This window comes from Vulpes vulpes, chromosome 4 (assembly GCF_048418805.1).
Source record: "Vulpes vulpes isolate BD-2025 chromosome 4, VulVul3, whole genome shotgun sequence".
Classification (NCBI taxonomy): Eukaryota; Metazoa; Chordata; class Mammalia; order Carnivora; family Canidae; genus Vulpes; species Vulpes vulpes.
The window spans coordinates 22,926,355-22,998,443 of record NC_132783.1 but is presented as its reverse complement, the minus strand read 5'-3'; the positions used below and the strand labels follow the sequence as shown (position 1 = coordinate 22,998,443).

General features: G+C 40.3%; 1 long non-coding RNA gene across 1 annotated transcript; it reads right to left on the bottom strand.

The window, feature by feature from the left end:
• Positions 1–41,411: 41,411 nt before the first annotated feature.
• LOC140598532 (uncharacterized) lies at positions 41,412–70,960 on the bottom strand. The gene is made up of 2 exons (XR_012000969.1): positions 70,582–70,960; positions 41,412–42,651 (listed from the first exon to the last, which is right to left on the bottom strand). It is a non-coding gene; the product is annotated as an uncharacterized lncRNA (long non-coding RNA).
• Positions 70,961–72,089: the final 1,129 nt, after the last annotated feature.

The following is a 72,089-nucleotide window of genomic DNA, read 5'->3' as shown; positions in this document are numbered from 1 at the left end:
AGGTATAAAAACATAAAAAGAAAGGCATGAGTTGACTTACCTAATAATAATAATGAGGACAAAAAAAGCTGCTAAGTATATGGTGTTATGGATCAAGTGCACTTTCCATGCTTTATCTCATTTCAACCTCAGAACATCTATTACAGATAAATACTATTAATAGCTCATTTGCAAAAAAGGAAGCTGAAACACAGAGTGTTCAGCTAATTTGCCCTACTTCACAGATCTAGTATAAGGTGGAGCTCAAAATGAAACTCAAAATTCTGGTTCCAGGCTTTTAGCTATTTACCCCTTTGTCATATGTCCTCACCACATTATTATACTGAAAGGACAGAGTTGATTCACTTGGGTCATGATGAACCCTAAATATTTGGATTCTGTAGTTGCTGTGATAAAAGCCAAAATGATTTTGATTCTGATTAAAAATGGAGTCAGTGTAATTTATTACTTACTGATGTCAAAGGGGAGTAGATCATTGCATATTAGGAAGACCAACCTCTATAGTAAATATAGTTACTTAATGCTTCTTAATTTTATAGTATAGTGTAGTGTAGAAAACTGTACCTATGCATTATCAGTAAATTGAAGTATTATCAGTTCTCTGTCAGTTACCTGTGATAGCTATACAGTATTTGGTTTAAAAAGGATCTATTAGAAGAAGAAGAAGAAGAAGAAGAAGAAGAAGAAGAAGAAGAAGAAGAAGAAGAAGAAAAAGAAGAAGGGGAAGAAGAAGAAGAGAAAGAAGAAGAAGAGGAAGAAGAAGAAGAAGAAGAAGAAGAAGAAGAAGAAGAAGAAGAAGAAGAAGAAGAAGAAGAAGAAGAAACAGTAATAATGTTATGCATTATTTTAAGTGCAGCCAAGGTATATGCATTATAAGCCTAGTTAGATATAAACTGCATTTATTAAGATGTGTATGACATTGATTAATAAAATTAATCTACCAGAATAGTTACACCTGTAACCTACAATATTCTGGAAGATTTATTCTCTTCAATGAATTTGTTGGAGCATATACAGTCATTCAGTATTATCCATGATGCTTTGTGCTACAAGCAATTGAAAACCACAATCAAATTTGAAATAAACTGATTCATCATCTCAAATAAAGAAATCAAAGGAAAGATGGTTCCATCTGGTTAGTTCAGCTCAGTATATGTCTGAGCACCCAGACTCTATTTACCCTATCCTGCCGTTCTGTGTGGCATCTTTGCAGATTTGCATGTATCCTGAGGGATCGTGAGGGATCCTGAGGGATCATGAAGTCCAGGTCTTACCAATATATGAAGATGCCCAGGAGTGTATGAGGGGCTATCTATTTCTATTTCTCTTAAGGATTAGAGAATTATCCCATAAAACGCTAGCCCAAAATTGGTTCCCATGGTCACAATGGAGGCACATGACCTTTCCTGACATAAAAATTGATTAAGGTGCTATAAACTACCATGGCCAATTGGAAATATGATGGATATCTAAAAATATGATGGATAAAAGGAGCAATGGATATGCGATTTGCATTGCCTTTTTAAAAATTGAAGTATAACTAACATATAATGTTATAGTGTTTTCAGGTGTACAGTATATTGATTCAACAATTCTGTTACTTAAGGGTTAAGACCATGATAGTATGGTCACCATCTTCCCCATACAATGTTGTTACAGTATTATTGACTATATTCCTTATGCTGTACTGTTTATCTCTATATTTAGTTATTTTATAACTGGGAGCCTGTACCTTATAATCATTTTTATCTAGTTCACCCATCCTCACCCACCTCCCCTCCAACAACCACCAGTTTGTTTTTTATATATATGTCTGTTTAAAAAAATCTGTTTTAGTTTTCTTCTCTCTTTGTTTCTTTATTTGTTCATTTGTTTCATTTTTAAGGTTCACATATAAGTGAAATTGTATGTTATTTGTCCTTTTCTGATTTATTTCACTTGACATAATACCTTCTAGGTATATCATGTTGTTTTGTTTTTGTGAATCACAAAATCTTTTACAGCTGAAATAATATCTAAATATAAAATTTTTATTATACACACACACACACACACACACACCGCATCTTCTTTATCCATTCATATATCAATAGACACTTGAGTTGCTTCCATATTTTTGCTATTGTAAATAATAGTGCAAAGACATAGAGGTCTATATATATTTTTTCAAATTAATGGGTTTTTTTGTTTGGGTAAATACCTAGAAGTAGGATTGCTGGAACATATGGTATTTCTATTTTTAATTTTTGAGGAGGCTTCATACTGTTTTTCACAGTGGATGCACCAATTTACATTCCCACCAACAACGTATGAGGGTTCCTTTTTCTGCCCATCTTCACCAACATTTGTCATTTCTTGTCTCAATTCAGGCCATGCTGACAATGTCAGGTAATAACTTGTTGTGCTTTTGATTTGCATTTCCTTGATGGTAGTGATGTAGAGTACCTTTTCTTGTGTCTGTTGGTGAATTGCCTTTTAAACATTTAATGAAATAAATTCATACAATGAAAATTTTTTAGAATTACTTAAAGTTTCACAAAAAAAAATCCTTGTGAAAATATGAGTCATTGTTGATTATATTAAGAAAACTTAAAAAAAATTGTATATTTTTTTTGGAGTTCAGTTTGCCAACATATAGTGTAACACTCAGTGCTCATCCTGCCAAGTCCTCCCCTCAGTGCCTGTCACCCAGTCTCCCCATCCCCACATCCCCCCACCCACCTTCCCCTTCCACTACCTCTTGTTCATTTCCCAGAGTTAGGAGTCTCTCATGTGTTGTCACCCTCTCGGATTTTTTCCACTCATTTTCTCTCCTTTCCCCTTTATTCGCTTTCACTATTTCTTATATTCTCCACATGAGTGAGACCATATAATGATTGTCCTCCAACTGACTTACTTCACTCAGCATAATACCCTCCAGTTCCATCCATATCGAAGCAAATGGTGGCTATTTGTCATTTCTAATGGCTGAGGAATATTCCGTTATATATATGGACCACATCTTCTTTATCCATTCATCTTTTGATGGACACCAAGGCATATTCCACAGTTTGGCTATTGTGGACATTGCTGCTATAAACATTGGAGTGCAGGTGTCCCAGCGTTTCATTCATCTGAATCTTTGGGGTAAATCCCCAGCAGTGCAATTGCTGGGTCGTAGGGCAGGTCTATTTTTAACTCTTTGAGGAACCTCCACACAGTTTTCCCGAGTGGCTGCACCAGGTCACATCCCCACCAACAGTGCAGGAGGGTTCCCCTTTCTCCACATCCTCTCCAACATTTGTTGTTTCCTGCCTTGTTAATTTTCCCCATTCTCACTGGTGTGAGGTGGGATCTCATTGTGTTTTGGATTTGTATTTCCCTGATGGCCAGGGGGGCGGATCATTTTCTCACGTGCTTTTTGGCCATGTCTATGTTTTCCTTTGTGAGATTTCTGTTCATGGCTTTTGCCCATTTCATGATTGGATTGTTTGTTTCTTTGGTGTTGAGTTTAAGAAGTTATTTATAGATCTTGGAAACTAGCCCTTTATCTGATACGTCATTTGCAAATATCTTCTCCCATTCTGTAGATTGTCTTTTAGTTTTGTTGACTGTATCCTTTGCTGTGCAAAAGCTCCTTATCTTGATGAAGTCCCAATAGTTTATTTCTGCCATTGTTTGTTTTGCCTTCTTGGATGTATCTTGCAAGAAGTTACTGTGGCAGAGTTCAAAAAGGGTGTTGCCTATGTTCTCCTCTAGGATTTTGATGGAATCTTCTCTCACATTTAGATCTTTCATCCATTTTGAGTTTATCTTTGTGAATGGTGCAAGAGAATGGTCCAGTTTTATTCTTCTGCACATGGGTGTCCAATTTTCCCAGCACCATTTATTGAAGAGACTGTCGTTTCCCAGGGCACAATCTTTTCTGCTTTGTCGAATATTAGTTGGCCATAAAGTTGAGGGTCCACTTCTGGATTCTCTATTCTGTTCCATTGATCTTTGTGTCTGTTTTTTGTGCCAATACTGTCTTGATCACAGCTTTGTAGTACAACCTGAAATCTGGCATTATGATGTCCCCAGCTCTCGTTTTCTTCAATATTCCCCTGGCTATTTGGGGTCTTTTCTGATTCCATGCAAATCCTAAGATTATTTGTTCCAACTCTCTGAAGAAAATCCATGGTATTTTGATAAGGATTGCATTAAATGTGTAATTTGCCACGGGTAGAAAACTTTTAATTTGATTGTATTATTTTGAAAATCCTTATGATCATAGCATCCATTTTCACATTTAAAGAGAAATACAAGCACTTTTGTACATTAGAAATATATCAAGAAATTGGTGATTAACTATTATGTAACATGCCTTCTCTCTTGGCTCAGATGTCTCTATTCTATACAAATGTAACCTTCAGAGTGGGATGTTTTAAATGTATAGTTTTTCTGGAGTTACTTTCTGTGCCTTCAATCAGAATTATTTAGTTTCTTACAGAAATTTAAGCTGTATTTGGAAACATATTAATACATGTATCCTTTTTCATTTCTTTCTTCTTTTTTTTCATTTCTTTCTTCTTTTAGTGTAGTTCACTCAGGCTTATGTATCAGTTGAGTGAATAATATTCACTGATGGACATAAATTATTTCATAAGCACTTTATGAAAAATTGCTTAATACAATAGTGCCTTTAGATTTACACGCTCGGCTTTTTATCTGATTTCTTATGTCTTTCTAAATAAATCATTAGATGAATGAAGCTATTATATGGACTTACAAAAGAAGCATGGGTTTAGAACTTAAGGACTTCTGCTAAAATTGCTAGTATTACAGAAAAGTAAGTTAGTAGTGAGGTCTTCTTAAAAGTGATCCTACTAAGTGATCTTATGTACCACTCTTACCTTTTAACAGAATCTTTTATGCTATAATGTTGACCATTTTTGTTGTTGAAATTTTAATGGAGTAAACCAAGTAAGGCTAAATCATATTAATTATCTTAGATCTATATTAATTTACTAAAGTCCTGTGGTTTTGTTTTCACTTATTTCTTTTTGAATGACTGGCTACTATAAACATTTGGAAGAGAAAATATCTAGGATAAAAAATTTCCTTCCAGTAGTTTTCTTCTTTGATTTTTCATTTGTTCTTTTCTTTTTTGAAAAAAAAAAATTGCTTAAAGTAACTCTTTTTTAAGATAGGTTTGGTTTGTTTATTTGCCTATTTATTTATTTATTTATTTATGAGAGAGATAGAGAGAATTCAATCTGGGGTAGAGACAGAAAGAAAGAGAGAATCCCCAAGCAGCTCCCTCTGATCGCACAGTCCCACCCAGGGCTTGATCCCAGGAGCCTTAGGTCGTGACCTGAGCCAAAACCAAGAGTCAGACGTTTCACTGAATAAACCACACAGATATCCCTTAAGGTAACTATTATGGATGGTGATGCAGCAAAAAGCAAATACTCGTTGCTCTCATTTCTTCCAATATGTTGCTTTTGTGATATGACCCTATTTACATTTTTATTTACTGTGTGCACAACACTTTTTCTCACTAGACTCTTACAGAGTAATCCTGGATTATGACAATGTAAGCAGTCTTCCCTTCTACTAAAATAATGTTATTAATTATTGAGTCTGAGAGAAGAGATGAATCAAATCCTGAGTCTAAGTATTGCTTTTTAATTACCTCCCAAAGGCTCTGCTTGTGTCTCTTCAAAGACAAAACCAATCTTCAATAAAATTTTACTCTTTGTATAAACAATTACTGAAGTAATAGGGACATTAAAGACTATCATTTACATGTAGAAATTCAGTAAATAGGGCTAAACATTAAAGGAAACATTACTAGATATAAGACAGTCTCAGATTAATACTTGAATGTTTTCATTGTTTCCTTACTTCCCTTCTCCACAACCTCCTTCTTTGTCATTTCTGATCCTATTAGATCTGCTGATACTGCAGAATGGTGAAGAAAACAGGAATGGCCTTCAAGGGGCTTTCATTCCAATTGCATTCCAATTGCCTAAAAAAAATCACTTGAGAATGGTGATGTCTCAGTGATAGGGTCCTGGAATAATTGGTCACTTACTGAGAGACATATTTAGAATATGTTTAATGTGAGAGTTAATATTAAAATAAATTTCAGATTTTTAAAAAATATTAAATACTGAAGTGTGATATCATAAATATCTTAGAAAAAAGTGAATATTTGAATTTTGGATTTCATGATGAAGAATCACCTTAGCTTAAAAATAATAGAAGATTCACGCCAGAACAGATGGACAGATTTGAATACATAAATATGTATTAAACCTATTTTGTATCAAAACATGGATATTTTAATATACACTTGTGTAGAGGACTGAACATATTTAAATCAAAATATTTTAGTAGATATTTTGTTTATATATGATATAAACAATTAAATATATATATATGCATATATATATAATATCCCTATCCATTTCTATATTTCACATAACTACAATGGCCATGGCTTACCTATATAATAAAAATTTTTTTTAAAAATTCAGTCCTTTTTGAAAGTGTTGTTGATGGCTAAGAATGAGGTCAGGCTACAGTATTTGATAACTAAGCCAAATTAAAATTTTATTTCATATTTTAAGTAGCATATACACAAAAAACAAATTCAACAAATATTGAATCAATAAAAGTAATATTAATTTTCATTTTTTAAATGAACGTAATGGGTTTTAAGACCTATTTTATCCTCCATATTAAAATTTTAAAAATATATAAAGCTAAGTGTAACATTATCAAATCTACTATCTAATCATATTCCATTAGTTCATGTCCTTTTCTTCACTTGATGCGTTGGATGGGAAACACTCAGAAAAAAATATCACTCTAAGTATTCATAATTCCTATATTTAACCAAGCTTATTTATGCATGCGTATATATATATAGTATGTATGTATGTGTCTGCTTCAAGATGTTTTAGAGGGGACGCAGGTTTCCTCCCTTTCCTGTCACAGAAGCACACACCTAACAAAAAGGAAGGAGGATGAGGGACTCATTTATGGAAAGTTCTGCATCATACATAAAAATAACTCATATTAAGTTTTTGGCATGTGAGTCCAGAATAATAATGCTGGATTGTTATATAATCAAAAATGTTAACTTTATGGATGAGCGAGTTATGATGCCAAGGCCCATATATGCATATATTCTTAAAAAGAGTAGAACTACAAAATTTATATTTTGAAATATAAAACTTATAATAGAAAACTTATAAAATCTAAACTTTCTAAGTTTAATATATTAAAATTTCATTTTATTGGCATTGTTGTCTAACTGAATTTTCCAATGTGCAAGTGTTATAGAATAGCAAAGTTTAATCAATATTATCTAAAATTCATGTGCAGCTTTTACTGATATTTTGGCAAATAAAGCACTGGATAACATCAAGAAAGTATTAAAGTTTTATGCTTTTGTTCTCGAAAATTAGCAAAAGAATAAAAAAAATCTATAAAAGTTGAATCAGTTGAATATTCTCATCAGTCAATACCTACTCACATGGAAATGTGACTGTAGAATAAGAAGAGAATATTAAAAAATTGCTACCTCTAAATTACTTAGGTATAAAAGGAATTACTATTGCTCATTGCATTCATATAAGTGTCCCCAAATATAGGTACCTCAGAAAAGTTTCGAGGCCTGTGATACAACATCATGGAATACTTCTAATTTTTAAATGCAGATCTACCGTTAAATGTGAAAAATATATATAACATATGATTTGTACTGTGTTGACAATTTACTATTGTTTAAAGTGTTTACTTTTGGGGCGCCTGGGTGGTGTAGCCAGTTAAGCATCCTGCTCTTGGTCTTGGCTCAGTTTGTGATCTCATGGTCCTGAGATCCAGCCCCCATCACTTCATGTTCAGGTAGGGGTGTGCTTGAAACTCTCTCGCTCTCCCTCTGGCCCTCCTGCTCATGCTCGCTCTCTCTCTACAACAAATAAATAAGTCTTAGGAAAAATGTTTACTTCTATGAACACACGGAGTTGATGGATGCCTCCCTCTGTGACAGCTTGCCAGCCCGGATCTGCCGAATGGGAAGACGTGGTTGGCCCATCCATACATGCACTTCCACATCGCATAATTCTTTGTTTACTTGATATTTCTACACTGCTGACTTTACAGTGGTATTTCCATTATTAAATGGTAGCTTGGGAACCCATACCGCAAATGAGTGTGCACTGTTTGCAAGGTTGCGATTCTCAGTGTTTAGAGTACATGCACGCACACTTCTAGTCAGAGTTGGTCATAGAAAAAGGGTTCTGAAACTTCAGTTTGCATGACAATCTCATGGGTCTTGAAAATTCCTGGGCCCTACGACCTCAGTTTCTGAACTCCCTGGAGTGTATTTAAGATTTGCTCTTCTAGGGGATCCCTGGGTGGCTCAGCGGTTTGGCACCTGCCTTTGGCCCAGGGTGCAATCCTGGAGTCCTGGGATTGAGTCCCGGGTCAGGCTCCCGGCATGGAGCCTGCTTATCCCTCTGCCTGTGTCTCTGCCTCTCTCTCTCTCTCTCTCTGCCTATAAAAAAAATCTAAAAAAAAAAAAAAGATTTGCTCATCTAACAATATTCTAGCTGATGCTGGTGCTGTTAGTTTTGTGGTCCACATTTTGAGAACCAGTGATTTACAGGGGAAAATATTGGGCAGTAACTGGAGGGTCGCAAAGTCTGTTTGATCCATATTGTTTGTTATCTCAGGAGGATTTTTAAAAATTCACATTTAAAAATCATTTATTCTTATAGGACATTGAAAAAATATGGTTGCTCTTTTTTGCTTATTGATAGATCAATTCGGAAGTGGGATGACAACTAGACCAGCGTTTTGCACACTGGAAAATGATTTTCTTTCCATATAGTCATTCCCTTGGCAAGTATTTATTCATCAGAATATCATTAAAATTGTCGTTGGAGTCTCTGGTGGATTAAAACAACCTGACTTAATTTCACACGCATGCACGCACACATTTTATACAGGAAATAAATACTTTGACGTGCCTAGGTTGGAGAAAAATTGTGAAATATTGCCTGTGTGCCTGGCTTTTGAATTGCTGTGAATTTCTGGTCAGTTTTCAATGACATGACTCACATAGTATCTTGGTAAACGTTAAGTGCCTAAGACAAATGACCTCTCTCCAGTGAAGCTCCTGAAAGATGATGAAGATTACAACTTCTCATGATTGAAACGGATTGAAAATTATTGCCTTCCACTGAGAAAAAATCCCAAGCTATTCTTTCTGATCTGTGCACATTCTATGAAAAAAAAATGGCAAGAACAGGGATGAATTTTTTTCCTTCAGTGTGCACCAAATTTAGAAATTGGACATTTTCAAATTTTAAAAATTTCTAAATCTGTAGTACCTTTTGAAATATTAACGGGTATTAAGTCTTGAAACAAGATAGTTTCAATGTATGTATTGTTAGCTCTTGAAGATTAAGTGATAGACTTGACGGCCTTTGCACTTTTCCTCTAGGCTTTATTATATGATATTGAGAAAAATTAAAATCAGTATCTAAGAATTAAACATTATACATTTATAGAAGTATATTTGAGGCAACAAATGCCTATTAAAATATTACCTTATGTTCTGTTCACAACTAGAAAGTCATAAGAGTGTTGGAGTAAATCTTTCACTTTATGGATTTGTAAACTCTAAATAGAACTAGGCATAAGGTATTAAATGATGCTGAGCAAAGCACTAGGGAAAAGTCAATTAAATGAAGTGGAGAAATAATCCAAGTTACAAGGTAGACCTGCTCCATAGCTATATTCTCTCATTTATTATAATGAGGCCAAGTGGATGATATCAAACAGCTAAAAGAATACATACAACAACATAAAATGTTCTAATAACAGTAAATATAATTTTTGAGTACTTTTGAATACTTTGATAACCTTTGAGACCGATTTTTAACTTTAAAATGGAAATTAAAGTTTGTGAGACATAAAACAAAATTTTAATGTGGCATGTATGTAAAAAAGCTATAAAATGAATAACGACTCGGATTTAACTTTCATGCTTTTAAAATAACATAGGAATAGAAAAATAACAGCAAACAAAAGTTAAATGGAGAGACCAGGTCATTAATATCTACACTTCGTGCCACCTCTTCTCTCCACCAAATATCTTGGTTTTTTCTTTAGGGAAATTTAAATCCAAAGTCTACAAGCCATCAAAGTTATAAGGCCAGGTAAACAAAGGTAGCATGCCCTGGGGTCTTGACTTTTTTATGTTAATAGATCTTATTTTGATGTAGATAATAGATTGTTTTTAAATTTAGCTATCTAAGGATTCGGATGTATTTTGAGTAAGTGTAACTACTTATCTCACAGTTTTAAACAGGTATAAGAATTTTAAATGCGGCTATATTGAGAGGGCATGGACTCCTGTGAGTGACCCCATAAAACATCTGTTAGGAATCCTCTTGTAGGGTCCATGGCAGGTCTTATCTTGAAGCTAAGGAAAAACAAAACAAAACACAACTCAAATTCTTGATTTTGTTAACAACAGGTTAACATTCTGTTAACATCCCAACTAACATAAAATAATTCCTTGAGTAAAAATAGAATAGAATTGACTTCCCTTTTCTCAAATCAGGCAGCCCTAGCAGTGAATTTAAACCATGGTAGTCAGACTGTCCTTAAACACACAACTGTTAATATGCCGTGAAAGCCATTGCATCCTGGATCATTTCCAATGCTCTGTAACAAATTACCTGGAACTTAGGGGTATAAAACAATACAGATGTATTATGTTGCATTTCTAGAAGAAAAAGTCTGAAATGGTTTTGTAAGGTTAAAATCAAGGACTGTGTTTTATCCGGATGCTGTAGGGAACATTCCGTCCCTTGCCTTTTCCTGGTTCCGGAGGCTGCCTTCCATCCTTGGTGTGTGCACCTGCCGCCCTGTCCTCAGCCGTGTAGCCACATCCTCCTTCACTCTGACCTTCCTGCTTCCCTCTTACACTGGTTCTTCTGGTCATATTGGGTTTCCTGGAAAATCCGGGACAATCTTCCCATCTCAGAATCCTTAACCCAATCACTTCTGCAGAAGCCTGTTTGCATGGCGATATGATATGTTCCAAGGGTTACAATGTGGGCATCTTTCAGGGGCCAATATTTCTCTTACCTGAGACAGGAGCACAGTTTTTATGTAATAATAATGTGTAGTTTCTGTGGAGTGTCAAATGGTGTTCCCCCTGAAGGTATACCCACGTCAAATTTCTGGAAACAGGACACGTCCGTCACCTTATTTGGAAGAAAGGATCTTTGCAGATGTTAGGTCAAAGATCTTGAGAAGAAGCTGCTTACACCCTCCCCTGTCCTGGAATTGTGCCTGCAAACTACTATTCACATGTCGGCAGCCCTTTTGGGGATGCAGTCTGAAGAGAGTGAGGTGTTCTTGAGACAATGAAGATGTTGTTGAGAGCAAATAACTAAACCAAGTTAAGTCCTCTGTATAAACTTTTTTTTTAATATGCACAGAGCCTGATGTGGGGCTCGATCTCACAACCCTGAGATCATGACCTGACATGAAATCAAGAGTCTAATGCTTCATGGACTGAGCCACCCAGGAGCCCCTAAACTGTTAAGGTCCAGTGTGTGGGTGGGTGTGGGAATCTCCTTGTCTTGGGGCCACTTAGGATAAGCCTCATATTCCCTTGTTTATTAAAACAGCCACCTGCCAATCTGGAATCCTCTGCTGCTTTCTCTGGGCTCTCCAAGCCCCCTGTGTGTGGGGGCCACATTCAGATTTCACCTGGGGAGCCCTCAAGGTTGCAAACCAACAATACAGCCCGTCACAGGAAAATGACATAGTCCCTAAATGTGAAAATGCCTGAAAAGCATATTTTGAGTTCTAGAAATTTTTCAAAGATTAAAAATAACTTTAATAATCATAGTATTCATATGCTGTACATTTATAATCTTAAAGATTTTCATATTTTTAAGAAAGATCTTATTTATTTATTCATGAGAGACCCAGACAGACAGGCAGAGACACAGGCAGAGGGAGAAGCAGGCTCCATGTAGGGTGCCCAATGTGGGACTCGATCCCAGGACCCTGGTGTCATGCCCTGAGCCAAAGGCAGATGCTGAACCCCTGAGCCACCTAGGTGCCCAGATTTTAGTATGTTAAGACACATCTTTAAAGACTGTGTAGAGGTGTCGCCTGGCTGGCACAGCTGGTTAAACATCCAAGTCTTGCTTTAGGCTCAAGTCGTGATCTCAGGGTCTTGAGATCAAGCCTCACATTGGGCTCTGTACTAAGTGTATAGTCTGCTTGAGATTCTCTGTCTCCTGCTCATTCTCTCTCTAAAATAAATAAATCATAAAAAACTGTATAGAAATATCATACCTAGAGATATACCCAAGAGGGGTTTCTTGTTTGTGATAACTGAAAGATAAATACATAGCTCTGCTATGAACTCTTGTTTCAGGAGTTGAGTAAAATTTTACAGAATTGAAAATGATGAATTAAGCAAAACAAACCTATAAATCCCTTTCCTTCATACTGGTGGACTAAAAATGGTTTGTAAGAAAAAGAAAAGATTATATATAACATTGTTACTCTGGGTACCAAATATAAACTTGTAAATAAATTCACAATATGATGAGTCTTTAAGAGGATAGTTGATAGAGTGAGTCATTCTTTATTGGTGCCATTATTTATGTTTTTCATTTCCTACAAGTTTTCTTGGCGAGAGCTAGATGGAAAAATAAATTTCAAATATTACAACACCTGCGCTTCAGTAAAATTTTCTAAGAAGAAACTTTATGCTAACAACTGTACTAAATATTCTAGGAATACAAATTGCAGATGATCTTTCTTAGTTTTTGAGATTAATAGAACTTTGTGGGCTCTTTTTTGTTATTTTTTATTTTTTCATTTGAATGCACATATCATTTTTTACCTAAGCCTGAATAATGTCTACTTGTTACAACCTGGGATAGTCATATAGTGTAAAGAAGTGCATGAACCCTAGGCAAAATGTTTAAAACAGGATGGCCTGTCATTATCAGAGGAGTTAGTGTCATAGAACTATTATCTAAACTACTTCTGATATTCATGCCATGGTTTAGAATGATCTTGTGTTTGGTTTGATTCCTTTGTTTTTATTTATTTTTTTTAAAAACTTTAATTTTCAATGTATTGGAGAAAAAGCAAGTCTGTTGCCACAAACCATGAAGGTACATGGCTCTATCTCTCAACATGAGATCCTGAGCAAGTCGGTGTGCGTGTGTGTGCATGTAATTGATTCATAGCATTTGCAAAATACTCTGGGTCTTAGGATCATTCAAATGACATACATTTACAATATAGACTCCATTTGAGGTTGGTTGCTTTTTGTCTGTCATTAGTACCAGAATCTCAAAATTGTGCATGGCAACAGTGTATTTGCCTTAGTGACTGTACGTATCAATGACATCTATAACCTGTTTATTAGTAACATTCCTGTCTGTACTTAAAACATTTTTAAAATACAGATTAAATTTTACTATTTGAAACTATATGGGGATCTAAAATTTCCTGATGACATATTTATAATGCAGTATGCTAATTCAATCATATTCTGTAAATCATATTTTTATTGACTGTAAGACATACTGATTTTAAATAGCTTTTTTTAATAATAAAAATATTTTTTTATGGGTGTTCAATTTGCCAACATACAGCATAACACCCAGTGCTCATCACCTCAAGTGCCCCCCTCAGTGCCCATCACCCATTCACCCCCACCCCCGGCCCTCCTCCCCTTCCACCACCCCTAGTTCATTTCCCAGAGTTAGGAGTCTTTATGTTCTATCTCCCTTTCTGATATTTCCTACCCATTTCTTCTCCTTTGCCTTCTACTCCCTTTCACTATTATTTATATTCCCCAAAAGAATGAGGACATATAATTTTTGTCCTTCTCTGATTGACTTATTTCACTCAGCATAATACCCTCCAGTTCCATCCATGTTGAAGCAAATGGTGGGTATTTGTCATTTATAATGGCTAATATTCCTTTGTATACATAGACCACATCTTCTTTATCCATTCGTTTTTCAATGGACACCGAGGCTCCATCCACAGTTTGGCTATTGTGGACATTGCTGCTAGAAACATCGGGGTGCAGGTGTCCCGGCGTTTCACTGCATCTGCATCTTTGGGGTAAATCCCCAGCAGTGCAATTGCTGGGTCGTAGGGCAGATCAATTTTTAACTCTTTGAGGGACCTCCACAGAGTTTTCCAGAGTGGCTGCACCGTTCACATTCCCACCAACAGTGTAAGAGGGTTCCCCTTTCTCTGCATCCTCTCCAACATTTGTGGTTTCCTGCCTTGTTAATTTTCCCCATTCTCACTGGTGTGAGGTGGGATCTCATTGTGGTTTTGATTTGTATTTCCCTGATGGCAAGTGATGCAGAGCATTGTCTCATGTGCATGTTGGCCATGTCCATGTCTTCCTCTGTGAGATTTCTCTTCATGTCTTTTACCCATTTCATGATTGGATTGTTTGTTTCTACGGTGTTGAGTTTAATAAGTTCTTTATAGATCTTGGAAACTAGCCCTTTATCTGATACGTCATTTGCAAATATCTTCTCCCATTCTGTAGGTTGTCTTTTAGTTTTGTTGACTGTATCCTTTGCTGTGCAAAAGCTCCTTATCTTGATGAAGTCCCAATAGTTCATTTTTGCTTTTGTTTCTTTTGCCTTTGTGGATGTATCTTGCAAGAAGTTACTGTGGCCGACTTCAAAAAGGGTGTTGCCTGTGTTCTCCTCTAGGATTTTGATTAAAATTCCCCTGGCTATTCGGCTTTTCTGACTCCACACAAATCTTAAAATAATTTGTTCTAACTCTCTGAAGAAAGTCTGTGGTATTTTGATAGGGATTGCATTAAACGTGTAAATTGCCCTGCATAGCATTGATATTTTCACAATACTAATTCTGCCAATCCATGAGCATGGAATAGTTTTCCATCTCTTTGTGTCTTCCCCAATTTCTTTCAGAAGTGTTCTATAGTTTTTAGGGTATAGATCCTTTACCTCTTTGGTTAGGTTTCTTCCTAGATATCTTATGCTTTTGGGTGCAATTGTAAATGGGTTTGACTCCTTAATTTCTTTCTTCAGTCTCATTGTTAGTGTATAGAAATGCCACTGACTTCTGGGCACTGATTTTGTATCCTGCCACACTGCCAAATTGTTGTATGAGTGCAAGCAATCTTGGGGTGGAGGCTTTGGGGTTTTCTATGTAGAGTATCATGTCATCGGTGAGGAGGGAGAGTTTGACTTCTTTTTTGCCAATTTGAATGCCGTTAATGTCTATTTCTTGTCTGATTGCTGAGGCGAGGACATCCAGTACTATGTTGAATAGCAGTGGTGAGAGTGGACATCCCTGTCTTGTTCCTGATCTTAGGGGAAAGGCTCCCAGTGCTTCCCCATTGAGAATGATATTTGCTGTGGGCTTTTTGTAGATGTCTTTTAAGATGTTGAGGAATGTTCCCTCTATCCCGACACTCTGAAGAGATTTGATCAGGAATGGGTGCTCTATTTTGTGAAATGCTTTCTCTGAGTCTATTGAGAGGATCGTATGGTTCTTGTTTTTTCACTTGCTGATATGATGAATCACATTGATTGTTTTATGAGTGTTGAACCACCCTTGCATCCCGGGAATAAATCCTACTTGATCATGGTGAATAATCCTCTTAATGTACTGTTCTATCCTATTGGTTAGTATCTTGTTGAGAATTTTTGCATCCATGTTCATCAGGGATATTGGTCTATAATTCTCCTTTTTGTTTGGGGTCTTTTTCTGATTTTGGAATTAAGGTGATGCTGGCCTCATAGAACGAATTTGGAAGTACTCCATCTCTTTCTATCTTTCCAAACAGCTTTAGTAGAATAGGTATGGTTTCTTTTTTAAACGTTTGATAGAATTTCCCAGGGAAGCCATCTGGCCCTGGACTCTTGTTTCTTGGGATGTTTTGATGACTGCATCAATTTCCTCCCGGTTATTGGCCTGTACAGATTTGCTATTTCTTCCTGTCCAGTTCTGGTAGTTTATGGCTTTCCATGCAGGGATCCCAATGTGGGACTCGATCTTGGGTCTCCACGATCAGGCCCTGGCCAAAGGCAGATGCTAAACTGCTGAGCCACACAGGGTGCCCTATTCATTTGTTTCTAATAGTGATTAAGAAAAAATCATTTTAAGATACATTGAGTACCACGTGCCAATTCAAAGTTACTATTGATGTTTTTTTGTTTTATTTTTTTTACATTTCCAACTGATCTAGATTCTGAAAAAGGAATCTGACAATATTCAGTTACCTGGCAAATAAAATACATATACATAAAATTTACATAAAATATATATTACAAATAGAGACAGTCATATATATCAAAGGAAAGGCTAATTATCTAACTTTCTAAAAGTGAATTCCACATCATCAATTTGCCCAATGCAGTAACATCTTGTGGAGGCCTGTAAATGCAGCAAAAAGAAGTTTATTAAGTAATGGTGTCATTTCTGCATCTAGAGAACAATATGCTATCGGTGATCTAATTATGATTAATATTAAATTTAAACTAGAATATTAAAATTAAGCTAGAACTTTCGTGTTATAAGACAGGGAACTACAAACAAACCTTAAAAGAATTTCCAAAACCCTGGTCCAGAATGAGAAAAAAAGAACAGGCACCTGAGAGGTTCAAAGAATTTACTGAATCATCATGTGTACCTAAATTCCACTTAAATGACAGGAGAGCAGAAAATAAGTTCCATTAGCAACACATGAAAAATTTTTAGAAATGTCTCGAAGATTAGAAATCAGGGTTGAAATGATAGATAACCACTGCAGAAGAAATCTCAACTCATAACAGACACAAGAAAAATGTTACAAAGAAGAACCTGCTTCTCAAGGAAACCCCAGAGAAACTTCACACTTGGAATGAACTGGCACACAAAACCCCTCTGGGCCTTTGGCCAATCACCAGGGAGGGCAGAACTGGGGCTGCATAGCTTGCTGTCCCCAGGAGAAACACCCAGAACTGCTGTCTTTTACGTAGTTGAGGATTTGTTCTGGGAGTTGACTGCTGAGGATAAAGAGAAGCAAAGCATGGCCTGAATTTTTTAATCTTGGTGGTGCCCCTTGGTAGCAAGGGGAGGAAAGGACCAGGACAGTAAGCTCCACTAAGGAGTGAGATTCAATAAGGGAGAGAACACAGAACAAAGCCTTCTCTCCCTTGGCATTATCACCACACTCCACACTCCTGTGAAGGAGGAGACAGAGGAGGGGGAAGAGGTTACGTGAGTGGGAGAAGGGAGAGGGGAGGAAGAGGAACTTATAGTGTGTGTGTGTGTGTGTGTGTGTGTGTGTGTGTGTGTGTGTACACAAGCAGAATCCTTGTGAAAAGTTGTAAAAATATGAATCAGACTGTTAACAGTTATCATTTGGAGGTGGGGAGAAAAAGTAGCCTATATTCAATACAGTTTTAGGGTTTTTTGTTTTGGTTTTTACAATGAACAGAATCGTTGTAATTTTTAAAACAATATATATTAGAAAATTCCAGGAAGAGACAGACATGATGATCATAGTCATCATTTCTGGGCAAGAAAGGGTTGATGCAAAAGTTCAAAGCACTGAAGCAAATCTAACCATCAGCTACAGTTAATTAAAGGATGTTCCTGTAACAGTTAAAGCATCCTTGGAAGTGTTTTAATTCCAAACCTCCAGAAACTATAAAGTTATTTGTAATTAAGAACATAATTAACTTCTATACAAATGTTACTTTTTTATGCAACAAAAATAAACAAAAAACAACACACTCGGCAAAAGAGAAGACTCTTTCTAAATTAACTCAAAGTGGTAATTTCCAGGGTTTGGAAACCACTTACTAAGAGTTACCCAAAGCAACAAAGGATTCACCTAATGAAAATTTCAGAAGACAATCATAAATCTTAATACTTACCTGATCAATACCCAAGAAATTTAATTGAAATGTCTTTCCAGAATATTAATCATTAGTTTCATGATGGCCTTCATAGCAGCAAGAAAAGATAATAAGTTTTCCAGAGGTGGACACTTGACGGGATGAGCACTGGGTGTTTTTCTGTATGTTGGTAAATTGAACACCAATAAAAATTAATTTAAAAAAAAAAAAAGAAAAGATAATAAGTTTTAATTTTAAAACATGGTAACATTAACTTAAACTGCAATCATAAGACAGACACAGCATGCCTATTTAGGGGCTCCATAACAAAAGAAAATTTTAACGTACCCGTTAAAATCTCAACTTAGAGTAATAAGAGCATTATAGCCACCAAGGACCAACCACATGTTTTGTCTGTTTGCCAAGATATGGTAAGAAGAGAAATGTCATTACAGGTATTTCTCCAATCCATTTATTTAATAGAAATCTCTAGGTACCTTTCTAAATATAATTCCTACAACTGCCCCAAATCCCCCCCTTCATTCACTACCACAATAGTTTTCAGAAATATCCCTAAACTTCTCTAATTTAATCACATAACTCTTCATTATATTGTTCTCCTTCAAAATTTCCCATTGTCAGAACCTGCCAGATTCCTAATCCCTAGAGCTCTTTTGAGCCCTTGGGGCAATATTCCTCACCTGTAGACTCACCTCCAGGCCTAATTCTGTGCCCTTTGGCAAGGATTTAAAGGGTGTTGACCCAGGGATCCCTGGGTGGCTCCGTGGTCTGGCACCTGCCTTTGGCCCAGGGCACGATCCTAGAGTCCCAGGATCGAGTTCCGCTTCAGGCTCCTGGCATGGAGCCTGCTTCTCCCTCTGCCTGTGTCTCTGCCTCTCTCTCTTTCTCTCTCTGTCTTGCTCTCTTTCTCTCTCTGTGTCTAAAATAAATAAATAAATAAATAAATAAATAAATAAATAAATAAATAAATCTTAAAAAAAATAAAGGGTATTGACCCAACATCCTGGGAACTCAGCAACTCCCCATTGCCATTAGCCTGGCTCTGCCCTGGTATTCCAGCTTTGGGGACTACTTTCGTATTCTCATCCTGACCCCCTCCTAAACTCTGCCTGGAGTCTGGGGTCCTGCTTTTGGTTCCTGTTATGGGCTCCAGGTGATTTTGTTGAAAATGCTTGAGCTGGGGGCACCCAAGGTGGCTCAGTCAGTTGAACATCAGACTCTTGGTTTGCACTCAGGTTACAATCGCAGGGTCGTGAGATTAGGTTCTCCTGTCAAGCTCTGTGCTCAGCAGAGTCAGCCTGACCCCCTCCCCCGTTCTGCTCCTCCCCCTGCTTAATCTCTCTCTCTCAAATAAATAAAGTCTTCTTAAAAAATGCCTTAGCTGGGACGCCTGGGTGGTCAGTGGTTGAGCATTTGCCTTTGGCTCAGGGCGTGACCCTGGAGTTCCAGGATCCAGTTCCACATCCGGCTCCCTGCAAGGAGCCTGCTTCTCCCTCTGCCTGTGTCTCTGCCTCTCTCTCTGTGTCTCTCACGAATAAATATATAAAATCTTTAAGAAATAAAAAAATAAAAATGCCTTAGCTGAAAGAAGGCTGTTCTACACGATCTTTCAAAAAGCAAATATTCTTTTTTTAAAAAGTTACTTATTTTAGAGGGAGAGAGAGACAGGGAGCATGAGTGGGAGTCAGAAGGAGTAGAGGGCAGAAGGAGAGAGCATCTTCAAGCAGCCTCCCCACTGAGCTAGCAGCACCACAGGAGGGTGTGCCAATCTCAAGACCCTGAGATCATGACTTGAGCCAATACCAAGAGTCCCATGCTTTATGGAATGAGCCGCCCAGGCACCCGAAAAGCAAATACTCTTCTTTTTTTTTTTTTAATTAATTTTTATTGGTGTTCAATTTACCAACATACAAAAAAACACCCAGTGCTCATCCCGTCAAGTGTCCACCTCAGTGCCCGTCACCCATTCCCCTCCAACACCCGCCCTCCTCCCCCTCCACCACCCCTAGTTCGTTTCCCCGAGTTAGGAGTCTTTATGTTCTGTCTCCCTTCCTGATATATCCCAACATTTCTTCTCCCTTCCTTTATATTCCCTTTCACTATTATTCATATTCCCCAAATGAATGAGAACATACACTGTTTGTCCTTCTCCGATTGACTTATTTCACTCAGCATAATACCCTCCAGTTCCATCCACGTTGAAGCAAATGGTGGGTATTTGTCGTTTCTAATGGCTGAGTAATATTCCATTGTATACATAAACCACATCTTCTTTATCCATTCATCTTTCCATGGACACCGAGGCTCCTTCCACAGTTTGGCTATTGTGGCCATTGCTGATAGAAACATCGGGGTGCAGGTGTCCCGACGTTTCATTGCATCTGAATCTTTGGGGTAAATCCCCAACAGTGCAATTGCTGGGTCGTAGGGCAGGTCTATTTTTAACTCTTTGAGGAACCTCCACACAGTTTTCCAGAGTGGCTGCACCAGTTCACATTCCCACCAACAGTGTAAGAGGGTTCCCTTTTCTCCGCATCCTCTCCAACATTTGTTGTTTCCTGCCTTGTTAATTTTCCCCATTCTCACTGGTGTGAGGTGGGATCTCATTGTGGTTTTGATTTGTATTTCCCTGATGGCAAGTGATGCAGAGCATTGTCTCATGTGCATGTTGGCCATGTCCATGTCTTCCTCTGTGAGATTTCTCTTCATGTCTTTTGCCCATTTCATGATTGGATTGTTTGTTTCTTTGGTGTTGAGTTTAAGAAGTTCTTTATAGATCTTGGAAACTAGCCCTTTATCTGATACGTCATTTGCAAATATCTTCTCCCACTCTGTAGGTTGTCTTTTAGTTTTGTTGACTGTATCCATTGCTGTGCAAAAGCTTCTTATCTTGATGAAGTCCCAATAGTTCATTTTTGCTTTTGTTTCTTTTGCCTTTGTGGATGTATCTTGCAAGAAGTTACTGTGGCCAAGTTCGAAAAGGGTGTTGCCTGTGTTCTCCTCTAGGATTTTGATGGAATCTTGTCTCACATTTAGATCTCTCATCCATTTTGAGTTTATCTTTGTGTATGGTGAAAGAGAGTGGTCTAGTTTCATTCTTCTGCATGTGGATGTCCAATTTTCCCAGCACCATTTATTGAAGAGACTGTCTTTCTTCCAATGGATAGTCTTTCCTCCTTTATCGAATATTAGATGACCGTACATTTCAGGGTCCACTTCTGGGTTCTCTATTCTGTTCCATTGATCTATGTGTCTGTTTTTGTGCCAGTACCACACTGTCTTGATGACCACAGCTTTGTAGTACAACCTGAAATCTGGCATTGTGATGCCCCCAGCTATGGTTTTCTTTCTTAAAATTCCCCTGGCTATTCGGGGTCTTTTCTGATTCCACACAAATCTTAAAATAATTTGTTCTAACTCTCTGAAGAAAGTCCATGGTATTTTGATAGGGATTGCATTAAACGTATAAATTGCCCTGGGTAACATTGACATTTTTACAATATTAATTCTGCCAATCCATGAGCATGGAATATTTTTCCATCTCTTTGTGTCTTCCTCAATTTCTTTCAGAAGTGTTCTATAGTTTTTAGGGTATAGATCTTTTACCTCTTTGGTTAGGTTTATTCCTAGGTATCTTATGCTTTTGGGTGCAATTGTAAATGGGATTGACTCCTTAATTTCTCTTTCTTCAGTCTCATTGTTAGTGTATAGAAATGCCATTGATTTCTGGGCAATGATTTTGTATCCTGCCACGCTACCAAATTTCTGTATGAGTTCTAGCAATCTTGGGGTGGAGGCTTTTGGGTTTTCTATGTAGAGTATCATGTCATCGGCGAAGAGGGAGAGTTTGACTTCTTCTTTGCCAATTTGAATGCCTTTAATGTCTTTTTGTTGTCTGATTGCTGAGGCGAGGACTTCCAGAACTATGTTGAACAGCAGTGGTGAGAGTGGACATCCCTGTCTTGTTCCTGATCTTAGGGGAAAGGCTCCCAGTGCTTCCCCATTGAGAATGATATTTGCTGTGGGCTTTTCGTAGATGGCTTTTAAGATGTCGAGGAAAGTTCCCTCTATCCCAACACTCTGAAGGGTTTTGATCAGGAATGGATGCTGTATTTTGTCAAATGCTTTCTCTGCATCTAATGAGAGTATCATATGGTTCTTGGTTTTTCTCTTGCTGATATGATGAATCACATTGATGGTTTTACGAGTGTTGAACCAGCCTTGTGTCCCAGGGATAAATCCTACTTGGTCATGGTGAATAATTTTCTTAATGTGTTGTTGGATCCTATTGGCTAGTATCTTGTTGAGAATTTTTGCATCCATGTTCATCTGGGATATTGGTCTGTAATTCTCCTTTTTGGTGGGGTCTTTGTCTGGTTTCGGAATTAAGGTGATGCTGGCCTCGTAGAACGAATTTGGAAGTACTCCATCTCTTTCTATCTTTCCAAACAGCTTTAGTAGAATAGGTATGATTTCTTCTTTAAACGTTTGATAGAATTCCCCTGGGAAGCCATCTGGCCCTGGACTCTTGTGTCTTGGGAGGTTTTTGATGACTGCTTCAATTTCCTCCCTGGTTATTGGCCTGTTCAGGTTTTCTATTTCTTCCTGCTCCAGTTTTGGTAGTTTGTGGCTTTCCAGGAATGCGTCCATTTCCTCTAGATTTCCTAATTTATTGGCGTACAGCTGTTCATAATATGTTTTTAAAATCGTTTGTATTTCCTTGGTGTTGGTAGTGATCTCTCCTTTCTCATTCATGATTTTATTAATTTGAGTCTTCTCTCTCTTCTTTTTAATAAGGTTGGCTAATGGTTTATCTATCTTATTAATTCTTTCAAAGAACCAACTCCTGGTTCTGTTGATCTGTTCCACAGTTCTTTTGGTCTGGATATCATTGAGTTCTGCTCGAATTTTAATTAACTGTCTTCTTCTGCTGGGGGTGGGGTCTATTTGTTGCTTTTTCTCTAGTTCCTTTATGTGTAAGGTGAGCTTTTGAATTTGAGATCTTTCCAGTTTTTGAATGGATGCTTGTATTGCGATGTATTTCCCCCTCAGGACTGCTTTTGCTGCATCCCAAATATTTTGAACGGTTGTATCTTCATTCTCATTAGGTTCCATGAATCTTTTTAATTCTTCCTTAATTTCCTGGTTGACCTTTTCATCTTTTAGCAGGATGGTCCTTAACCTCCACGTGTTTGTGGTCCTTCCATACTTCTTGTTGTGATTTAGTTCTAATTTCAAGGCATTATGGTCTGAGAATATACAGGGGACTATCCCGATCTTTTGGTATCGGTTCAGACCCGATTTGTGACCCAGTATGTGGTCTATTCTGGAGAAAGTTCCATGTGCACTTGAGAAGAATGTGTATTCAGTTGAGTTTGGATGTAAAGTTCTGTAGATATCTGTGAAATCCATCTGGTCCAGTGTATCATTTAAAGCTCTCGTTTCTTTGGATATGTTGTGCTTAGAAGACCTATCCAGGGTAGAAAGAGCTAGATTGAAGTCACCAAGTATAAGTGTATTATTATCAAGGTATTTCTTCAGTTTGGTTATTAATTGGTTTAAATATTTGGCAGCTCCCACATTCGGGGCATATATATTGAGGATTGTTAAGTCCTCTTGTTGGATAGATCCTTTGAGTATGAGATAGTATCCCTCTTCATCTCTCACTATAGTCTTTGGGGTAAATTTTAATTTATCTGATATAAGGATGGCAACCCCTGCTTTCTTTTGAGGACCATTTGAATGGTAAATGGTTCTCCAACCTCTTATTTTCAGATTGTAGGTGTCCTTCTGTCTAAAATGAGTCTCTTGTAGACAGCAAATAGATGGGTCCTGCTTTTTAATCCAGTCTGAAACCCTGCGCCTTTTGATGGGGTCATTAAGCCCGTTCACGTTCAGAGTTACTATTGATAGATATGAGTTTAGTGTCATCATATCTATTCAGTCCTTGTTTTTGTGGATTGTTCCACTGAACTTCTTCTTAAAGGGGAATTTTAAGAGTCCCCCTTAAAATTTCTTGCAGAGCTGGTTTGGAGGTTACATATTCTTTCAGTTGCTGCCTGTCTTGGAAGCTCTTTATCTCTCCTTCCATTTTGAATGAAAGCCTTGCTGGATAAAGTATTCTTGGTTGCATGTTCTTTTCATTTAGGACCCTGAATATATCCTGCCAGCCCTTTCTGGCCTGCCAGGTCTCTGTGGAGAGGTCTGCTGTTACCCTAATATTCCTCCCCATAAAAGTCAGGGACTTTTTTTCTCTTGCTGCTTTAAGGATTTTCTCCTTATCTTTGGAATTTGCAAGCTTCACTATTAAATGTCGAGGTGTTGAACGGTTTTTGTTGATTTTAAGGGGGGATCTCTCTATTTCCTGGATCTGAATGCCTGTTTCCCTTCCCAGATTCGGAAAGTTTTCAGCTATGATTTGTTCATATACATATTCTGGCCCTCTGTCCCTTTCGGCGCCCTCAGGAACCCCAATTAAACGTAGGTTTTTCTTCCTCAAGCTGTCATTTATTTCCCTTAATCTATCCTCATGGTCTTTTAATTGCTTGTCTCTTTTTTCCTCAGTTTCCCTCTTTGCCATCAACTTGTCTTCTATGTCACTCACTCGTTCTTCCACCTCGTTAACCCTCGTCGTTAGGACTTCTAGCTTGGATTGCATCTCATTTAATTGATTTTTAATTTCTGCCTGGTTGGATCTAAATTCTGCAGTCATGAAGTCTCTTGAGTCCTTTATGGTTTTTTCTAGAGCCACCAGTAGCTGTAAAATAGTGCTTCTGAATTGGCTTTCTGACATTGAATTGTAATCCATATTTTGTAACTCTGTGGGAGAGTGGGCTGTTTCTGATTCTTTTTTTTGAGGTGAGGTTTTCCTTCTAGTCATTTTGCTCAGTGCAGAGTGGCCAAAAACAAGTTGTATTGGGAAAAGGAGAAAAAGAGAGAGAAGGAAAGAAAAGAGAAAAAGAAAAAAGAGAAAGAAGAAAAAAAAGGGGGGAAAGAGAAGAAAAAGAAAGAAAAAGAAAGGAGATAAAAGAAAAAAAAAGGGGGGGGTGGGGCGGGGTAAGCAATCAGAAATCAAGAAGAAAGAAAAAAAAAAAGCACAAAACAAAACAAACAAACAAACAAAAAACACACAAAAAAACCAAAACCAAAAACAAAAAAAACCAAAAGCAAAAACCACGGGGAGTATCTTCCGATTCTGTGTACTTTAAGTCCATTGACTTCCCTTGGAACTGGTCGGTCTCGCTGGTCTTCTGGGGGAGGGGCCTGCTGTGCTGATTCTCAGGTGTTAGCACTTGGGGGAGCTGCTCTGCCCCTGCCTGGTGCAGGGCTCAGTGGGGGGGTGTTTACCCCGTGAGGCCCCGGGAGGAAGCCACAGTGGCGGGGGCAGCTCTGGGACCCTGGGGTCAGCTCCCGCAGTAGCTCCGGGGCTCTCCGGCTGCAGGGCCTGGGAGCTCCCGGGCGGGGCCGCTGATCTGCTCAGTTCCAGGCAGGAGCGTCCTTGCTGTCCTGGGCCCTCCCGGCCTCTGCCTGTCCCGGGGGGAGGCCGGATCCTGGGCTGTGTCCCGGCGCCCTGTGCTCCGGGGCTGCGCTGTTGGATTCGCGCTCCCGCCCCGCAGCCCCCTCCGCGGAGCCGCCGCCCGAGCCCCTCCGAGCTGTTCCCGGAGCCGCGCCGCCCCCTCCGCGGAGCTTCTTCCTCCGCCCGAGCCGCCGCCGCTGAGCTGTTCCCGGAGCCGCGCAGCCCCCTCCGCGGAGCCGCCGCCCGAGCCCCTCCGAGCTGCTCCGGGTCCCGCCGAGCGCTGCAGCCCTTAGGGAGCTCGGCGCACTCTCCGGGGCGCAGTTCCTCTGTTACTGTCCCCGGGAGCCCGAGGGCATCCCCGCCTTTCTGGGGATCCTGCTCCAATTCCCCAGGAGGCCTTTCCGCGGGGAAGGTCGGTGCAGCTCCTGCTCCTCCGGGACGGGGCTCTCCTGTCCTGGGGACACTCGCCCCGGCCTCAGCCCGGCTCCTCGCGGGGCCCCTCCCCCTCGGAGGCCTTTTGTTCCTTTATTTCTTTTTCCCCGTCTTCCTACCTGATAGAAGCGCGAACTCTTCTCACTGTAGCGTTCCAGCTGGTCTCTCTTTAAATCTCAGGCCGAATTCGTAGATTTTCAGGATGATTGGATGGTTTTCTAGGTAATTTGTTGAGGACAAGTGACTTGGAGACCCTACTCCGCCGCCATCTTGCCCCTCCCCCCAGCAAATACTCTTCAACCAGTGGTTTTCATTGTGTTGGTAATCAGAATACAACATAGAACAAGTGGTTTTATGTTATCCGTCTCTTGCATTATATCATCCATCATTCTGAATTTTTTGTTTTTTAGTCTTTTTTTAAAGGTTTGATTTATTTATTCACAATAGACATTGAGAGGCAGAGACACAGGCAGAGGGAGAAGCAGGTTCCATGCAGGGAGCCTGACGTGGGACTCGATCCTGGGACTTCAGGATTGCACCCTGGGCCAAAGGCAGGTGCGCTAAACTGCTGAGCCACCCAGGGATCCCCTGTTTTTTAGTCTTAATTCATTTTGCTTTATTTGTATATCATTTTCAGCTAATTACTTTTTACTGTAAGCTGCTTGGAGTATCAAAAAGCTGCAGTAGGGCAGCCCCAGTGGCGCAGTGGTTTGGCGCCTCCTGCAGCCTGGGGTGTGATCCTGGAGACCCGGGATCCAGTCCCACACCAGGCTTCCTGCATGGAGCCTGCTTCTCCCTTTGCCTGTGTCTCTGCCTTTCTCTCTCTCTCTCTCTCTCTCTCTCTCTCTGAGTAAATAAATAAATCTTAAAAAAAAACAAAAAGCTGCAGTAGTCTAAATGTCCAACAAGAGAAGTTGCAATAAATTAAATGCCTAAAAAATGGTTTTAAAAAGTATCAAATATAATTTTTTTTGGGGGGGGGCATACACTTGCATTATTTTATTTTGCTTTTCCAGTCTGAAGCTACTATCATGGGCATTTAGTTATACAAATCACACAAAAAATAAAAGACCAAGACACCCAGAGTGAGATGCATGGCAGAGATGAACTGGTAGCGGGGGCTGGCAGGGGCCGGGCTGGGAGCCAGGGGCCTGCGGTTTCCCGATGGGGCTCTAGGTGGAGGGCAACGCCCAGCTTCATCCCACCCCGAGAACCGAGGAGTCCGGTCGGACAGGGAGCACCCATCACACTGGGGGTTCTGGCTGAGGCGGCGAGGGAGCTCAGCACCACCAGATGGGGAGAGAGGCCTAGGCACGCAGGAAGGAGGGGGCCAGCGAGAGCCTCCTGGGGAGGTAGGGGCAGGTTCTGGATTCAGGGGAGCATCCTGCCCCCTCCCCCCAACTAGCAGACAAGGAGAGCACCGACTCCTGGAGATGCTGCTTCAAGATTCCCCCACAGGACCCCTTGAAAATCATTCACGGCTACCACGAGGCTTGCCTGGGTGCTTCCAGCAATAATGCTTCATTTAAAAAAAAAAGCTACTGATTTGGTCATTTTCTGATTCCAGTCAGGCCAGGATGAAGGGAGAGAGAACAGGGCCCCAGGCCAGAGCGGGATGTGCGGAGGGTGAGCCTGCTTGGTGCACAGGAGCAAGCAGCAGGCGCACACTGGTTGCACCGCCTCCTTCCCGCGGCCTTCCCCAGACACAGGGAAAGTGCATGGGGCGGGGGGCGGGGGGCGATGGCCCAGTTCATGGGAAGTCGGGGGTAGAGGCTCTCACACGGGGACGTACTGGACGCTGACAGCCACGGTGGGCGTGCAACCCACCGCCTCCACCAAGAACGCCAGCTGCTATTTTGACATCGAGTGGTGTGATGGGCGGATCACACTGCGTGTGTCCGTGCAAGTGTGTGACAGCCAGGAAGAACGGCAGCTGGCTGCCTTGGTGGAGACAGCAGGGGACTCGGAGCTTTTCTTCATGAAGCTCATCAACCGTCCCATCTTCGTGTTCCGTGGAGAGCATGGCTTGCACCCTGGGCCAAAGGCAGGTGCGCCGTCACGGGCACCCCAGATGCCAACCGCTCCAGCTACGATGTCTTCCAGCTGGAGTTCAATGATGGTGCCTACAACATCAAAGACTCCACAGGCAAGTGACTCGTCGGTCACCACCGGCAGCGACACCCCCGTGGACTTCTTCTTCAAATTCTGTGACTACAACAACGTAGCCATCAAGGTTAGCGGCGCTACCTGAAGGGGGACCATGCAGGGGTCCTGAAGGCCTGCGCTGAGGCCATCGAGCCAGCCAGCTCTGAGAGTACTAGCCCGCTGCCCAGCGACCCATCCCCTAATAACTCTCTTCTCCAGGCGGGCTGTGGCCTGGTGGTGAGCCCCTTGCCCTTCAAACTGGAAACCCAGCAAAACTGGTGCCCCTACCCATTGGCCCAGGCCTGGCCCTCAGAGGGATCTCAGATCCTTCTGTCCTCTCTTCTCTGCTGTGGGCGAGGCTGGCACCCCTTTCTTCTGACTTCAGACGACTCTGAGCCTTATTTTCCCAAAATGGCCAAGAAGAGTGGGGGGCTGGGAGCCTGGCGGGTGTGTAACTGGAATCTCCTGCCCCCTCCGACAGCCTCAAATGTAATTTTAGAGGAAAAAATATGTATGTATGTCATGTATATCATTGTGCTACATATGTATCATTGTGCTATATACATACATATATATCTCAATAAATATAGACACATATATCAGTGTGCTCCCAAAAGAAAAAGATATCAAACAGGTTAGCAGACCTTGTTTATTTGTTTTTATTGAAGTTCGATTTGCCGACATACAGTATAACACCCAGTGCTCATCCCATCACGTGCCCTCCTCAGTGCCCATCACCCAGTTACCCCAGCCTCCTCCCCGCCTCCCCTTCCACAACCCTTTGTTCATTTCCCAGAGTTAGGAGTCTCTCATGGTTTGTCTCCCTCTCTAAATTTTCCCAGTCAGGTCCCATCCTTTCCCTTATAATCCCTTTCATCATTTCTGATATTCCTCCTATGAGTGAAACCATATAATGGTTTTCCTCCTCTGATTGACTTACTTCACTCAGCATAATACCCTCCAGTGTTATCCACATCGAAGCAAATGGTGGGTATTTGTCCTTTCTGATGGCGGAGCAATATTCCCTATATATATATACATCTTCTTTATCCATTCATCTGTCGAAGGACACCATGGCTCCTTCCACAGTTTGGCTACTGTGGATATTCCTGCTATCAACATTGGGGTGCAGGTGTCCCAGCATTTCACTGCATCTGTATTTTTGGGATAAATACCCAGTAGTGCAGTTGCTGGGTCATAGGGTAGCTCTATTTTTAACTTTTTGAGGAACCTCCACACTGTTTTCCAGAGTGGCTGTACCAGCTTGCATTCCCACCAACAGTGTAAGAGGATTCCCCTTTCGGGGATGTCTGGGTGGGTCAGTGGTTGAGCGTCTGCTTTTGGCTCAGGGCATGATCCTGACGTCCTGGGATGAGTCCCATATCAGGCTCCCTGCATGGAGCCTATTTCTCCCTCTGCTTACATCTCTGCCTCTTTCTGTGTCTCCCATGAACAAAGAAATAAAATTTTTAAAAAAGAGAGGATTCCCCTTTTTCCACATCCGCTCCAACATTTGTTTTTTCCTGCCTTGTTAATTTTCACCATTCTCACTGGTGTGAGGTGGTATCTCATTGTGCTTTTGATTTGTATTTCCCTGATGGCAAATGATGGGTAGCATTTTCTCATGTGCTTTTTGGCCATGTGTATGTCTTCTTTGGTGAAATTTCTGTTCATGTCTTCTACCCATTTCATGATTGGATTTTTTGTTTCTTGGGTGTTGAGTTTAATAAGTTATTCATAGATCTTAGATACTAGTCCTTTATCTGATATGTCATTTGCAAATAGCAGAGCCTATTTCTAAGTAGAAGGAGTTGTACATATTTTACCATGTTCTTCTGCTAGTCCATATGTTATAATTTTTCTAGAATTAACGTGTTATTTTCGCAGTAAAAAAATAATAAGTAATAAACAGACCTTGATAAATAAATAAACTTGATGCCAAGCAGTGGTACCACTTAGTGACTAAAGAGCACAGGCGTTGGGCGGGCTAGGGTTCAATGTCTCTTTCTATGATTAATTGGCTGTGTAACTGCAAACAGCTTCATCGCTCAAACCACCAGTTTCTTCATTTGCAAGATGGAGAAAATAACAGTGCTTATCTCATAGACTGATTTTAAGGAATAAGGTGCTTGGCACATGATGAGCATTTGTGAATGGTAGTCGCTATTATTATTATTTTTATTTTTATTATTATTATTTTTATTAATTATTATCATGATGTAAAGCTTGAAAGCCTGTGGTTAAAATATTCATTTTATTTTCAAATTTATTTCAACCCAACTGTCAAATAAAGTTGCTCTGACAATGCTGCTTTTTACTAAATTTCATTTGGCCAAGTTGATCTCAGCCAAAATATAATTCAATTCCACTGACTGCCTCCCAGAGCTCTGAATTGCTTTGGATTTCTGCTGCCACGCACTGTTCGCTTGTTAACATACTAATGCATCACTCTGGGATCACTCTGATCCCAACCACTTGTCTGAACTATATCTCAAGTGACCAGCCATCTGCTTTGTCTGCAACTGAAGAGTTTCCCAGATCATGGGGCTTTCAGAGCTAAAACTAAGAAGAGTTCTGAGCAAAACATAGCTTTTGGTCACCCTAATTATACCCATCATGTTCTCCAAATCCACATTCTTTACTTACAATTTCCTACCAATAATATTTATTGGGTCCATCCCCCAATCTCTAGTCTCACCTCAAGACTCTCAATAGACAGAACCAGCCATAACCCAAATATGGCTTCAACAGCATATCCAATAGACTCCCATAATCTGAACTCAGTTTGTCCTCTCATCTTCAAATATCCTTCAAACGAACCTGCCTCCTATTTTTCAGTCCAATTGGTATACTTCCTCTCAAAAACACTGGACTCATTCCTGCCTTAGTACAACTGCAAAGATGCCACCTGGCCTCTCTTACAACGCTTCATCATCATCATCTGAGGCACAGGTCATTTTTATCCTTCTCCATCTCTAATCTACTAAATGCATGTAGGTTCCAGGAGTTTTTCTATATAAAGTGTCTTAATTTTATGGGTCACTTATAATCCATTTCAGTATTTTTTGTCACTTAATTCATATGATCAGTGAAATTCTAATATGTGTTGATATCATCTTCCCAAATATAATTTCCTCAAGGCAACAAACAAGAATTACCATGTGTTGCCCACAGCATTAGCTGTACTCATTACAGTTGCTCAACATTTGACAAATAATGAATAGTAAAAAAAAAAAAAAGCATATTAAGATGCTTGTGTCTATAGAAGAAAAACACTTATTAATAAAAGTTTACTAAAATAAATAAGTAAATAATAAATAAATAAATAAAAGTTTACTGATATTTTCCTTTATTTGACTTTGGTAATAGGCTATTACAATAAGCCAGGTCACAGATAGTGATGACTTGGGAATATTATGACAGGGGAATAGTGGAGATGGGGAGAAGTAATCAGTATGATCTGAAGAGAAAGCAGATGCTATTTCCTGACAGAATGTGCATGCAGTATGAGAGTAAAAGGTTTAAGGATGAGTCCAGGGTACTACGGTTTTCCCTCAAGCATTCACAGATGTTACTCTATTTAATGATAATTCTTGGGATGCCTGGGTGGCTCAGCAGTGGTTGAGTGTCTGTCTTTAGCTTAGGGCATGATCCTGGAGTCCTGGGATTGACTCCTGCATTGGGCTCCCTGCATGGAGCCGGTTTCTCCCTCTGCCTATGTCTCTGTGTGTCTCTCATGAATAAGTAAGTAAAATCTTTAAAAAAAATTGAAAGGAAAATTTCCTATTGAAAAATAATAATAATTCTTCTTAATGTTCAAAATAAAACACTAACTACAGATTTTTGCTTTGAATCAATATCTTCTCTGTATATTTCAACATATTTTCACGTGTTCCTTCACTCATGTGCCAAAGAATATTAATCAACTCATTTTTAAAAAAACATTTTATTTATTTATTTGAGATAGAAAGAACAAGATAGAACAAGCATGAGCTGGGGGTCAGCAGAGGGAGAAGGAGAAGCAGATTCCCTGTTGAGCAGAGAACTCATGTGTTGTTTGATGCCAGGACCTTGGGATCTTGACCTGAGTCGAAGGCAGAAGCTTAACCAAATGAGCCACCCGGATAACCCAAATTCAGCCATTTTTAAAGTTAACTACTATTCTTCAACAAATCTACACAGAGTCATTTATAATTCCCAACCAAAAAATAAATCATTTTAGTAACAAACTACTTGCAAAGCTCTTCCTTTGGACTGATAATCTATTCAAGTAAGTAAAGTACAGGAGAATGTTGATCTGTTTCTCTGAATGACACACAAAAATCATGGTGGCTTACAGTTTTATTAGATTCATCATTTTGGTAGTAACATCTCATAGAGAATTCAGATTTACAGGCAAATTTGCACATACAAGAGCTTCTCTGAATGTCCTAGTTGTTAGGGTTTTTTAAACAAACTTAGGAAATGAAGATTAAACAAGCCCAGAAAAATGTAGTAAGTAACCTGGCTGGAATGATTCAACACGAAAACTGGAGATAGTGCCTTATGGTAGAGCTGCTACAGAGTATTCTCTTGAGGCAGGTGCTCTGCCAAAATCCTAATGCACCACAATGACCGTTTCTGAATTCATAAAGTATGGAAGGGTCGCCATATAGTGTTATATCCAACTATCATGAAGTTTGAAAGATTACCTGTATGCATATAGTCTTTAAAAAATACTATCATCGATGTCATTACCTCTTTCCATACTAGTAACCTACTCTTACCTCGCTAGAGTGTCTTAGCTGATTGGGAAGTTCCAACACAGTACATAGTGATGGAATCAGCCCCTATGCCAGAATAAAAACTCAGGTCTAGAGAGGAATAAGGAGAAAGACTGGACGATTGGCTTTAGAACTAGACTAGGAACTGACACTACTCTCCTACTTTCTGCCTATGTAGATATCCTTCCTTATCCCATGGGCCTCAATTTCCTCATCCATAAAGCAGAAAATAGAAAACTTATTTATGCCTTGGATCGTACTGCTATTTTCCAATAAGTGGCTAAGAACACATAAAAGAAACAACAATACCTCACATCGATAAAGCACTTGGCAATTGTCTAAAAATATCACGTACTTTATCAGGTTTTCACCTTCTGAGAGATGGATGAAAAAGTCAAGTGCATTTCCAAGTACACTGGGTGGAGAGACTCTGCCTTGGAATCAGATAGACCTGACTTGGGATTCTGGTATACAACTTATTAGCAATGTATCCTCAGGAAAGGTTATCTTAACTTCATTTATTACCTTATCTACAAAATAGGATCAATAGCACCTACCTAAAAGAGTAATTCTGGATTAAAAAATTCAAAAAATATCAGGAAGGGAGACAGAACATAAAGACTCCTAACTCTGGGAAACGAACTAGGGGTGGTGGAAGGGGAGGAGGGCGGGGGGTGGGGGGAAATGGGTGACGGGCACTGAGGGGGACACTTGACGGGATGAGCACTGGGTGTTTTTCTGTATGTTGGTAAATTGAACACCAATAAAAATTAATTTATTAAAAAAATTTCAAAAAAATCTGGGTCCATCTCCCAGAAGAACACCTCCAAGCTGTGCACATTTTACCAATGGGAGAGTTGAGACTAAGTGATGATAAACAATTGTAAAGCTCACACTTAGCAAATCCTAGAGCCAGCCTATAACTAGAACCATGAGAAGAACAGGCGTAGTGAACTCAGGAGTGAAATAGAATGAGTTAATCTATATATAGCTTTCAATTTTCCTGGATAAAACATTTCTTAAAGGAGGCTAAAACAACCCAATGCGTTTGACAGCTAAATGGAATTTGTCCTCATATATTTCTTTTATTTCTTATGCTTACTTTTCAATGACTCACAAAACAATTTCCTTTCTTTGGCCAGACACCTATTATTAACTATGCTACCTCAATGTTATGTGCAGGAAGAAAACTTATATTCTGTTATGTACATCTGATATTAATATACTCATGAAATAGCCACTTATATGTCATATACAAAGTAAGAACACTTAATTAGGAGACAAGATTGTTCTTCTGGCTTTGGCTTTCCCATTTGGGCCCTTTCACCTTGGGCGAGTCTCATCATCTTTGAAACTCTTTCACTTAATCTGTAAAATGGTGTAGGTAGACTTTGTAATCTCATCCCTTTCAGAACTAGATTCAATCACAGGTGAAATAACATCTTTCCCAAGAGCTTTAATGACGTTAAAGAGAAATGCATATACAGGATGATGTGATCATTGCTGCCCCTCTCAGACCTCACCCTTTGAAAAGGATAGTTGGTATGGAATTAAGAAACACACTTAAGTGGGATATGACAGTGAAAAACTGGAATACACAATCTTGGAAGATTGGGGGAGGGGACTTCTCTGAAATTACACAGGATAATGTAAGCCACCATTTGATAAGCTTTTACCAATGGAACTGCTTCTGTATTGTGGCAATAGCTAGGACCAAATAAACTCACAATGCCTTCCAGTCTAATTCTTTCTGATTCCATCACTATCACAAAACATTTACTCCTGGATATCTAGATGTATCTACTTTTCAAACTTCCTATCTCCTTCCAACATCCAGCATCACTCACAAATCTCCAATTTCTCTGACAACTTGCCCACTGTCCCTTTTCAAGTACCATACCCCACTATGATTTCATGTTCTCATGCATTTGAGGTTCAGTTCTGCTATTTCAAAACAGCAAATGTAACTATCTCTTGTTTTGTAAGGAAATATAGTCCCCACTGTGCACAAGTAAATATAACTCTAGAAAAGGCCATGCGTGATTTGGTATTTCAGCTGCACCTGTCTGTGACTTAACTTGGTTTCTCTTTACTTGCTGGGAGACTGTTGTCCACATGTGGATGCTGTTAAAAAAAAAAAAACAAAACATGACTATGAAATTGGCAAAGGCATAATTTAGTGTATTGAAATGGTAGTAGATAGCGTCAGATTATCCAGCCAAATTGACTAATGACTAATCAATACAATAGGAAATAATCTTCAAAATTCCTAAAGTTACAAACTGAAACTATACCAGTATGGACGAAAAAAGTTTGAACTCCCGCTCAATTATCAATAGAAGTAGGAGACAAGTGATAAAGGTGGAGAAAATAAAATATAATGAAGTAGGAAGTAAGAATTCCATATGTAATATCCTTTCACTTAATTCTTCCTTACAAAGATCCTAATTCAATCTTAACCTGTATATTAACATCAGTTCTACAGAGTTCAAAATATAAAGCTGAAAAATATCAGGAAAAAATTATTTCCACAGTAAAATTCACAAAATATATCCTTAATACTCCTCTAACAAAACAAAAAATCTTTAAAATGAACACTGGGTGTTTTCTGTATGTTGGCAAATTGAACACCAATAAAAAATAAATTTATTATTAAAACCTAAAAAAAGACCTGACTGTAACAGAGCATTACATTCCTATTTATTTACTCCCATATCAGGAGGGGGCACTGTACCAAGTTGTGATCTAGCCCAGAGTGGTGTGTGTGTATGAGGTGTGTACTGTATCAGGCTTGACCAAATGACTTGTACTGACACATGAAATGTGACTGGAAGCAAAGTGAATCATGTCCAAGAGAATGCTTTAAGAGTCGTCATGTTTGGGGGACTGTTCTTTCCCTTCTGCCAGAAAAATGCATGTCTCTTGTAAGTGTTGTTCCCTTACACATCAAGTGGAACCAAATGCTGGAAAGAGTCACAGCCTCCTGTACCCCACACTTGCATGGACAAGAGCTAAATCTTTGTTGCTAGAAACCGCTAAGACTTTAAGGTTATTTGTTTGAGCAGTCTTCTTGGCAAAAGTTGACTGATACAATGACTTAAGCAAAATAATACTTTTTAAATTATTCCCTTGGTAAAAATGAAGCATCTTTTAATCAAGGAAATTTATGTGAAGCAGAAAAATGACAGGTGTATTCAAAAGAGTGAACTGTGCAAAATAAGTTAATTTCATATTTACGGCACACTCATCGGGTCCTATTAAAAAGTGAAGTTTCAAACAAATGTAAATGTTTCTTTTCTTTTCTTTTAAAAAAGATTTATTTATTTATTTGTGAGAGAGAAAACAATGGAGGGGAAGAGGGAGAGCAAGAAGGAGAGAAGCAGATTCCCTGCTGAGTGTGGAATCCTACTCAGGGCTGGATCCCACAATCCATGAGATCATGACCCGAGGTGAAATCAGGAGTCAAATACTTCACCAACTGAGCCATCCAGGTGACACTAAAATGGTCTCTGATGGTTTCTAATCACAGCTAATAATCAGCCACACAGCAAGGAAACAATTTAATAGGATTCCTAGGAATGGGATCCTATATTAGACAAAAAAACTAAGTCCATAAATAAAAAACAACAACCACAAATCACTAACATATATGCTATGTTTCTCTGAGGGGCTCAGGCAAAGACAGTAATCTTTAAAGTATCTTACAAAAAAAAAATCTGACATGGAAAAAAAGTCAACAGAAAAGACAAGAAGAATAAAAAGAAAAATCTGTTACACAGAAAACATGTGATCTGATCCTAGGAAACAGGTACTCTTCACAGGAAAAAAAGGTATACCTCAACTATTTTACTTAGATAAATTACCAATCTCGACAGGCCAAGAAACTTTAGAATAAGATTATGTCACAGAGAACAGAGTGGCTATTTTATAGACAAGCAATTAGAGAGCATATTGTGTTCCCAGAGCATTTTTGCTCTATTTTACATCAGAAGTTTTTTAACTGACCTCCACTTAACTCATTCCCAGATTTACCTGACACGGCATCAAGTCAGCTGAATGACGTCCAAAGCAAAGTCTTCTCAGTTGGCAGCCTGCTCTCTGCTTTACGGGCACACCTCTGTCCTCAGCCCTTGACTAGCATGCTTGTGTCGCGAGAGTCCCTTGTGTGTGTTCCCACATATGTTTATGACACTTGTACAAGATATTTTAATCGATAACTTAACCAAATATTACATAAACCAAAGATATACGAGTAAGAAAAAAATTCATTTGTTTCTAAGAAAATCAGCTGTATATTTTTAAAAAACACTCAAAGGTAAATCTGTAAAAAGAACTGTCAAGTTACAGAAGGAAAAAAAAAGAGGAAAAAAACAAAAAAAGTTACAGAACGAAAGCAATTATAAAAGATGGAGGAAAATCATAAGTCTGGAAGGAGTTTATACTCCACTTGCTTTACAAGAACGAGGCTTTACTCATATTACTTTAAAAATAGCAAAACTGAATACTATAAGGAGTGGTTATAAAAAATATATATGGTTGCAAACTCTAGTGAGAAAACCTATGCTCAGAATCAAGAAGGCTTTGGTCATAAATTTTATTTTTTTAAAAAAGATTTTGTTTATTTATTCATGAGATAGAGACAGAGACAGAGACACAGGCAGAGGGAGATGTAGGCTCCATGCAGGGAGCCCGACGTGGGACTGGATCCCGGGTCTCCACTATCACGCCCTGGGCTAAAGGTGGGAGTAAACTGCTGAGCCACCCAGGCTGCCCATAGTTTTAAAAATAAAGAATCAATGTGTTCTCATTCATTTAGGGAATATAAATAATAGTGAAAGGGAATATAAGGGAAGGGAGAAGTAATGTGTGGGAAATATCAGAAAGGGAGACAGAACATAAAGACTCCTAACTCTGGGAAATGAACTAGGGGTGATGGAAGGGGAGGAGGGTGGGAGGTGGGGGTGAATGGGTGACGGGCACTGAGGGGGGCACTTGACGGGATGAGCACTGGGTGTTATTCTGTATGTTGGTAAATTGAACACCAATAAAAAATAAATTTATTATTTTAAAAAAGAATCAATGTATACTTACAAAACTTAAACTAAAATTAAATGGTTGATATATCAGTTCTATTTTCCCTGCTAGCACAAACTTTTTCTATTACCTGACCACGTACCGGTCCATATCACATCAGAAAAGAGAATTTCAACCAAATTATTATATAACCAAGTTTGAGCAACAGATTCCCCACACATGCCTCCCTAACCAACTTTGCTATCCCTATCAAAGTATTTCCCACCCTGATCTGTATTTATTTAGATGCATCCCCCAACTGGGCTGCAAACTCCATGGGGGAAGGGGTTATATCCTCAAATTACATATAAATTATCATTCCCCAAATATATATTATTCTCAATGGCAGGAGACTTCACTAAACACAGATTTCTCCTTCCCCTTGCCTCCTCCCTTCCCCAAAGATTCCTTGCTCCCAGAGGGCACGCCCTACATCATATTCATCTATGTAGAAATCTCAGTACCTGACTCAAAACCTTGCTCACTGAGGGCCAGACACAAAGAACCCAATGGACTAAAAACTAAGAAAAATAACTGGCATTTTCCTGTAAATTAATAAGATGATAAAGGCAAGAATGTCATTCAGGAAAGTGGAACTTGCTAGAAAAAGGATTGAGGAATCAAGTTCGCATTCCCAACAAATTCTTAAGAAATCAAAAGTTAACCAATAATTGAGAGTATTTTAACCGACTGGAAATAAGAGGACAGAGTAGATAAGCAGATGTGCTTCCTGGAAAGAGAACCGGAATCAGGCCAAGCACACTCCACTCACATACCAAAAGTCAATTCAAAAACCTATGAGAGAAACCGAGTGTTCATTCAATGCATTTATTGTAGCACATCATGTGCACCATCCTGCAGGACCCCCCCACCCCCCACCACTCACAAGAAAGTCAATACCAGTTTCTGCTCTGTAGGACTTGACATGCTTTTGGTGGAAACAGAATAGGAACTGGTTAAATTACCATAAAAAGTAAAAGGGGCCAAGACAATTGCATGGAGAGCAGCAGCTATGGAAGTCTCAGAGGCAGTTTCACAACAGTGTTTGAGATTCACTCTGAACCTTGAAAACTAGGAAAGTTTGGGACAAGACAAGATTGAGAGGGAGTGGGTTTATTAAAATAGGGCAAACAATGTCAGCAAAGTCACAGTATTACCAAGCGTAGCTTAGATTATGGTAAGCAACAAACCTAGCTAGAACACTGGGTATTGCAGACAAGTTGTAGAAAAGGAGACTGAAAGAGCAGCTTCGATGTGTGGAGTGACTGAAAAGTCAGGCACAGATTCAACATGCCCTGCATTTGGCTCAGCTCGTGATCCTGGAGTCCGGGGATCCAGCCCTGCATCAGGTTCTTTGCTCAGTAGGGAGCTTGCTTCTCCCTCAGCCTTTACCTGCCTTCATGTTCTCTCTCTCTTGCTGTTTCTAATAAATAAAAAAAATCTTTTAAAAAAATCTAAATATGCCTTGTCAATTGCAGCATTTGAAGAAAATTATAAGGCAACCACCTCACCCTAATGAAATAGAAAAAAAAAAAAACTAAAAAGTAGAAATCTATAATAAATTTTGTTCATTTGATCAATATGATGGTATATTTTATGTATCAACCTGACTGAATCATAGGGTGTCAGATATCTGGTCAAACATTATTCTGAGTGTATCCATGAGAATATATTCAAATGAGATTAAGATGTGAATTCATTGACTGACTATAGGAACTTGCTAGCCACAACATGGGTGGGCCTCATCCAATCAGCTCAAGGCCCAAACAGAACAAAAGACTAACCCTCCCCTGAGAATTCCTCCTGCCTGACTGCCTCCAAACTGGGACATTAGCTTTCTTCTGCCTTTGGACCTAAGTTGAAACACTGGTTGTGTCTCGAGCTTGAGAGTCTTTGACCTGAGCTATACCCTCAGTTCTCCTGGTTCTTAGGCCTTCAGACTCAAACTAGTACAGCACCAGCTCCCTTTGGTCTCCAGCTTGCTGGCTTACCCTGCGGATCTCAGAACTTGTCAGCCTCCATAACCACCTTAGCCAATTCTTACACTGAGATATATATATATATATATATATATATATATATATATATATATATATACACACACACACACACACACACACACACACACACACACACATCCTATTGATTCTGCTTTTCCGGAGAGCCCAGACTAATACAATCAAACTTGAAATTTCAGATGTCTGTTATATTGCTACAATAGAATCTATCTGATGAAAAACTAAAGGACTCTTGATACACCTTCTAGTCAATGAAAACATGTTAACCTTGACCAAAATGTAACATTAAATAGCCTTCAGATAAGTTCAGAGCAATAGTCATTCAATATCAACCATTTTTAATTTTACTTCTTTTTATTTTAATGAAGAAAGAAATACTTCTTATATAGATAAACAATTCTTTTGAGAAAAAAAAAATGAGCCCGTATGTGCAAGAGTAATGCTAGGACTAAGTATATCACAGTGAAATAAATAAAGCAGGCACAGTACCCAACCTCAAAGAGCTTACAGACTAGGTAGGGATAAGCCATTAATCAACCACCAAAGAAATGGAAAATAACCTGATGAATGCAAGGACAATGATGAACATGGTGCTACTGGAGTATATAATGGAGAGAGCTAATCTCATCTGGAGTTCAAGGATGGTTTCTTGGCCCTGTGATGACTGAACAGAGGAATCTAGCAAAGGAAAAAGAGAAAATGCAAATGTAGAGCAAGTGGAAGGCACTCAGACATTTAATAGCTGGGTAAAAAGCGTATAAGCTGCAAAAAAATAGAACAAAAAAATGAGTGGCTAGGAGATGGTTTCAGTGAAGTCAAGGAAGAGAGTGCTTTAAGAGGGAGGTATCTGTCATCTGTCAACAACCCCTAATGCCACTGGGCAGATCAGCAGAAGGAGCTCCAAAAAGCCTGCAGTGCTTTAGTGACACAAAGTGCATGGTGGCCTGAGAGAGTCACTAGAAAGCTCAGGGCAGAAGCCATCTCAGTGCGGGCAGAGGAGCACATTGGAGGTGAGAAAACTGGAGACCTAGAATATCCAAGCAAAGAGGGGATCCCTGACGAAAGGGGATGTAGAATCAAGAGGGAACAATTTTGAAAAGAAAAAGTCTGAATGTTTAATATCAATGACAATGATCATCAGTGTCAGAGGGTGAATATCAAATGAAGAGAGGGGATGCTCTACGTCCTGAGTGTTCATCAGAGGGGGTACACAGGCTTGTTCTTCAGAAAGAGGAGGGGACAGACACTTCTCTATGCCGGGAGGACGAAAACAGAACGAGTGCACCGATGAGTGAGTGTGAGTGTGTGCTGTCAGGAGCTGATGTGTCAGTGTTATTTACATTATCTTTCCAGTTGTTTACTGACATTCTAGGGTTAAAATTACCATAGGGTTTCCTATGGGATTCAGATGGTGTCAACAGAATTAAAAATCTTACGTGTGGCAAGGTACAAAGTATTTCAAGGGATTATTAAATGTCACTTTTGTGTACAATATGGCATTGGTCCTACCATGAATTGAAACAAAGCAAAATATATTTATAAAAGTTTAATATAGCATATAAATACCCAATAATGTGCATTTAAATTTAATAGAGAAAAAAATGAAGAAAGATCAGGAAAGCTGTTTACAAGCACACTACATTCCAAAGTCTACAAATGGGCCCATGGAACTAAGTCGCGGAGGGAAAGCTCTCCAAAGCCTGCTTGGTTCCATGCTGTTGCTAGAGGAAGAGTCAGGGAAACTGTCAGCAAGAATGACCATGCTCCTTTTTCTTTGCTTTTCCTTTCTGAAAAACAAAAAGAATGGGAGGGAGTGAGGGAGGGAGGGAGGGAGGGAGGGAGGGAGGGAGGAAGGAAGGAAGGAAGGAAGGAAGGAAGGAGAAAGAAAGAAGGAAAGCAAACCGATAGACAGACAGACATGTAACCCACCCCTAACTGTGCACAGCCATACATCACAGGACTTAGTTCACCAAAGGGAAAGACACAAGGAAATGTCGCTGTCATCTCTGCCCACTGAGATGAATTAAATCAATCGCCCATTCAATCCCGCCTGAAGGAGGCAGCTGAGCTGGGGCGGGACCCTGAGGCTGCGTGTCCTGCCCCTGAACAAGTGGCCTGGGACGTGGCCTGGGCGCTGCTGCTCCTGCTGGCGCTGCTCCAGGCGCCTGTGGACAGCGCGCGCCTGCACGGATCTCTGCATGCAGAGAATTTGATGCCTCAGGAAACCACCAACAGGGAATGTCACCTCTGTGACCTCCAGCTCTAGGAGCCAGGCCACCAGCAGCTCTGGGAACCCGCTGACCAACCGCCATCTCCATCTCCAAGACGCGTGGCTACAGCCAGAATCCCAGCAGCTGGGGGCTGGGCCAACAGGATCTCCAGCAGCTCAGGGTCCCAGAACACAACCCAGGCGACACTGGCCTCGGAGACCATCCCCACGACAGTTCAGCCGCGGCCTTTTCTTATCAGTCACAATCACACCAGCTATTAGCTCTAAAGGAAATCCAGGATCCAGAGTGGATACTGGCAGCTCTCTGGGCGGTATTGTGCTGACACTGGGTGTCCCGTCGGTTCCTTACATCGGAGGCAGAAGGTATTATTCCAGAAGAGGCGTTCGATCACGAACCATTGGTGAACATGATGCCATCATCTAAGGAGGTCCAGGACCAGTGGAAGAAGACGGATACAGCCCTGTCAGATCATTTCGGTGATTCGGCCATGCACATAATATACAATGTGCTATATAAACATGTGGAGCGTCCTCCTGGTTCCTAAAGGGAAAACGGGTTTGGTTTGGGTTTTCTAAAGGAGTATTTGGAACATAGAGTTAATGCAATGGTTATAGTCACTTTTAAGAAATACACAGTAAGACAAGGCCTGCCCTTTCCTTGTATGGCACTGGTCACAGCAGGGGAGTGATCGGCAGACATGGTCCCCCATGGGTGCTGTGCCCCCCCCCCCACATACAAATAAGGCCCTCAGGATGCTGACAGAAACACCACACAGCAAAAATTATAGGAGTTCACCAGCTCGCAAGCATAACTTTAAAGCGTTGTGCCGGGTGCACTGCCCCCAGGGCCCAGTCAAACTAGCAATGATATCTGGGCTTTGCCCTGCTAGGGAGAGCCTGAACTTTCAATGAGAGGTAATCTAAGTATTTTTTTCCTCTGTGTATTTCACTAAATTGGAACACTGAACAGTGTTTTAAAGATTTGGTTAGGTTTTTGCTGATGTGAGACTAGTGTCACTACCAGAAATCGCTCTATTTCATATGGAACAGTTATTTTCTGTTTAGTGAATATTTTTAAGAGGTGTAAAGCTTTCTGCTCCTAGAATCGCTGAATGTCCTGTAAACTTCCCTAACCTAAGTTCCTGCTGTGATTTCCAAACCCACCCCACAAGCTAAGGCTGTGCCAGTCCATCCAGGGGCCGTAGGGCAGCACTACCTACACAACCCCTCAGGCTCCCACCTACATACCAAATGCTGCATTTTTGTGCACTGTTGATTTTACTCAGATTGGGGACATAGCATTTTTATACTACAAAAGCTTTGGAGTACATTTTTAAGGCTTTTAAAGATAAGCTTTTATTATTCTTCAGGCCACTGGTCTCCTAGGGGCAGGCACATGGCTGTATTATGGTATTAGAGAAAGCCCCATGTTGTAGGGACCCCAGGGCCAGTCAATGTAGTTCCTGTTACAAGCAGCCAAAACTCGTTCATGTTTGGTGAAAAAATGGTACTTAATCTGACTATATGACCATCCGACAGAGTGTTGCTATCTTAGTAAATTTCTGCTAATCCAGAAATGCACTAATATGTCCTAATGTCCCTCGTCTGCACTGCAAAGGATTTAAATGTGACTTGTGATCAGCTTTTGTGTTTCAGAGGATGCTAGGAATTTCTATGTAAAAGCATCACGTCTACGCACTGTGCATTAAGGCCTAGTCTGCTAAGGACCAGGTAATGCCGCAGGCCTGAGATGTGTATTGTAGAAGGAATCCAAGAAAGCCTGGGTGGGCAGAGTTGGTAACAGACCACATACTTGCCTGGTAGGAACCCCCACTGTTTCCATTTCTTTGTAAAATGAGGATGCGGGTGGGGGGTGTTTTCAATTTTACCTTTTTCATCTCTTGTGTTCTTTGTGCTTCCTGGCTTGAGGTCCATTAGAACCCCAGAGGCAGGGGATCCCTGGGTGGCGCATCGGTTTGGCGCCTGCCTTTGGCCCAGGGCGCGATCCTGGAGACCCGGGATCGAATCCCACGTTGGGCTCCCGGTGCATGGAGCCTGCTTCTCCCTCTGCCTGTGTCTCTGCCTCTCTCTCTATCTCTCTGTGACTATCATAAATAAATAAAAATTAAAAAAAAAAGAACCCCGTAGGCAGCCGGATTCTGAGCACTCTGAGGATAGGGAACCACTTCATGTCCCTGAATACCTTTCCGGTGGCCTGAGGCCTGTCTTCTCCGTGTGGAAGCTGCATCGCTCACTTCCCAGGCCAACCACTGCTCCCCTAGTGCACATTTCACGGGCATAAACTCATTACCTAGTCCTGTTCACTGCGGCAAATACTCGCTTCTGTTCCCGCTGAGAAATGTATTCACTTGAAGATGCGTGAGAATCCAATCCAGGACTTTAGATAATCCAAAACATGAATCACTCCCATTCAGGTAAATGAGAGTTGACAATATATTCGTGAGAATTTTGTATTTTTAAGGAGAAAAATTTAAAGCAAATTCCTTTAACTCTTTTTTCCTTTTATTATAATGACCAGGTTTTGGTATTTAATTGTCACTGAGAACTATTTTTAGAATAAAATTTTGTTCTTCATCTAAAAATTAAAAAAAATAAAAAAGTAAATACCAACCTAAGAAATAATAGACACATCAGTCAGTTGATTATGCATTTAATTAAGAATAATACTCCTAACTCGGGGAAACGAACTAGGGGTGGTGGAAGGGGGGAGGAGGGCGGGTGTTGGAGGGGAATGGGTGACGGGCACTGAGGTGGACACTTGACGGGATGAGCACTGGGTGTTTTTCTGTATGTTGGTAAATTGAATACCAATAAAAATTAATTAAAAAAAAAAAGAATAATAGTGTTATAGTTTTGACATAAGTCAGCCATGATAATAATATATTTAATTACTTTTTAGACTCTTGTTAAACAAACTCCTGGGATCCCTGGGTGGCGCAGCGGTTTAGCGCCTGCCTTTGGCCCAGGGCACGATCCTGGAGACCCAGGATCGAATCCCACGTCGGGCTCCCAGTGCATGGAGCCTGCTTCTCCCTCTGCCTCTCTCTCTCTCTCTCTCTCTCTCTCTGTGACTATCATAAATAAATTAAAATAAAATAAAGTTTAAAAAAAAGAAAAAAAAAAACAAACTCCAAAAAAGGGAAGGCCACATTTTAGAACTCCTCTCCTTTATTTAAATTTATTTTTTATTGGTGTTCAATTTGTAAACATACAGAATAACACCCAGACTCATCCTGTCAAGTGCTCACCTCAGTGCCTGCCACTCAGTCACCCCCACCCCACGCCCACCTCCCCTTCCACCACCCCTAGTTCGTTTCCCAGAGTTAGGAGTTAGAACTCCTCTTCTATTCAACTCTGTACCCTCTTGATGCAATAAAGCACCACAAACAGTGGCCTACAACTCAGTAACTTATCTTCCTTTTTCTTTTCTCCAAGCAGTCCTTTTTTTTTTTTTTTTTTTTTTTTTAGGCACAGGATTTCTTTTATTTTTGATTTTTTTAATAATAAATTTATTTTTTATTGGTGTTGAATTTGCCAACATACAGAATAACACCCAGTGCTCATCCCATCAAGTGCCCCCCTCAGTGCCCAGCACCCAGTCACCGCCCCCCCCCCCCGCCCACCTCCCCTTCCACCACCCCTAGTTCATTTCCCAGAGTTAGGAGTCTTCATGTTCTGTCTCCCTTCCTGAGCAGTCTTTTTTGGATCATGTGAGATTTCCAAAGAGGGCTAAGGCACAATGAAGGATGACTAAAGTTCTAGGAAACATTTTTCCTAAGGTTCTAAGAAACATTTTTCTTAAGGTTCTGTGAGCTTGTTTCTCAAATTCTCATAATTTAATATACTTAGCTGAATACATCTTTATTGTGCAGGTTACATTCACTGAATTATATAAAGTATAAATATAAATCATAAAAATTTATATTACAAGACAAATTTTAAACCTTCTTTTGAATATTTTATTAATTCAATGATGCAATGTAGAACTTCACATTTTATTTTGTATGGCTAAGTAGTGGCTGAATCTTTTATGAGTATCCACTCATGTTACTAGATGGAATACATTTTTCTTGAATAAAAATCTCCCTAGAAACACAACTTTCCTTCATAAAGAACTAAATCTAGCTAATTCAAGTGTTTTATGTTATGTGCATTAAATTAACTTCACTTTGCAGCTTATTGACTATTTTTATACCAATCATTAAAAAATAATCTAATACTCATCATAAAATATATCCCCAATTTAAAAAAAAAAGGCATTTTCTTCTTTATCTTCCTACACAAAGAAATCCTGTCTGGAAACAAGCAATATGTATGTTTAATTTTAGTTGTCTAGATATTAGATTTAACACTTAAAAGTGTTATATTCTTTTAATTTCCTCTTGTGATAAGTGATGTATTCATGTTATTTGCCTTACTGAATCTAACTCGAATGCCTCTTCTTTTCATCATAGTTTTTAGCAACAAAAGATTGTAAACTTTCTCCTTTTTAGTTTTTACCATATCTCTTCTTAAACCTGTGTATTTAATGCAATGTGGATTAATTTTAGAATACTAATCTTTCATTATTACATTTGTTAAGCATAATTTGAAAGAACCCTGCAGCAAATACCATCTTCCCATGAACCTTAGTCATTTCACTGCTCTATATCCAGGTTTCTGAGTAGTCCAGACAGGACTGCCAGGTTCTTAGTCAATGGGGTATCTTAATCGAAGGCTCTGATTATCTGTGGTAATAACCATAAAAAGATCTATGACCTAACAACAAGATGCTGTTGGCCACACAGTTATGTGGCTCAGAGATAAGCTACTTACACAGTAGACCAAAATGTGTACACACATACCAGTACATACTCAGCAATCCCAGGGTAAAAATGTAACACTTTGCCAGACCAAATACTTCCATGCACATGAACAGCAGACCAGAGTTCAAGTGGAAGAATTTGCTTTCTGTGACTTCCAAGGAAAGAGACATAAGCTTTCTTCCGAATTGAAAAGGCACACTGGACGAGGTGTACTGCATCAGGAGAGAAACGAAAGGGAACAGAGGAGGCCAGATCACCCAGCATTCACTGAGCCCCAACTGCCAGGGTGGGCAGTGAGAAAATAAACATAGCTGTTCTGTGTTCCTCAGTTCAGTTCTTGAGGAACTCAGTTCAGTGACAAAAACACATATATAAGTAAATCATTTCTCTAAGTGGGCCCATGGATATATTACTCTAGATTTCTATTCTAGAGGTATTGGGAAAATCTTAAACAATTCTGCTTCAAATTCACTTAAAATGTTAAATTAGAAATTAAATAGAATTTAATTTTAAATTAGTAATAATAATAACTTCAAATATAAAATCGAAGACTCAGCACTTTTCCTCCCAAAGAAGAATTTCACAGAATTCCTTTTTTAAATTCTATTTCATACTTTCAGTATCACCAATCCTGTTAACAAAGGCCGCAGCGCAGTTAGGAAACAAACACTCTAGCTTCTCCTTGGTTGATGCCTCAGCGGTAGGCTTTACTGCCCTACAAATTATGAAGGTGTAGGCTCACTGAAATGATTTCTAAAGACCCTACCTACTAACATCCAGCATTCCCCATTCGGAAAGGTAGCTGACTGCAGGCACAAGGTTGACTAAGAAACAATCAGCTGGCACAAAACCTGCTTCTCTTAAAAAGCTGAAAGCGGTTTAGCATAATAATAATGATCTTAAACCTATCTCTAAAGCTGCCAAACCACCATATCTAATAAAGGTCTCTGCACAGCACAACAAGATATCTTCCCTACAGGACATTTCTTACATTTATAAAGTCCTAGCAACCTTTCCAAAGAGAAGACAGGCCACCCAGCCATAGCCAGTACGATGGCCCCGGTAAACAATATTCAAGTGGCCTAAGTGAACACATGCTTCCCTGTGCATCCAACTGAGGAGCCCAGGAACAGGGCACTAGGCTGCTGCTGTCTTCATTGGGAGTAGGCCCGTTAGGACTGTCATCCACATAGCACGTTGTTCCTTGAGTGGTGATTATTTACTTAAACGTCTTTGGCATGCTTGGGATTTATACCAGCTACCTTGAGATGTTAGAGAAATAAAACAGACTTTGCTCTGTTTTATATAGAAACAAAACTACAGAGACAAAAACTATACACATGGCAGAGTGGTGATAAAAATACTTGCTAACTTATATGGCACACATAGGGGCCAGGTGTTTTGCTTATGTTATCTTATTTAACTTAATCTTCACAAAATCCAATGAGGTAGGTATTATCATCATTAATTCACAACAGAAACAAGAGTTCCAAGATTATTTTTACCACTATGGAAACAGTGACTAGATTATCTTTTGAACTATAACATGTCCAGTGTTCTGTACAGGCCCTGGCCCACAGCAGATGCTCGAGGGCTATCAGTTGAATGAATGCATCAAGTGAAGTGTTCAGCCAACAAGGGTCAGAAATTAGGCATTTATTGCCTTTCTTAACAGAATCCAAACTGGGCTCAGTTTTGTACAGGCCCTGGCCCACAGCAGATGCTCGAGGGCTATCAGTTGAATGAATGCATCAAGTGAAGTGTTCAGCCAACAAGGGTCAGGGCCAGAAATTAGGCCTTTAAATTGCCTTTCTTAACAGAATCCAAACTGGGCTCAGTTCTGCATTCTTTCTACTTCTATATCAAGTGTTTGTTTTGTCCACTGACTCTAACTTTTCCTCATCCTCCAACAAAGCTAATTTCCCTCACCAAAGGGAAAAAGAGGCTAAAACACATATTGCCTACGCATGACTTTTGTATAAAAGAAAAGAAGGTGCAATGCCTTTGAATGAATTCAGGATGTTTTGAGAACTTAAAAATATCAAGGAACATGAGTTCTAAATAACTCTAAACTATGTATATTCTTAAATGAAACTGTTTGCAAATGTTCAGTAGTTTCAAAACTATCTAAATAGTAAATTCAGAAGCATGGAAGGCTTTTAAAATCTGTGTTTACTCTTTTGCAAATTAACTCTAAGGTATTAGAGCACAGAGGTTTACACGGTGGACAGGGAAGACAAATTACCTGGACTCAGTTCCTATCCAGCTACTCAATGGCTGTGTGGCTCAGGCAAGTTACTTAGATTCTGTATCAGCAACCTCACCTGACAGAGGAGGGGACAATTCTAGTGCCTTCCTCACATATTCATGGTACATATTAAGGTTCTAATACACATGACCACTTATAGGCACATAGTACCTATTCTGTGCTAGCTGCCGTCACCATCATCATTATTAAGGATTAAATGATGTATTTCAAAGTTATCAATCTATACAGCTTAAGGATATTTCTAAAAATAGTCGTTTGACTTGCGGATAATCTCCAATTGAATTAAAATAATATATTTATAAGTAATATAATAATTTAACTTCCTATAGTAATATGTAGCCACAGTAGGGCTAGTATTTAAAATTTCATAGGACCTACTGCTTCTAATTGTACTTATTTTAAACTTTTAACTAAGGAAAGACAAATATGTACTTTACTATAAAATAATCCATTAAAAGATCTCCAAGATATTTAACTGATATTATTATGGTATTACTAAAGAAATCATTAGATAGCTGCTCCCTAATATTCTGTAACAGAGTCTAGAAAAATTATTAAAAAAACATTTATATAAATCTGATTTAAAAAACAGAAAAGAAACTGAATTAGAGAAAAGTCTTTATAATTTTTGGTATAAATGAAAAATCCAGTTGATTTTTTTTTTTTTTTTGGTTGCTAGGTTGGTGCCCCTGCGATCTGAATGCTGCATCAACAACATTTAATAAGCCCATGGATCTCAATGTCTTCATGACAATGGAGAAAGTCTTGTCTGTGCTTTAGAAACAATCAAGTTGCTTCTCTCACAGGAATCCACATTTGATCTCTTGGCTTGACCATTTTGAAATATCATGTGTCACCAGAAGACTCCAAGATAAACTGCCTAAGACTACCCAGCCTTGCACAAGGCAGAGAAAGGAGAGAAAATAATATGTAATAAAATAGCTCTCCTGCTAATGGGAAAACGAAACTGACATCAGAATTGGGACAAAGCTTTGTTGACATCACAAGTTTGGCTCAATACCTAGTGCTCTCTCAACATATTCAGTCCATCCCCACAACCTGACATCCCTCATGAGGTGTTCCAAAAACCCAGGTTTTCTATATGCTCCTTTTTCTTATAACACCAAGCCACCTTTTCATTTATGTTGATATTATGCTGCAAAAAAGTCCCAGGAAGGGATGCCTGGAACTATGTCTTTAAGAACATGAGATGTAGCACTATATCTAAAATATTCCAAGAATTCAAAGTCTTGACTTTAAATGATGTAATTCTGTACATAAATAATTTTCTATGAAAAGATCAGAAATTTTTAAAAGCCTGTAAAATCTGAGTAGGTCAAATATTTCTTCCAATATTACATTTTTCCTTTGGTGTAAAGAAATTAATACTTAGTCATAAGAATCACCCATTTTTTATGGAGCCTAAGAATTCTTTTGGTTCATTTTAAGCCACATCTTTCACACTTAGAATTTTCTGGTTCAGTTGGAAATACTTTTCAGAAGTCTGAACATACAGTTCAATGAATTGTTCTGAAATGTGTGCATGTGGGAAGAATTTTTTGCTTATGAGATCCTTCAATAATTCATATATTTAAATCATCATTTCCAAAGCAAATCTTCCAAAATCAAATAAATTGCAAAACTACCAGTGAACTAAGTCTCCAAAAAGGAGTTCCAATTCTCTGCCAAAACAGACTTCAAATTCTTAATCCCTTGTCCAAAAAAATTGGACCAACTATTGATGTTTTCCACCAAGCAAGCCACATAGCCACAAATGTTTCTCATTTACTCCAATCCTGGGACATACAGCTCAAACAAGAAATTTCCTGAATACCCCAAATTTCAGATACAATTTGGAATGTAAGTGATTCATAATGTTAAGCAGGAAACATTATGGTCTTCTCCTACCAGCTCGATGTTTCTGGAATGCAACCCTCAGGAGATTATTCCACCAAATCAGAAGGCTGACATCACTCTCAGCCTTGTGACCCATTATAGCTGGGTCCTCTGCTCCCAGCTCAGATGTGATTCTGAACCCTGAACAGTCTGCTACTCCAGCTAGCATTCAAGGAAAACAGACGTTCCGCCAAGGGAGTGAACAAAGATCCATACTGTGCTCTGTGGCAAGGAACACAGAGTGCACTCGATCCCACTCTAAGGAAAAGCCAAGATAATGTTAAAAGGAATTAAAGACACTGTCATCACTTGTGCACCAAAAGGCTCTCACACTGGCCTCTGAACAGATTCTAATTAATTTGAATATGAAACTTCACAGATCTTCTAGTTTATGAATCCTCTTCCAGTCGCACCCCCACTTCACCTCCTCTTAAATTGAACAATAATTTCTGAGAGTATCAAAGTTGCCAACAGTCATCTTCTGTAGATTCCTACTCTATTTCAAGGAAGGAAGCGCACCTGACATAGCAGAAGACAGGTATGACACTGAATGACCGAATGACCGGGAGAACTGTGTGAGTCTTTGCAACACCGGCTACTAAACAAGAGAGACGTGCAGGTGGTTCCCTTATAAAGAAATACATAAGTAGGGCCTAGAGGAGTGATGTGGGTAAAGGTGGAGATAAACACTTACCGACATAGTATTCCATTACCTAAAGGGATCATTGCAAGCAAAATATACAGTTAAAGGGAACTCAAAGCTGAGCAGCCAATCCTTTGGGAGTCTGGGCAAACGTAGAGTGTTATCGATGATACAGACATAACCACCAATAGGAAGAAAGGTCACAAACAAAAGGCAGCTGAGCAAAGGTTAGAGTTACTATTTAAGCATAAGGAAAAAATGTAGATTAAACAGAATAACATTCTCTAAAACACAGAATAAAGAAAGAACACAAAACAGTGGATTTGCCTAAAGTAAATTCCATGAGTCTACATGTAGGCTTTTTGATATCAGTAACATTCACAAGGAGACACTTGAACTGAGTTTGTAAATTAAAATTGTGAGGTCATGCTGGAGGTGCTGGAAGAGGACTGCATCAGGAAGCCATAAAAAATACAAAATGCTTGGAAAAAATTAATGTATGCACATTTAAAAATATCAGTTGAAATTTGTGGTTGGATCAACTTATATCATGAATAACCTAAAAAGTGGCTTGAATATCTCCAGCTGCCAAAAAGATTCTATTTTCCAGCCCAATCTAGCCTTTTGTAAGAGGCATCTCTCATTTATCCAGACAAAAAAAAGACAGTAATTACATTGGTTATCCAATGCTTATCTGTATGGAGAAAATATGGTTAGCTAATAACATCAGGAAATGGAATATTCTAGATGACTATCCTTTCTGGTTACTTTAAAACCTAATTCTGTGCATTTTCCCTCTTCTGACTGTGGACTTTACACTCAGAATGGAGTGAAATCAGCATAACTCTCAGCAAATTATTAAATTTACAGTCTTTCGGATCAGAGTAAATGACATGATGTACAATGAAGCTTCTAGAACAATAAACATGGTAAATTCTTTGTTTTTAAAGATTATTAATTTATTTATTAGAGAGAGAGAGAGAGAGAGAGAGAGAGAGAGAGAGTGAGAGAGGCAGACGGAGAAGCAGGCTCCATGCAGGGAGTTTGACATGGGTCTTGATCCCGGGTCCCCAGGATCACGCCCTGGGCAGAAAGCAGTGCTAAACCGCTAAGCCACTGGGCCTGCCCGCACATGGTAAATTCTTAAAAAAATATTAGTTTCCTTATTCTTTCCCTTCTCTCTTACTTCTGCCAACCATAGCTTTGCTTTTTTTTTGCAGCTTAGGTACCAGGAGCTGTGCTTTCACATGCAATCAACCAATTTCCCAGTGAATTGCAATGTTTCTTCATTCTGTTAACCATCTGATAAAGGAGTTTTAATTAGAGGACTCCTCTAAAAACTTATTGCTTAACTTTTTCTCATCTTGGCGGAATTTCTGCTGAGGAATCAGCTATGTTCAACTCACAGTTTCTGTCAGAGCCCAATGTAATGTGCAGCACTAGGCAAGGATACAGGGATATGGAATTCAATAAAATACGGTTCCTACTGAGGATGGTTAATTTTATGTATTAACTTGACTGGGCCACAGGATCACCAGATAGTTGTTCAAACATCATTCTGGGTGTTTCTGTGAGGGTGTTCTGGCATGCGATTAACATTTAAATAGATGGACTTGACTAATGCAAATTGTCCTCCAGTGTGGGTGAGCCTCATCCTATCAGTTGAAGACCTGAACAGAACAACAGGGTGATCCTCCTCCACATAAGAGGATTCTCCTGCTTGATGATCTTCAAACTAGAATATCTGCTCTTCCAGCCTAACGGTGTGTAAAGTGGGACACTGGTTCTTCTACGTCAGCCTGTGGCCTCTAGATTCAAAGTGGGACACTTGTTCTGCATATTCTGGACTTGGCCAGCCTCCATAACCACGTGAGCCAATTCCCTGGAATGAATCTTTCGATAGATAGAGATATATATAAATAGATAGACAGAAAGACAGATATCTAGATCCTATCAGTTCTATTTCTCTGGGAAACACTGGCTAATACACTATCCTCGAGAAGCTCAAAATCTAGTCATGAGGATATACCCAAATAAAATTTCTCCATGAAGCCTTTCCCAAGTAATAACACAGAATATTGCACTATGAGCCAAATAAACCATCAAGTAAAGAAACTATCAATAAATGTTCACTGAATGAATCAAAAGTACTTGAAAACAAGATCTGCCAAGGACATTATCAGAGCATGTAATTCATTCCCTCAAGAATTCTCATAAAGAGAATGATCTGGTGTCAATTTACAACTAGATTTAACCCTTTTCTGCATATGCTGAATACATGAGATTTCTCTGCTTTATGAGTTAGTTACTGTTATTTGAAGCAGGTCATTGGGAATAAATTTAAAACAGGGAGTGCAGTTATAAATTGGTTCATTCCTCTCACAGTACATAGTACAAATAAGAAGCAAATAAGCTTCCTTGAATGGCAGCCAAGTTTTTCTGCTCCTGAGATGGTGCCTCATGAACAAAGCGAAGCCAGTTGGAGTGTCGAGGGTTGGTAGCATCCAAAATGTATAGTACTTCTCCCTTACTCCCACGAACCTGAAACATAAAAAGCTGCTGAGTTTGGACATGAAGTTAGTATTAGTCATACTAAACATATCAAGAGTAGGATATGATATTTTCTCATAAGGATACACATTTCTTATTGACAGATGTTGAATAGATGCTGGATTAACATCCATTCTCCCCCTTAAACATACGTACAAATAGAACCTACTATTTTATTTGGCAGATGTCTAGACGACTCACAATTGCAGCAACTCTCAGAGTTGATAGCTCTTTTCTGGTTCAAATTATTTGTTAGTTGGTATGTTTTAATAGACGTGTTGCAACTGCAACCACCCAGGGGACAACCATAATTGCAACCTGTCCCCCTTTTCCCACTGAAAAGGGGATACTGCTTGGTTCCCACTTGAGGGGGGCAGAGCTGGAGCAATCCTTTCAATTTCACTCTCCACCTGTTTCCTGAATCTTTTCCATATGAGGAGAACTTGCCAATGAAACCAGTAGAATCTGACATCCACTGAGCCACATTTTCACATTTCTAAATAGTAGATAAATAAAATAGGTTCCATTTTGTCTTTTCATGGCCTGCTCATGGCTTGTTGAGGTCAGTGCGCCCTCTGTCTTTTGTTTCATGCCATAAGGCTTCCTGGTCAGACCCACTCAACATTCAGTTGGAGGGAGAGAGGTAACTGCCAAAGGAGTGGGTAGCTCATTTTACATTCTGGAAACCAAGTTGCTTCAACTCAAGCTTCTCCAAGGCCCCCACGCTGTAGGTTATCAGGCGGTGCTCAGTTTAATAATGGAAAAATCAATCTCCATCCAACTCACTGTGTGTTTAAATTCCATTGGAATCCAGGGGAGGAGGAAAGGAGTGAGTGATCAGCACTTCAGATCTCTAATACCAAGTAACACAAATATAAGAATATAAATTCACCTTTGCAGACTTGGGGTGGGGATAAACAAATTCTACATCTCCAAAACTTCATTTAATAAAATAAAGCACCACGAGCCTAATAATGTCTGAATTTCCCAATGATCCATTTGGACAATCATGCATTCACTGGACATAATTCACTGAGTCCCTACCATGTGCCAGGTACAACTTAAGGCACTATGAATCTTTCAGTGAACAAGACAGCTGGAACTGGACATCGTTGCAGCACTTAAGAACAAACAAGCATAGGATATCACTTCAGGGAAAGGTAAGAGCTGTGAAGACAACTCAAGCAGAGCAGAAGGAGGCAGAGTGAGGGGAGCTGAGCAATCTCAGAAGAGATGATACAGCCTCTCTGACCTGAGAGGAGCTCTAAAGAAGGTAGGGACTGGCCAGTGGCCAGTGGAGGGCTGGAGACAGAGTGCTCCTACCCAGAGAGAACAGCACATAGAAGGCAATTAGAAAGGCCCCGGGAGTGGCACAGAAGCAACCAAGAAAATGAGGGGCAGGGACATCAAACAAACTGCACAGGTCCAGCCACATACTGATGTACAGACTAGGAAGCCATCTGCAGAGGTCAAGTTACCTCCAAAAGACTGTTACATCAAAACATCTGCTACATGAGCTCCAAACACTGATATGTCAAGATTTTAGCATATATTGTCCAGAAAAAATGCAGTTTTCCTGTTCTGTCTTTATACCATTCACTGCCATGTGTCTCAAACAATTCCTGTTTTCTTAAATGCCAAAGGATCCTCAATAATCATTTAAAAATCTTGCTGACAAAATGCGAGACCTCCATGAGAAGCAGAAATTTAATTTTTGATATTGTAACTGCTAAAAGAAGAACTCAGGACTATAAACACCTACTATTTATATCTCATATGTTTAGGTGAGAAGCCATGGGAATTTGTAACTTCTCACTAGGAAAGCTCATACTGAGATCTCCTTTGGGAGGCACTTGAAAACTGTGCTATGTTGCTGCTTACCCCTCACTGCCCATTGGGTAACGTCAGAAGTGTCCAGAAAGACTGCTGGGATACATAGAAAGAACTCTCCATGCCCCTCCTCAAAGAGGACATCAACTCACTGTTCTTTAAGGACAGTGAATAAATCATTAAATAAGTCACGTTAGATAATTGGGTATGAAGTCTCCTTTCCCGGTTCCTCTGTAGCTACAGTAACAAAACTGTTTACCTTGACAAAGAGCTAAATGAAGCAGAATGAGCAGCAATGCCATTAGATTCTTGAAACAAAAATTTTCTTAGAATCAGATTTTAAAATCTGCGACTGTTTTGCAGAAGGGAGACTGAAGCAGTGGAAGGAACACCCTAAGGCACGGTCCCCAGTCTTTAAAGGGAAATGATGGGGAGAGGAGCAGAGGCAAGGCTGGTGATAAATAAGCTACACATTAAAATCCTGGGAAGAGGCATGCCTGGGTGGCGCAGCGGTTTGGCGCCTGCCTTTGGCCCAGGGCGCGATCCTGGAGACCCGGGATCGAATCCCACATCAGGCTCCCGGTGCATGGAGCCTGCTTCTCCCTCTGCCTATGTCTCTGCCTCTCTCTCTATCTCTGTGACTATAATAAATAAATAAAAATTAAAAAAAAAATCCTGGGAAGACAATGGCCTCCTTTGTAGTTTCTAAGACCTTGGGGTGGGCAGATCAAATGCCTCAGGTGTAGAACATGCTCTCTCCCCTTCCACCCCTACCCCAAGGTAACCCCTAGACTCATTATAATGTATTTGCATAATGGGTACAACACTCTATCCCCCCCCCCCACGGAGAAGGCTGCCAAACCTCAGAGGGTCAAACTCTTACTCCCAACTTGTGGGAGGAGTTTCCCAAATGACTGGAGGCAGCCTCCATTAAGAGACCACCTCACTGCAGATCACAGCTCCTCCCAGCCCAGAGAGGCCCAGTAATACCCAATTCCAGAACAACCTAGGAGCCGGTTCCACCTCTCAGAACCTGCCTATTCTTCCACCTTGAAAGTGCACTTTTTTTGCTTTAACGAACCGCTTTGCATTTACTACATTCTTTCTGGCTATCTTTATTGGAGTGCAGATCCTCACATAAATCTTCTGGGGAATCCAAGGACTGAGACCTCCATTTACACAAACAGACACTCTCTTCCAGAACACCATTACTGTTGGAATCCACACAATCCAACTTTTTTTTTTATGTAGGGAAACCCCAATGGCTCTGTCAGGGACATATCTCCGTTGGAGAGGACAGCACTACTCACAGAAACTACCTCTGAGTCATACATTGGCTGCCCAGTAGGAAGTACAATATACATCAGATGTGTCTGACATTTGGAATTCTTTCTTCAAAGATGTGAAATGTAACAAAGATTTCTCTGTGACTTATTAGAGTAAGGACACTCGGCCAGGGGCATCGTTGGCTCTTTGTATATTTCAGCTTTTTCCCAGGCCCTTTGCCTCCAACCAGGTCCAAGTATTCAGTATTAGTGACTTACTTCCGGTCCATTAGATGTATTCACTCTGGTTGTCTGTAACCATCTCACACCACATCACAGCTTAGGAGACAAGCACCATTTAATTTTATATTAAACTTCTGATGAAACCTGTCCCTTTCAATACATCCATTTTACATATCGATTCAGGATTACTTATATTCTCATAGCAACAAGATCATAGACAGCAGTGTACTGTAGAGTTGCTTACATATTCATAGCTGAGATACTTCTTTTTGTTCATTAACAGAACCACTATTTATTTTATTCAAAACACCCTGAACCAAATGACTTCTGAGTTCCTCTCTGCAGGCTACCTGTTCCCTCCAACTCTGAAGTGCCTTGTTCCCCTTCCCAGTCTTAACACTTCCCTGAAGCTGTAAGATCATCTGCTCATGTGATTTGTATCTTCCCACCCTACCCACAGCATTCCCCTCTTGAAATATCTAAGAGACATTCAAAGATAATCTAAGCCATCCTTCCTCTCTCCAGACAAACCAAATAAAAACTCTCCAGACAGATGGCTACTATTAAAGTCTCCATTTATCTATTTTTAATTTGATACCAAACCCTGAGGTAATAAATTGAACATTTTTAAAGTCTAAGGAATAAGGAAGATATTCCTCTTAGTATCATTTTCCTGCATCTAACTAACCTTTGCAGCCAAAATATAATTTTTTCCTGTCAAAACTTGTCTTCCAAATAGCATCATCTTTTATTTGAATTTTCATGAAGATGAAGTGTATTGGTTACTGTCCTACTGAAGATCATCTCCCACATGTCTGGGGGCCTGTAATGAGTGAATATTCTCATCTTGCAGTGAAAACCATCTCGATCCCAAACCCTGTTTGATTTGCACAGACCTCCTAAGCCAGTTACATAAAAAAAAAAATGTAGCTAAGGTGGGGAAGGAAAAGAAAAGAAAAAGAAGCTACTTTTAAGCACTAATATTTAAGGTAGGGATATCTTTGGAGAATCAGATGGCACCATATGTTTATATTAAATTACAGGAATTTTTTCCTTTGTTTTTAACTGAAGTTAGGCCAGATGCTCTGCCTTCAGTGTCCAATTAAACAGATCTCAGGATATCCTTAGAAGCACAAAGAAAAAAAAAGTCTGCTCATGTAATCAATTCTGACAGCACACCGTTCTCAGATTTAAACCCAAGAGAGACACATTTTTAGAAATCAACAAAGATAGTCACTAGGACAGTAGAGATTTATAGTTTTTCAGCAAAGGGCACAGGGCTTTTTCTATTGATTTCTCAAAGGATTCTTTTTTTTTAAATAATAAATTTATTTTTTATTGGTGTTGAATTTGCCAACATACAAAATAACACCCAGTGCTCATCCCGTCAAGTGCCCCCCTCAGTGCCCGTCACCCAATCACCCCCACCCCCTCGCTCCTCCCCTTTCACCACCCCTAGTGATTTTTCAAAGGATTCTGTTAAAAATTCTTGCTGTTTTGGGCTTATACACACGTATACACATATCACCGAGGCTTACCTGTTTATATCTTCTCCAGGGGTATTATCCAATAACCCCGACCCATGGAATCCCCTATCTCCAGATTGAAAAGCAGATAGAAAACACATATTTTTACAGATCGCAGTCTCTTTAACTGAACAGCATTCAGAATACAGTACACAGGAAGTTAAATAACTTAAAAGGGTTGATGTGAAAAATTAAGTCAGTTTTTCATTACAAGTAATTAGTGCCCTAAATATGTGTAGCTGAAGAATGTCAGAAAAGTATTCTGGGCAAGATGGTGGAAGAGTAGGGTTCCCAAGTCACCTCTCCCCACCAAATTACCAAGATAACCTTCAAATAATCCTCAAAATCTACCAATTTGGCCTGAGATTTAAAGAGAGAACAGCTGGAACGCTACAGTGAGAAGACTTCATGCATCTATCAAGGTAGGAGGACGGGGAAAAAGAAATAAAGAAACAAAAAGCATCCAAGGGGAAGGGGCCCCATGTGGAGCCGGCTAAGGCTGGGGACGGTGTCCCCAGGACAGGAAAGCTCCGTCCCGGAGAAGCAGGAGCTTCACCAATCTTCCCAGATGGAAAGGGGCTCACAGGAAGTTGGAGCAGGACCCAGGAGGGTGGGGATGCCCTCAGGCTCCCAGAGGCACTAACAGACACCTGCGCCCCGGGGACAGCACGCCACACCCCAGAGCCGAGCTGCCTAAAGGGCTGCAGTGCACTTGGCTAGACCGGGGAGTAGCTCGGAGGGGCTCCGGCTGCGGCTCCGCGTGAAGGGGGTTGCGTGGCAGGAGCAGGATTCCAACAGCACAGGCCTGGGAGCCCAGGGCGCCGGGGACACAGCCCAGTATCTGGCCTCCTTCGCTGACAGGTAGAAGCCGCGAGGGCCAAGGACAACAAGGAGGCTCCTGCCACAAGCTGAGCAGATGAGTGCCCCCGCTCCGGAGTCTCCAGGCCCCTGCAGACTGAGAGCTCCCGAGTTACTGCGGGAGCTGACTGTAGGGCTGGAGAGCTGGCTGCCACTACTCTGGTTGCTCCTCCTGGGGCCTCAAGGGGTAAACAACCCCCACTGAGCCTCACAGTGGCCTCACCTGATAAACAGTTTAAACATCTTTCACTGAGCCTTGCAGCAGGCAGGGGACTGAGCAGTTCCCCCAAGTGCTAACACCTGAAAATCAGCACAGCAGGCCCTTCCCCCAGGAGACCAGCTAGGGGGACAGGGGAAAAACAAATTATTCACCAAGCAGCACTGGAAAGTTCCAGGGGGGGTCGAGGGATTTACAGTACACAGAATCAGAGGGTACTCCCCCTTGTTTTTTTTGTTTTTTGATTTGTTTCTGACCCCCCACCCGTTTTTTTCTTTTCTTTTTTTCTCTTTCTTTTATTTTATTCTCTTTCTCTTTCTTCTCTTCTCTTCTCTTCTCTTCTCTTCTCTTTTCTTTTCTTTTGCAAGAGAAACACAAGCAAAAATGAACTATTGGGACTTGATCAAGATAAGAAGCTTTTGCACAGCAAAGGATACAGTCAACAAAAGTAAAAGACAACCTACAGAATGGGAGAAGGTATTTGCAAATGACGTCTCAGATAAAGGGCTAGTTTCCAAGATCTATAAAGAACTATTAAAACCAACAGCAAAGAAACAAACAATCCAATCAGGAAATGGGCAAAAGACATGAACAGAAATCTCACAGAAGAAGACATAGACATGGCCAACACGCACATGAGAAAATGCTCTGCATCACTTGCCATCATGGAAATACAAATCAAAACCACAATGAGATACCACCTCACACCAGTGAGAATGGGGAAATTAACACAGCAGGAAGCCACAAATGTTGGAGAGGATGCGGAGAAAGGGGAACCCACCTGCACTGTTAGTGGGAATATGAACTGCAGATAGGGGATTCCAGGGTGCAGCCACTCTGGAAAACTGTGTGGAGGTTCCTCAGAGTTAAAAATATATCTGCCCTAGACCCAGCAATTGCACTGCTGGGGATTTACCCCAAAGATACAGATGCAATGAAACGCCGGGACACCTGCACCCTGATGTTTCTAGCAGCAATGTCCACAATAGCCAAACTGTGGATGGAGCCTCAGTGTCCATTGAAAGATGAATGGATAAAGAAGATGTGGTCTATGTATACAATGGAATGTTACTCAGCCATTAGAAACGACAAATACCCACCATTTGCTTCGACGTGGATGGAACTGGAGGGTATTATGCTGAGTGAGATTAGTCAATCAGAGAAGGACAAACATTATATGGTCTCATTCATTTGGGGAATATAAAAAATAGTGAAAGGGAATAAAGGGAAAAGGAGAAAAATAATTGGGAAATATCTGAAGGGAGACAGAACATGAGAGACTCCTAACTCTGGGAAACGAACTAGGGGTGGTGGAAGGGGTAGTGGGCGGGGGGTAGGGGTGACTGAGTGACAGGCACTGAGGTGGGCTCTTGACGGGGTGAGCAGTGGGTGTTATTCTATATGTTGGCAAATTAAACACCAATAAAAAATAGATACATGAAAATAAAAAAGCCACAAAATGTAAAGTAGAATAAATAAATAAATAAGTATTTTTTAAAAATTTAAGGAAATGAGACATATAATGTGACAGCATAGAGTCTCAGACAAGCCTTATGCCTAATACAGTCTTTAATACATGATAGATATTACTTTTCAGTTAATCAAACATTATTAAATGGAGTATACCTTCAAAAGTGATTTCTTGTAAAAATAAAAATTATTCAAGAGGCTTGTACAGAACAACTAGATGTTAGCCACTGCTGCTTCTTAGGCTCCTGTTTTAAAAGCACTAATATCTGTACAGAAACACTTAAAGGAATAAAATGGTCTTTTCAATGCTTGTTTTCTCTCAATTTAGTACTGAAAAACCATTAAGACTCCCTAGACTAATAATAACTACACTATATATGATGTAATTTTCTGAATAATGTATAAAAATAAAGAGCTGAATATTTAGTTGAGAAAAATAAATATAAGAACATATCTTGTTTTCCCATTACTATCAAAAACTTAATTTTTTTTGCAGAAATAAGTTATAGATTTGGGGGACCTTTTTTCAAAATATCAAAGATAAAACTCACAACAAATGTGAGAAAATAAATAACTATAATGAAAACAATTGCAATATTTCACAATAATCATAATTCTAAATCGCAGAATGGTTTTTAGTACTAGATAACATAATACTTTAACACTCTGATACAGATTTGGAAACTAAAGTTGGTCTGTTATAGCTCCTACCGAAGGGGCTCAATTGAGGAAATTCTCTAAGTATGCTGAAGCTTGGGCCTCCAGGAGGGCTATGCACCAGGTTTTTGAGCAGTAATATTTGGGGAGATTTGCAGGATGCTTCAGACAAGTAGATTAAAAAGTTGCAGGACCTGAGTAATCCACAAAACACAACATATTCCCAAGTTTTGAAGATTACTATTAAAGTGTCATCCCTTTTTCTTTCTGTCCAGTGCTTTTTTCCATAAGTCATGTGAATTAATCACTTTAAAACCAGAATTACAAAAATTATACTAATTATTTGTCTGGAAAGGGATGGTTAAACACCTATACGGAAATCTGCTAAAATGATCTGTAGGAAAACCACAAAAATAACTCACAAAAATAAATATAACATTAGATATTTTTCCTGCCCTTCAATCCTAATTTTACAGTTTGAGTTACACTGTTTGAATGATTTGACCTGCATCCACTACTCATATATTTGGAAAGTAGTTAAAGAAGAAAACTATTGAATCTGAGAATCTGACACTCTGCTCTCCTTGTGAGAATCAAGAATGCTTAGTGCTGGGGCACCTGGTGGCTTAGTCGGTTAAGCATCTGCCTCTGGCTCAAGTCATGATCTCAGGGTCCTGGGATAGAGCAAGGAACCATGGGCATCAGGCTCCCTGCTCAGGGGAGAGTCAGCTTCTCCCTCCTCCTTCTGCAGCTCCCCCTGCTTGTATTCTTTTGTTTGTGTGCATGCTCTCTCTCTTGCTCTCTCAAATAAGCCTAAAAAAAGAATGCTTAGAGCAGAGATTTTTTTATTCATAAATTTTTTTTTATTGGTGTTCAATTTGCCAACATATAGAATAACACCCAGGGCTCATCCTTTCAAGTGCCCTCCTGAGTGTCTGTCACCCAGTCACCTTCACCCCCCGCCCACCTTCCCTTCCACCACCCCTAGTTCTTTTCCCTGAGTTAGGAGACCTGAAAGAGATTTTTAAGCTCACTAATGAATGTCTCTGCTTTGATTCCCTACCCTCTCTCACTTTAAAGCTGAGGGTTATTAATTTGGGCCAATTCCAATGCTGGGGACAGCACTGGGAGGTCTGAGCTCCCCTTCCACTTCCTTTTCCAGTACCTCACAGAATTCACAAATGGTTCTGTTCAAATCATTAATTAACATTCATGTAAAAAATAAGGACTCTTAAAATCTATAAAATCACCATTCATTTGTTCTAATTCCCACTTGCCAGAATAAAGCAATGACTGTCTGTGATTATATTTAAGGTGCTGATGATTCTCAAGATAAAGATAAAAGAGTAAACTACTGAAATTCATTCTAGGAGAGAGAAGAAAATATACATTATTTCCTTTAAATTTCTTAAGAACCCTACAAAGTAAATGCTATCCCCATTTTACAGAGGAGGCAAATGAAGCACCTAAGGTCATAATCTTTGAAAGAGATAGCTCCAGGGTTTGAAGCTAAGATTTGTCCTATCTGGGGCCTTTACACAGTATTCATCACTAGAAATCAATATGAAAGAGTTTGGAACAATGGCTTCTAACCAAGTAGTATGTACGTAATAGTATGTCCTTGGGGGCATTTGGAAATGTGGGTCAGTATGATGGGGGCACTCTGGCAATTAGTGTCTGGGGCCTTGGGATGTTAAATATCCTGCAATGTGTTGTACAGTGTCTCAAAACAACATAAAAAAGCCACCATCGAACTCCAATAGCATCCCTCACCTTTTCTTTTTGAGAGGGGGAGAGAGAGAAGCTGGGGAGGGAAAAAAGTGAGAGGGAGAGAGAGAGAATCTTAAGCAGGGTCCATGCCCAGGATGGAGTCCAAGGTGGGGCTTGATCTCACAACCCTCAGGTCATGACCAGAGCCAAAATCAAGAGCTGGACACTTAACCAACTAGACCACCTAGGTACCCCCACAGCATCCCCTTTGAGGAGTACTGCTTTAGATAAAGAAAAGATGACTACACTATAATAGACTATTAAATGAAGCTGGGGAGATTCGGAGCACCTCCAAGTGATATCCTCAAATAACCTCTACTCCGATATTACAGTGATTAGTTCTCTTGGATCTGGCATGGAAAGGACATGAACGCTCTGCCTGAAGTTATCTAGTATTTCCAAGTTTTCTCCAGCTATGAAAACATCTGAGAAGCTAACTGGGACCCGATACAAATTAAATGCATAACTGCTTCATGTGGTTTTACATTCACACTTGACTGAGAGTTGAAAGAGATGTGTTCTGTAAATTTCCGTGCACTCACAAACACATGTGTGAAAAATATTCCTTAAAGGAAATCCTACTTATCTCTGAAAGAAAACATAGTCACTGACGTCTATGCTGTAAATATGTAAACTGATTTGTTTTGCAGCTGAGATATGGGAAAGACTGTGCTGGTTTGGCACTTGGGGGCACCTCCAATTGGAGGGACCCCAAACAAGTGTGTTGTGGAGATCTGTAATTTTTCTATGAAAGTGTCTTAAATTTTGTGTTTCCACACTGATGATAATAATAATAATAATAATAATAATAATAACAATAAGAAGAAGAAGAAGAAGAAGAAGAAGAAGAAGAAGAAGAAGGAGGAGGAGGAGGAGGAGGAGGAGGAGGAGGAGGAGGAGGAGAGAAAGAAGGTGAAAGAAGTATACTTTAAAATACTGGGATGACCACCTTGGAATCAAGCACTGTCCTGCAATTTTGGCAGTCAGGTATATATTTGTGTTCACAATCACACTGCAGTTTAGTGGTCGCAGAACAAAGGGAAATCTTGAAAAGAGACCACCTTGATATGCAAATATGCTTTCAGACCAAGGAAAACCCAAAGTTGGTATGCTGTGCTATTGGAATAAAAGCTTCCTGACTGAGCAGACCCAGGGGAAGAAGTCAATCATCATTAAGGCAACTGTAGCAAAGGTGAGCTGACCTCAGCAGACCCTTTACTGGGCAGGCAGGGCCAGATTCACTCTAAAAGGGTGATTTAATAAATGCTGTCAACTTGTATCTGGCTGGGGTTGTACCATTTTAGTTCGTAATTAACTCACAAATTTATTTCGGTATTACAATTGGAAAAATGCTGTAATTATGGCAGCATTATACCAGCTCTTAAGAATTCCACGTTTAACTAACATTAAATAAAAGGAAGCCCGGCACTAGATGGTAGGTATCTGGAACTTCTTGCTGTGTCTACATCGCTTTCTTTTAGGAAATTCCCTCTCCCCCAAAGGCATTTCAGATTGTGGCTTATCCACCCCTTGGATAAACCTATTCTTCTGGACACAGTGATTGGTCCAGAGCTGGCACATGACCCAAGCAGGGCCAGAGTAATTTTGAGAGGACTGACACAAATAACAAGGTATTTCTCTAGTTTCAGAATATTAAGAGCCACCGAAAGTTGCACCAAAAAGGCTTCCAGCCTATAAAGAAAACGTACAGAATAAAGCCAACACAGCATAAGACCAAAAACTGGAAGGGTAGATGGACAGAAGGAAAGAAAGAAGGAAGAAGAGGTGAATGGATGGACTGAAGGAAGGACAAACAGATTAAACAGACATACAGACAAACAGAATCTTGACGGGTATTTGATCAGCTCAATTTCATAACCAAACCAATCTCCAGGCACTTAATCATGTAAGTCAATTTTATATGCATCCAAGTAGGGTTTATGTTACTTATGACCAAATGCTTTCTAATATGCTAGAGATGAATAAGACTGTCTTTAGCAGGGGAACACTACTTAAGTCTGAGAAACACCGGATTTCATGATCCTCTCTAACTCTAAAGTGCAAAAATTCTGTGTGTGTGTGTGTGTGTGTGTGTGTGTTTTAATTATTTCATCAGCTTAAGAGATCCGGATCTTTTCTTATACCTCGGTATATGTACAGAGAGCAGAAATAAGGATGGCTATTTTTTATAGTTATCACTAGAGATATGATACTAGAAGAGGATCTTTTCAGTCCCAAGTTTAGTTTTAATAAAATTATTCAGAAAATGTAATTTCCAAAAGGTTGACTTTACAATTCAGAATCAGAGGAAAAGTCTCGAGGAAAACAGAAGCTACCAATGGCACATAACACTTTAAATAGCATGTTCAGTACAAACTACAAACCAGAGAAATAAATAGATATCCTTAAGAGCTTCTTAAAAGGTTTTTAGAATACTTAGCAAAATGACTCTTAAGAACTCAAGTTCTTAACTAATTCAGCACAGTTTTGCAGTGTCAAAACTTAAGCCAAGTGAGTACTTGGCTTTACCTGCCTTAAACATTTGCTTGGCAGTAAGCGTAAATTTCTACCAGTTAGAGAAAATGAATAAAGCACTTACATCGTAAAAAATATATATATAGTTCAAGTTAAGTGGGAATACCAAGTCGGTAAATAAGACTACAGAGCTAAATATCAAATGAATGACTCCTATATTGGAAAGCCTTCCTTCATTTTTTATTCCTAGGTATGTAGCTCACAGGCGGTTTTTACTCAGAGCCTGATATAACAGATATCACCGCGACCACATCAATCAGCTGTAAACACTGGTCAACTGAATCCGCATCTATCCAGCTAAACTAATTTCATAGGAAGTCCTGCAAAGTCAGTAACTAGACTGCATCCTAAATTCAGAAATTAGTCGTTTTGAACCCTCCACGATCAATCAACTCAGTGATTTGTTTAATTGCCCAGTGGTCCTTATGGAAGACTTTCCTCCTAGGAAGAGGCTGTCATCCTACAATCAGCTCTGAGAACAAAGAACACATCTAATTCGACATAACAGTTACAGGTTTAATAAAATATTAGGTTGAAAAATGTTTGGGGGATAAACTAATAAACACCAAACAGTTCTGTGTAGCCTTTTCAACTACAGAAGAAATCTTTCTTGAGGATTCTTAAAATGCAGTAGGAAGTTCAAGCAAAGTCCTAAGTTATTTTGTGTTTCAAACCTTAGGAAACCTTCTCTGTATTCAGATAAGGATGAAGGTACAAATTCTACCTTTGAAACTTAAAAGCCAGTTTCGGATATTTTAAATATTTAGGTGGAATTACTAAAAAGAAAATTTTGTTGCACAACATATTCAAAATACTAAAAACTGCACATCTTGAGGTGAGTACTAAAGAGCAGCTTAAAGCTGGCTATATGAACGCTGTTTATAAACCATACAAAAAGAAAAGGTCATCACCGCATCAGAATTACCACCATAAAATTATTATAAATAAGACCGAAGTCAGACTGAGTCAATAACCATAGAGTTTTATTATCTTCAACACTAGTGACAACTTAATAACATATGCCTCACAAATCATTTATCTGATAATTGGAATTATATTCCTATATATTCACAGAAACAGTATCTTTTGAAAAAGTGGATGGCAATATTTATTTGATATCTATCATCTGATTTTATTTCATTTGAATTTTTTATAATACATTTATCTTTTATTGGTGTTAAATTTATTTCATCTGATTTTAATAGAACTATTTTGCAAATAAGAATATTACAGCTTTTAGAGATGAGAAAAATTATGACAGAAACAAAGAAAGAGAGAAGAAAAGAAAAGAAGTGAAAAAAATCCTAGACACAGGACCAGGAATGTGAACTAATTCAGCACAGTTTTGCAGTGTCAAATAAAAAGTCTATCGCTGAAAGCTACACGGAAGTGTAAGACTTCTGTTTCTGGACTTTGATCCAAGCGGTCATAAAAACTTGTCCTCACTTAGTAATTCCTATTTCCATTAAATGCCAAATATTCTGAATATTCTCTTTGCCTCGTACAAAACAAAGCAATAAAAAGTCAACCATGCTACTCCTACAATACTAAATGATGTAAAACATCACCCTCCTTGGCAGAGAAGTTTAGTAAATAATGAAAGGTAACATTATTTTAGTATGATGGCAAGAAGAAGAGCTGTTAAAGTGGCACTGGCACCAGAAGCCTTCATTTGCAAATGCATGAAGATTAGAGCCCTTAGTTCACAGGGTATGTACACAGGCAGGTAGAACAGTGAGGGTGGGATTTTCCATACGTTGTAGTTTGCAAGTCTCAAAATAATTTTTCTGCCTATAGATTATGTTATGAATTCTTCAATTGACACTCAAATTCACATAAAGAGGCTGCGATTCCTTTTTTTTTTCCTTTGAGGCTGCGATTCCTAAAAAGCATCTATGCCCCAAGCTTGTAGCTTTCTTTAAACTAGGTGCTTAGCTCTGTGTTTGAAGATAAGTTATAACAATCAATGTAATATAGCAGCAGAACTCCTTTCAAGGTCAACCAATTTTCACAGGTATTTTTTAAATTTTATTTATTTACTCATGACCGGGGGGGGGGGGGGTGTGTGCAGAGACACAGGCAGAGGGAGAAGCAGGCTCCATGCAGGGAGCCTGACGTGGGACTCCATTCTAGGTCTCCAGGATCATGCCCTGGGCAGAAGGCAGGCACTGAACTCTGAGCCACCCAGGGATCCCCTTCACAGGTATATAAATAAGAATTTAGGAATGCCAGAAACCTTCATCCTGTTCAGGGACTACTTGTGAGGACAGATCATTCAGTCTGGGGATAGGATAAAAAAGCACGCATGAATGTCAAATGACAACAATTAAATCAAATAAGGTAGAAATATTCCATCAACATGCCTGTTTACAGGCACGGATGCCCAATCTAAGTGAATCCAAATTTATTTTAAATTTAAAAAATGTTAAATGTTTCTACAGAACGATCTGTTTCATGGGGTTCTGAATCACAGACTCATTTTACACTTACAGCGTGTAACAAAAGGGAAAAAAGCAAAGTAATGTGAGCTTCTAGTTAAAAAAACAATCCTAGCTCTAAAGTGAAAATGTCTGCAATAAGTTTTTACCACAACCATATGAATCACGCTGGGTTTAGAAATTTGGAATTTTTATAATCAACAACTGAGTAATCTCTTAAATACCCAGTTAATGCCACCAAATATCAGCCCAAACCAGAACCCCTGACTACACACAAGCTCTTAGATTATATTCTTTAAACTGACAGCTTTTGGTGCTTTTTAACTCTTACAATTAATGGTCTGTGCTACTCTTTAAATATTTTACACTTTCCTTTTCTGACTTTTACTCAACATGAACTCTTACAGATAGTATATAAGAATATATACACACATACGTTTTAATAACCATAGCTTTAAAAAAAGTCTTTTTTTAAAGACTTTACAAGGACGGGGAGTAACGAAACCCTGGAGATCAGAGTTGCCCGAAGAGGTCGGCTCTGTCCCCAAACCCCAACAGGGATGACAGGGACACCAAAGCTTTAGGAGAAACAGCCTTTTGTGAAAAAACAAACAAACAGAAAAACAAGAGCCGCTTCTGAGGTCCCTAAGTAGGACTACACGAAGAGAATGAAGGCAGAGAACCCTATCAGTCCGCTTCCAGGGGAGCACCCCCGCCCCCGGCTGACCCCGACGCCCCCACCCCGCACCCAGCCCCGCGCCCCCAAGGGAAGTGGGAGGGGGGATGCTCGGGAAGTACCTTGTTTGGTCCCCAAAGGGCACCTGCCCTCCGCCGCCGCCGCCCTCCCCAGCGCCGCCCTGGGCGCAGCCAGAGAGTGGAAGGAAGCGCGGAGCCCGGGAGGGACTGCGGGGGCGGAGGCGACCCCACTCACTCCGGGAGGACTCCGGCATGGTGCTGCCTTAGGGCTCCCCGCGCTCTCCCCCGCCGGCTTCCCCGCCCCCCCTGAGGGCCGGCGAGCGGCCTGGGGTGGAGCGGAGCCGCTGCGACCAGGCTGGAAATGGTGCTCCCGGAGGAGCTGCAGGGAAGGGCTCCAACATGGTTTGAGGGGCGCTAAGATTTAGGGGGCCCCGGAGGCTAGAGGGGGGGGAGGCCTCTGAGCGGGGTGTCTGAACAATCTTGCCCTGGGGATGCCAGGGCAGGGGGTGGGGGGCGGGTCGAGGGAGGGGGTCCAGCCTGTGCACTGTTGCATCTAACTTTGTGAGAAAGTTGCATCGAACCCCACGCCTGGCGTCTGGGCTGTACCTGCCTCGGAGTAGAGATCTCTATGGCCCAGCGGGACCAAAGCCCTCCTTGGAAAGCAAAGGGCCTGGGAACAGAGCTCCTTTAAGGGTGAAGGAAGGGGGGAGGTTCAGGAAGGGGGCGAGCTGAGCCCCAGGCCACTCAGCGCCCGGCGCGTCCTCCGGGGGTCCCCTCCTTACCTGGTGGCTTTCCTAACAAAGTAAGAGAAGGTGAAGTCCCGGTGATCACCAGCCACGCTTCCACGGAGGCCTGTTCCCGCTGCAGCTGCCCCCCCACCCCCGCTCCAGGACCCCGCGGCCTCCGGGCAGCTGCCTGGTGCTGCTGTGCCCCCCGCTGGGGGCCCTCCCCCGCGGAGGAGAGCTCTGCCCCCGCCGCTCCCCCTCCGCTGGGCTCCAGGCCCGGGCTGTGGGCGGCGCTGCTCCTGCCCCAGGCCAGCTGCTGGCCGCGCCCCGCCTCTCCGGGCCTCCCCGCTCCCAGGGGTGGCGGGTGGGGCAGGCACAGCGGCTGCGTCCTCCCTGTGTCCCACGGACACCAGGGCTCGCAGTCCCCTGGGGCCCCAGATTCCCAGGCGGCGACGGAGGCAACTGGGAGCTTGCAGGAAGCTCAGTGGCCGCCATTGGGGTGCGCTGGGCGCTGCAAGGGCTGCAGGGGGGCGCGCAGAGGTGATTGGGGGTGGGGGGGGCGCGGAGTGCCTCACTTAAGAGAGGGACTGTCGCGATGAGTGCGCACACCCCCAGGTCCTGAAAGCCAGAGCGAGGGGCAGTTTCCACCAAAAATAAGAAGTGCTGCTACCCTGGGCACTTTGCCCCCACCCTGGGTGAACCACGACCGCCCAGCGCCCTGGGCTTGGGTCTGGAAGGAGCCAAATCAACCTGTCTGGAGCCCAGCCAGCCTGGGTGTGGGCCACAGGTTTGTGGGTCCTGGTGGGTGACCTCCAGCAGAGGCATTCCCCTACGTAGTATGTCCATGATAAGGACAATGTTAACTATGAATTAGGCTTCTTTGCAGCAAACACTCCCTTTGCATGACTCCAAACAGGATGTTCTGGGAAAAGGAGAAGGTAAACTGAAATAATCCTGATGGTTTGGGGATGAAGTCAGGGAACAAGGGCACCTCTGCGCAATCAGGTTAACTTGAGAGCAAAGGCATCACCTGGATGCAGTGCAGAGCAGGCCGGTTAGCCCACGTTTAAATTAATTCGTCATCTATATTTAGGTGGGATTAACACACTTTTAAAATTAGTATGTCATCTGACCGTATCTCAATCATTTATCAAGATGAGATATTGTTTCATTTGTTTCTTCTGACCTAAGATGTGGTCAACAACAAATTTCCGACCTAATTTCCGATGGAACAAATTTGAGTAACAAATTTGAGTAAACAACAAATTTCCGACCTAATTTCCGACCTAATTTCCGATGGAACCTGTCTCAGGGAACAAATATTTTGGGAAGAAAACGATGAAGTCTAGATGTGGGTAAACCAGCTATCTCCTCTGGAGATGGAAGACAGTCACATTTGGCAGGGAATGCTCAGTCAACTGATAGATCAGCCAATTTTTTTTTTATTCATGATAGTCACAGAGAGAGAGAGAGAGAGAGAGAGAGAGAGAGAGGCAGAGACACAGGCAGAGGGAGAAGCAGGCTCCATGCACCTGGAGCCCGACGTGGGATTCGATCCCGGGTCT